The 70,243-nt window shown below is 42.1% G+C and overlaps 2 protein-coding genes across 4 annotated transcripts in view; one reads left to right on the plus strand and one right to left on the minus strand.

Moving 5' to 3' along the window:
* Positions 1-2,102: 2,102 nt before the first annotated feature.
* On the plus strand, positions 2,103-42,068 carry LOC139570811 (uncharacterized). 3 transcript variants are annotated; one of them, XM_071393006.1, is made up of 8 exons: positions 2,103-2,514; positions 24,078-24,913; positions 30,712-30,873; positions 35,252-35,393; positions 37,475-37,608; positions 37,776-37,897; positions 39,514-39,619; positions 39,822-42,068. In XM_071393006.1, exons 1-7 carry the CDS (start codon positions 2,436-2,438, stop codon positions 39,608-39,610), a joined length of 1,572 nt encoding a protein of 523 aa, XP_071249107.1. In that variant the 5' UTR covers positions 2,103-2,435; the 3' UTR covers positions 39,611-39,619; positions 39,822-42,068. The 3 variants fall into 3 exon arrangements, with proteins under 3 accessions (XP_071249107.1, XP_071249108.1, XP_071249109.1); XM_071393007.1 differs by having other exon boundaries at positions 39,514-39,615; XM_071393008.1 differs by lacking the exon at positions 2,103-2,514 and adding an exon at positions 23,028-23,307.
* Positions 42,069-60,421: 18,353 nt separating this feature from the next.
* Positions 60,422-70,243, minus strand: part of LOC139570813 (cGMP-dependent protein kinase 2-like) — a 19,997-nt gene continuing 10,175 nt past the window's right edge. The window contains exons 13-19 of the mRNA XM_071393010.1: positions 68,280-68,369; positions 67,718-67,859; positions 66,388-66,551; positions 65,878-66,000; positions 63,738-63,800; positions 62,786-62,852; positions 60,422-62,663 (exon numbers count right to left, since the gene is read on the minus strand). Coding sequence (XP_071249111.1) covers positions 62,568-62,663; positions 62,786-62,852; positions 63,738-63,800; positions 65,878-66,000; positions 66,388-66,551; positions 67,718-67,859; positions 68,280-68,369 — 745 coding nt within the window. The 3' untranslated portion in view covers positions 60,422-62,567. The remainder of the gene's footprint in view (positions 62,664-62,785; positions 62,853-63,737; positions 63,801-65,877; positions 66,001-66,387; positions 66,552-67,717; positions 67,860-68,279; positions 68,370-70,243) is intronic.

Consider the following 70,243-nt stretch of genomic DNA (forward strand, 5'->3'; position numbering starts at 1 on the left):
AATAATATGACACACCTGAGTCTAATAAAAGTCTCTAGGGCGGTCTCTGTTGCCCTCTGGTGCCAGGAGGAACCATGATAGCCATATATAAGACAACTCCTGGGACTGACCTAGCGGAGCTCCTGACAGACAGCCACTATTGTGCATTAAGTTTGTTGGAACCTCGCCAGCTCGCTAATAATAAACAATGATTAATTTAAGATTGACTTTGAGTGTCTCTGTGTAAGAATTTCCACAACACCCTCTTTGCTATCATAACAGCCTCCACTCTTCTGGGAAGGCTTTCCACTAGATGTTGGAACATTGCAGCGGGTACTTGCTTCCATTCAGTCACAAGAGCATTAGTGAGGTCGAGCACTGATGTTGGGCGATTAGGCCTGGCTCGCAGTCAGCGTTCCAATTCATCCCAAAGGTGTTCGATGGGGTTGAGGTCAGGACTCTGTGCATGTCAGTCAAGTTTTTCCACACCGATCTTGACAAGCCATTTCTGTATGGACCTCGCTTCCTGCTGAAACAGGAATGGGCTTTCTCCAAACTGTTGCCACAAAGTTGGAAGCACAGAATCGTCTTGAATGTCATTGTATATTGTAGCGTTAAGATTTCCCTTCATTGGAACTAAGGGGCCTAGCCCGAACCATGAAAAACAGTCCCAGACCATTATTCCTCCTCCACCAAACTTTACAGTCGGCATTATGCATTCGGCAGGTAGCATTCTCCTGGCATCCGCCAAACACAGATTTGTCCGTTGGACTGCCAGATGGTGACGCGTGATTCATCACTCTAGGGAAACATGTTTCCACTGCTCCAGAGTCCAATGGTGGCGAGCTTTACCCCACTCCAGCCGACGCCTGGCATTGTGCATGGTGATCTTAACCTTGTGTGTGGTTGCACGGCCATGGAAACCCATTTCATAAAGCTCCCAACGGAAAGTTATTGTGCTGACGTTGCTTCCAGAGGGAGTTTGGGGATTGGTAGTGAGTGTTGCAACCATGGACAGTAGATTTTTACGCTTTGCGCACTTCAGCACTCCCGTTCTGTGAGCTTGTGTGGCCTACCACGTTACGGATGAGCCGTTGTTGCTCTTAGACGTTTTCACTTCACAATAATAGCACTTACAGTTGACTGGGGCAGCTCTAGCAGGGCAGAGATTTTAAAAACTCACTTGTTGGAAAGGTGGCATCCTATGACAGTGCCACATTGAAAGTCACTGAGCTCTTCAGTACGAGCCATTCTACTGCCAATGTTTGTCTATGGAGATTGCATGGCTGTGTGCTCGATTTTATACACCTGTCCAATCAAACCAAATCAAATTGCATTGGACACATAGACACATGTCAGCAACAGGTATGGCTGAAATTGCCAAATCCACTAATTTGAAGGAGTGTCCACATACTTTTGGCCATGTAGTGTATATTTCTGGAATGTTTTCAAATGTCTCACTTTGGCTATCATTGATTAACAGTAGTACAGTATCAGGCTTGCAGTGTAGTGAAACATTTCCAGAGCCATTGTTTTGTTGAGATGTTATATGTTAGCAGATGCCAATACAGTCTGGCTTTAACAATGGGATAAAATGTCAGATATCTAGTCAAGAATCTACCTGGGGATTTTATTTTGGTGTAAAAGTAGATTAGGAACTCTACTGTGAGGCAGATTTTCCTTTGGTATTTCCTGGCCGATGTGAGTGTTTATAATGAAAGACAGCACATTCTCCACCCTGTCTCTCTTCTGAGATGCAAAAGTGAAACATATCTGTTTTCCCAATAGAGTAATTGACACATGATGCAGATTCCACCCCCTCACTTTCCCTATGACAAGGGGGATAAAAAATACTATATCTCAGTGAATAATACCTTATCTGGCAATTGACCCCCTCTACCCCTTTCTCTCTCCTTCTATCCATCTGTTATTATTCTCAGACTTTCACCCTCAGGTTGAATTTGAGTCCCATGCTTCTCCCTAGTATTTTCCCTTCCTCCCTCTCCTCCTTTCTTCCTTCCTCCCTCTCTTCCCTTCCTCCTCCCTCTGGCTGGCTGCCACTCCTCCCAGCGGATCTGTGCCTGTGGTAGTGGTGTATGTTGTCGGTTGAGGCCGGCCCCCTCTCTCTCCTCAGATGGAGGAGTGAAGCTCACTGACACATACAGACGCAACAAGCCACAGGCAGGCACGCTACCAGACAGACCGGCAGACAGGTAAGCAGGAGGCAGGCACCATGACGCAAACAGGGGACAGACTCAGCTCTGTGACAACAGATGCCTCCCACAGAACTGAACACTGAAGTTTACTTTGAGAGCCTCAGTGGAGCTGGAATAAGCAGAAAATAAGACAAATAACAAGACGGGATAAGGAGTTCTTGACTGCTGTTTTTTAGGCTGAGGAGGAGGGGGTATTTTACACACTTTTTCTGTAGTTGCTGAACCTGTGGAATTACATCTATGAGCCAGGGGAGGACTAAAGCCAGCATGGTATTCAGCTGGCAGAAGTCATTTGCCATCCTGAACCCCTGGAGGAAAGGTACAGTATGCTTCATGTTGAACCTGTCTCTGTCCCTTGTGCCATCATGTTGTCTCATCCTACCAGCTAGATTTGCCAGCACAAATTGTAATTTGAGTGTCTGATGGATGTGTTTTTGTGGTTTGAGACACGTGTAATTTCAGTCTGAAAGTAGAGGGTGTCTTTAGTTAAGAGCATTGGGTTGTTATGGTGTCAGGATTTTCCCGAGACTGATAGTCTCATCACATAGACCAGTGGTTCCCAACTCCTCGAGTACCCCCAACAGCACACATATTTTGTTGTACCCCAGACAAAAAACACCTGATTCAACTAATTGAGGGCCTGATGATTAGTTGACAAGTTGAATCAGGTATGCTTGTCCGGGCTACAATTAAAAAAAATACTGTTGGGGTAATCGAGGACTAGAGTTGGGAACCGCTAACATAGACAAAAACAAACATATATTGACTCATATCCACATGGACTTTTTCTCAGTGAACAGCGGAGAGTAATGTAGTATTGTTGCCTGTCGGTCTAAGGAACTGCAGCTCAGTGCAAGAGGTGTCACTGCAGTCCCTGGTTCGATTCCTTGCTGTATCACATCCGGCCGTGATTGGGAGTCCCATAAGGCGGCGCACAATTGGCCCAGCGTCGTCCGGGTTTGGCCGGGGTAGGCCGTCATTGTAAATAAGAATTTGTTCTTAACTGACTTGCCTAGTTAAATAAAGGTTAAATAAATAAATAAATACAAATACAGATGTAGGATCTTAATTTGATCACTTGTTGCTGAGAATTTTCCTGAAAAGCAGGAAATGCAAACTTCTAGTGTATTTGATTTTTTAAAGTCTTCTAAATTTGTAATTTCCATTTTGAAATTTCCTATTTATTTGCCCTAATGAAAAATGTATCAACCCTTAGAGAAATGTCCATTATTTATAATCCACATAATAATTCACATTTCCTGTTGCTGAAGGATTATTTTCCTGCTGTAGCAAACTGGCTCAAATTAAGATCTCACATCTGTAGTTCAATTGACTAGGGATGCATTTTGTGAAAAGTTGTGAAAAGTTGCAAGGGCAAGACAACACATTTGCTTTGCTGTGAATCTGCAGGTTCTAAATTCAGAGTTTTACTGACGTACACACTGTATGTCCCAATAGAATGGATTGAGGAGAACTGGACTTGATACAGTGTAATGGTCTCTTGATTAGAATAAGCAACAATATGCTCTTATATAGCCTAGCATGGTTTTAATTTGGAGCCCAGACAGAACAATTACTTTTGCTTTCCAATGGCAATACATTTAATTACTATACCATTGGGGAGTGAGACATTTAAAAAAAAAAAACGAATTTATGTACCATCTGTTTGTTATATACGATCCAAGCTAAAGCAAAGCATATTGTACAGACGTGGCACCAAAAATTAGGTTGACTCTTCAAAACTCGGCAGTGTCATGAAATAACCAAACCTAAGAGGAAGGGACATTAATAGTCGGTGTTGTGGAGCCGTTCTGAAAAAAGCTGTGAAACACGTTCATATCAATCCACATCCTCATGTCTGTGGTAATTGAAGAACATCATATTACATTACATATGGTAATCAGCAGACAAAAAGCTTGATGTTATATAACAATGCAAAACCAAGTGCTTTGACAAATCACATCTGATAAAGCATAATAGCTACATATTGCATGTTAAAGGGGGAAAAAAGTCTGAAATATCCTGACTCAAAAACATAGTTATCATCTTGTGTTTAGGACCTGTTAATAGTCACAGAATCTATGGGGCTCTTGTGATACAGTGTAACTTCTCATTCTCCTTCCACTCCTTTATAATGGGACTATTCTGGAGCTTACAGGTTTATCTACATTCCAAGAATCCGCCTCTATCAGATAACGATCTCAGTTTATGTACAGTATGACCAACACATGTTGGGAAGGATTGTCCCCCCTCAGATCCTCAATTTTTTTTGTCCTGAGACCGAGAATTTCCAGCATTGTTGTAGTTGTGAAAGAGTCTAGACTCCCATTGGCAGGAATCATGTTGTTTGCCATGATCCTTGGGTTGGAAGAAAATAACCATTGTAAAGATAACACTCACATTGTGTACAGTACATCAAGGCAAGGCATTTATTGGTGTATTCTTGTGTGGCCCTATTGTTGTCTTCGATCCCTGTTTAGTTCACAGAAAGAGGATCGCAAGAGGAGGTGAAATACAATGACACTAATTATTTTGGGGAAAAAGGAGTTTATCACAACTCAGGATATGACCCAGATGCAGACACAGGAGACGGATAGTTTGGTTCTCAGAATATTTATTATAATAAAGGGGCAGGCAAAGGGCAGGTTGGGGGCAGCCAGAGGTTCGTAATCCAAGGCAGAGTCAATCAAGGACAGAACGGCAGACAGGCTCGGGGTCAGGACAGGAGGAAAGGTCGGAACCGGGAAGACTAAAAAACAAGAACTAGAGAACTGGCGAAATGGGAAACACGCTGGTAAGACCTGACAAAACAAGATGAACTGGCAACAGACAAACATAAAACGCAGGTATAAATACACGGGGGATAATGGGGAAAAATAGGAGACACCTGGTGAGGGGTGGAGACAAGCACAAGACAAGTGAAACAGATCAGGGTGTGAAAGAGCTAACAATCAGAAACATCCTTGGCCTCTTACTTTGTACATTCACTCTGGCTATCTCCTCCGATTTCAGAGCACTCTCGTCTGAGTGTGCCAGAGCGCAGAATAACTGATGCATTTACGAACACACCCTTTGTGTATAGCGTTTCCCTGAGCACACACTAAGGAATTATATCAGCAATGTTTTAAAACGTTAACTTTATAGCGATAAACAAATCAAGAGTCCCCACTTGCCTCCCCGTATTCATCACCCTGACTCATAAACAACCAGGCAGAACGGCACACAGTGGAATTCACTGATATATGGAATGGAATCATCCTGTGAGGACAGGCTGACAGGTATGATTCAGATCCTGAGGAATTTGAGCACCTGAAGGGAGTAAGGGGAGTACTTTACATGTCAAACATCAGATTTACTTCAACTATGTGTGAAGTTCAACTGTGTCTTGATGCCCTAGTTTTTCCAGTGTGATCCTGCCACAATAATTCATGATCATCACAATAATCAAAAGTCAATAGCAGTGTCAATATAGGATTCCTTCATCAAATCTCCAACAAGATTGGGAATTACCTATTTAAACATATTCATGTTGATTTGTGTTAAATTTTGAAGTAATATGTGTTATTTTGAAACATCAGAGTTGGTTGGTGAGGGGGATTGTGGGAGGATTCAAACTCCAGACCTGAGGTGTTGGAGGAAACTAGCCCCAAGGAGACTTGACTTGAGTTAGCTCATTCTTGCCTTATCCTAATGGCGTCTGATAGTGGAGGAGTGGGGAGCGGGGTCCCTGCTAGCTTCTAGCTCGCAGTCTGGGAATCCTACTTAGGGTCGACATTACGTCCAAGGAAGAGGTGGAATTGGAAAAAAGATACAAGGCCTGTGTGTTGAGAGACATGGAGCTGAGAGGTGCCCTGGTGGGTTTCCTTGGGGGATGAGGTGAGAGATGGGGAAGGGGTGAGAGGGAAGGTGTGTTGTGGTATTTCACACCTCATCAGGGCATCTTGTTTCTGTCACCTGAACTGCAGTTGAAATTATGTTGGAAAATATGTTTTTTGTTTTCTTTCGGTCAATTGGATCATAATGGTGTTTTCCTTGAATTATAAATGTGTCTCTTGAGTATTCACCTCCAGTTATCATTACATCCATAACAACTTGAGGTTGAAACTTGTATTAAAAAACATTTCATGACAGTGACTAGTAGTGGGCATGAAGTTCTAACAGCAGACTTATGGTCAGTTCAACTAACCACTCAAAGTGCTAACAGAGAACGGACATTCTCCAAAGCCCCCCGGCCGTAAAAATAGCACGCCTGTCACAACCTGTTTTTGACCTTTCCACTTAGGATCCAAGGGACCAACTGAATTAATAGTTTTGCCCGGGGCTTACACATGCCATTGCCCAGAGCCTGAGCTACTGGAGCCCGCCTTTTGCATTCGGAGGAGCACACCTGCTTGGGGAGATAAAGCCTACTTCCAAAAACACTAAGCAGGAAAACACCCTTTTCAGTGAGTGGGAAAAAAAGTTTATTTGAAACTCTTCTTGGCCTAGTTTAATTAATGGAAGGATTTCAGTAGAAATATACTGTACATGCTCAACCTAACAACATCTGTCATTCTCTAGTTGTAAATCATCTGTTTGTTGGAATCCCAGCTTCTACCCTACTGCGAGAGCAGTAGTGGAATGTTGAGTCTGCACATACACAGGTCAACACACCTCAGGGAGGGTCTGTGAAATCTAATGAAGGACACACACACACACACACACACATACACACACACACACACACTGCAGAGGGGAGGAATGGATATTACCCCTCCTTACAGCACATATTTTAGCCCCTCCCCAATCAGACCAGCTTCTGCCAACTGGCTGGCTGGCTGTGTTTTCCCTGTGAGGGAGTGACAGCCATCCAGGAGCTTAAACCGTTGTTCTCACAGTAGAGTGGAGACTCCAGGCATTTGGGAGGGCGGCAGGGCGATCCATTTATCTAAACTCCCCTTTAGAGAGATCATTGTGAAGTTGATTATCCAGGGCTTATTTTTGTTGGCTAAGCTGATTGACAATAATCAACTGTGTGTCTGGAATGTGAAATGAATGTTAAGGGAAACATCTGACTCCGTCTTTTATGACAGAAAGGACGCTAAAGACGAGTCTAGGGGGGCGGACAGTGTGTAGCCTAATTATATGTTGTGGGGTTACTCAGCCTTACTGAAAACTGGCTGACTCAGCTGTCTGTTCAACTACAGTGTGGGATTTCAGATCTGTTTTGTCTTTCCGATGATGACACCTGGATGATGTTGACACTTGCTTGGGTGCAATACCAGATCATTTGAGGCATCAAGCCAAGCAGATTGTATCACAATGATGGGTAGTTGGATTACATGGTTGAATAAGCAAGGTGACTCAGTGTGTGATTAATGTCAATCTGGTCCCATTTCTGTCTGCTGCTAATTCAGAGGAACCGGCAATTACTGCATTTATGAGTAAGGAGAAGATAGCATAAACAGAGACGAAAAGAGGCAAATGTTTTTTCTCACAAAGCAAGAATGTTGTTTTTCTAATTTATTGAACCAGTTTCTTGATTAACTTTAATCTATGAAATAATGTTTTTATTAATCTCCACTTTTTATTAATTTCCACATTCTTGGTTTTGAAAATAGGTTCCTAGTTTCTTCAGTCCCAGAAAAATATATGTTTTCTCTTAAAACCTCTTCTATTTCCTCCTAAATAGACATACCCAAACATAATTATTTTTCATGAGATGGCCATAAACAATAACATAGTTTTAGAAAGGTCTGGAACTCACCATTCTAGTAATAGTTCGTTATAAATTGTCATTTTGTAATTTGGGTGAACTTTAACATTGAGGGGGGTCTTTTTTTAAATATCACCTAACAGCAGGAACAGCACCATCTAGTGGACAGAACCGGGTCATCTCAGGATGTAGGAAGGGACATAGACCTAACAACTTAAATTACTAATTTCTCTGAACAGGTGGGAAAAACATCACTGAATTCACTGAGAATACATAACAAATGGCGAAGAAACAATACTCCGACTTTGATCCAAATCGGATGTTAGGTACTATATTTATTGAATATTAAATGAATCCTATAAATTAAAATTGCCAATTTGGGTGCAATCAATTATCTTAGTTTATCAGAGATCAAATTATATTTAAACAAAATAATGTTGCAGGAATGCTAATGTTATTTGTTTCTAACAACAGAAATTATTTCCGAACAACTTGAGATGGTGGGTGTCGAAATCCTCTATATTCTGCTTTTTTGAGGTGGAACAACCCCACAGCCAGATGAAACCATAACGACTGGAATCGCTAGACTGTCACCGTTCATATGACGGGCTGGGCTCTCCCAGGCTGGGCTCACTTACTCAGAGGGAATAGATTCTTTGTCTGGATAGGCCAGAAAACATAACACGTTACTCCCTATGCAAATGTGGGTTCTGAAACCTGACACAGATGGGGCTTCCTGGCTTTATAAGGCATGAGACCCGAAGGCGTTCACAGAGCGCTTTGCACATCAAAATGTCAATTGGTGCTGTTGAAAAAGATGGCTTGCATAAAGGGACTTCAGAAATGATTTCCTCTAAGCTTGCTCTGTGTAGACAACCTGAAACATAGCAACCCTTTAGTTCTTTGGTTTGCTATTGAGAACCTATAGCCAAAACCAGTTGACCAAAACCAGGTCAACTTCTCCAACGAAGTCATTCCAGTACTTCTGCTGAAAGATAAGGTCTTGAATAAAGAGTTTGTGGTCGAGGTTAGAAAACTGATTGGGAAATAGGGTCTCGACATATTCTGCAAACACAGGCATTGACCTATTTCTCTTGTTTGTATTTTACAAAACACATACCTCCACTTTATTCATACTCCCGGGCACTTACATTGTATTGCATTATTCACATTCCAAGCTGCCTGGAGCTGGGTGAGGTGCTGTTTGATCTCTCTGAACAGAGAGCCAGGTCTCTAGGTCATTAATTGAAAATCCAAAGGGATTTGGATGCAGATTGCTTTCTCCTCAGGACAACAGAAAAAAATGCCCCCTCATCAGCAAATCCCTGTGCTCAATTAGAAGCCCAGCACTGCTTTAAATACTAGTGCATATCAATACCTAGGATGTCAGTGAACTTTGAAGTACAAGGTGAATGATACCTTGTGAGACTAAAGCTTTGGCTGCTAGCGTAAACATTATGGCAATGCAGTTTACAATTTGCTTGCATGTTAAAGAAAACTTGGCGGAAATTGAGAAAAAAGGGGCCTAGCCCTAAAAGGTTAAAGAAAACTCAGATGAGTTATTTTTGGTGGGACAGTTGGGGGCTTTAGTTTACAGTAGCAGATACAAACATTTAGTAACTTTCAGCCAAAATACAACAGCCTACATGTTGTGCAGTATTTTTTTTTATTTATTTTATTTAACCTTTATTTAACCAGGTAGGCAAATTGAGAACACGTTCTCATTTACAATTGCGACCTGGCCAAGATAAAGCAAAGCAGTTCGACACATACAACAACACATAGTTACACATGGAGTAAAACAAACATATAGTCAATAATACAGTGAAAAAAATAAATAAGTCTATATACAATGTGAGCAAGTGAGGTGAGATAAGGGAGGTGAAGGCAAACAAATATATGTATAAATAAATAAAAATATAAAAGGCCATGGAGGCGAAGTGAGTACAACACAGCAAGTAAAATAAAAAATAAAAAATAAAAACAAAAAAATAAATAAAAAAATAAATAAAAAATAAATAAAAATAAAACAATGGAATGGTTGGTTTGCAGTGGAAGAAAGTGCAAAGTAGAGACAGAAATAATGGGGTGCAAAGGAGCAAAATAAATTAATAAATAAATACAGTAGGTAAAGAGGTAGTTGTTTGGGCTAAATTGTAGATGGGTTATGTACAGGTGCAGTAATCTATGAGCTGCTCTGACAGCTGGTGCTTAAAGCTAGTGAGGGAGATAGGTGTTTCCAGTTTCAGAGATTTTTGTAGTTCGTTCCAGTCATTGGCAGCAGAGAACTGGAAGGAGAGGCGTCCAAAGGAAGAATTGGTTTTGGGGGTGACTAGAGAGATATACCTGCTGGAGCGCGTGCTACAGGTAGGTGCTGCTATGGTGACCAGCGAGCTGAGATAAGGGGGGACTTTACCTAGCAGGGTCTTGTAGATGACCTGGAACCAGTGGGTTTGGCGACGAGTATGAAGCGAGGGCCAGCCAACGAGAGTGTACAGGTCGCAGTGGTGGGTAGTATATGGGGCTTTGGTGACAAAACGGATGGCACTGTGATAGACTGCATCCAATTTATTGAGTAGGGTTTTGGAGGCTATTTTGTAAATGACATCACCGAAGTCGAGGATTGGTAGGATGGTCAGTTTTACAAGGGTATGTTTGGCAGCATGAGTAAAGGATGCTTTGTTGCGGAATAGGAAGCCAATTCTAGATTTGACTTTGGATTGGAGATGTTTGATGTGAGTCTGGAAGGAGAGTTTACAGTCTAACCAGACACCTAGGTATTTGTAGGTGTTCACATATTCTAAGTCAGAGCCGTCCAAAGTAGTGATGTTGGACAGGCGGGCAGGAGCAGGCAGTGATCGGTTGAAGAGCATGCATTTGGTTTTACTTGTATTTAAGAGCAGTTGGAGGCCACGGAAGGAGAGTTGTATGGCATTGAAGCTCGCCTGGAGGGTTGTTAACACAGTGTCAAAAGAAGGGCCAGAAGTATACAGAATAGTGTCGTCTGCGTAGAGGTGGATCAGAGAATCACCAGCAGCAAGAGCGACATCATTGATGTAAACAGAGAAGAGAGTCGGTCCAAGAATTGAACCCTGTGGCACCCCCATAGAGACTGCCAGAGGCCCGGACAACAGACCCTCCGATTTGACACACTGAACTCGATCAGAGAAGTAGTTGGTGAACCAGGCGAGGCAATCATTAGAGAAACCAAGGCTGTCGAGTCTGCCAATGAGGATGTGGTGATTGACAGAGTCAAAGGCCTTGGCCAGGTCAATGAATACGGCTGCACAGTATTGTTTCCTATCGATGGCGGTTACGATATCGTTTATGACCTTGAGCGTGGCTGAGGTGCACCCATGACCAGCTCTGAAACCAGATTGCATTGCGGAGAAGGTGTGGTGGGATTCGAAATGGTCGGTAATCTGTTTGTTGACTTGGCTTTCGAAGACCTTAGAAAGGCAGGGTAGGATAGATATAGGTCTGTAGCAGTTAGGGTCAAGGGTGTCCCTTAACCGCAGCTGCTTTCCAATCTTTGGGGATCTCAGACGACACGAAAGAGAGGTTGAAGAGGCTAGTAATAGGGGTGGCAACAATTTCAGCAGATAGTTTTAGAAAGAAAGGGTCCAGATTATCTAGCCCGGCTGATTTGTAAGGGTCCAGATTTTGCAGCTCATTTAGAACATCAGCTGACTGTATTTGGGAGAAAGAGAAATGGGGAAGGCTTGGGCGAGTAGCAGAGGGGAGGGCAGTGCTGTTGTCCGGGGTAGGGGTAGCCAGGTGGAAGGCATGGCCAGCCGTAGAAAAATGCTTATTGAAATTCTCAATTATAGTGGATTTGTCGGTGGTGACAGTGTTTCCTATCTTCAGAGCGGTTGGAAGCTGGGAGGAGGTGTTCTTATTCTCCATGGACTTTACGGTGTCCCAGAACTTTTTTGAATTTGTGTTGCAGGAAGCAAATTTCTGCTTGAAAAAGCTAGCCTTGGCTGTTCTAACTGCCTGTGTATATTGGTTTCTGGCTTCCCTGAAAAGTTGCATATCACGGGGGCTGTTCGATGCTAATGCAGAACGCCATAGGATGTTTTTCTGTTGGTTAAGGGCAGTCAGGTCAGGAGAGAACCAAGGGCTATATCTGTTCCTGGTTCTAAATTTCTTGAATGGGGCATGCTTATTCAAGATGGTGAGGAAGGCATTTTTAAAAAATGACCAGGCATCCTCTACTGACGGGATGAGATCAATATCCTTCCAGGATACCCCGGCCAGGTCGATTAGAAAGGCCTGCTCACTGAAGTGTTTCAGGGAGCGTTTGACAGTGATGAGTGGAGGTCGTTTGACCGCTGACCCATTACGGATGCAGGCAATGAGGCAGTGATCGCTGAGATCTTGGTTGAAAACAGCAGAGGTGTATTTGGAGGGCAAGTTTGTTAGGATGATATCTATGAGGGTACCCGTGTTTACGGAATTGGGGTGGTACCTGGTAGGTTCATTTATAATTTGTGTGAGATTGAGGGCATCAAGCTTAGATTGTAGGGTGGCTGGGGTGTTGAGCATGTTCAAATTTAGGTCGCCTAGCAGCACGAGCTCTGAAGATAGATGGGGGGCAATCAGTTCACATATAGTGTCCAGAGCACAGCTGGGGGCAGAGGGTGGTCTATAGCAGGCGGCAACGGTGAGAGACTTGTTTTTAGAGAGGTGGATTTTTAAAAGTAGAAGTTCAAATTGTTTGGGAACAGACCTGGATAGTATAACAGAACTCTGCAGTATGTCGGTCTATAGGATGAAGTGCAGTACACTAGTTGTCTGGGCCGGCTCTAGTCTTGTGGGGGCCCTAAGCAAAATTGGGTTAGGGGCTCCCCACCTCACGGCAAAACATTTTAGTGGCCATTTTGATGGCGGAGAGAAAATGTTTTGTTTTAAAGTTAATTTCCTGTAATTCTGCAGATTTTGCCATGGGTGCGGAGAGAACTGCAATTTCATAATACATTTCATGCAATTCTACTCCTTTTGCCATGGGGCAGAGAGAACAAACGTGCAGTTTTACAGCAAATTTCCTGCAATTCTACCCATTTTGTAATGACTTATGCCATGTTAATATGATATCTGAGTGAGAATGACTAACAAGCCATGATTACTACAAGTTTATATAGCTGGCTGGACTAACTACCAATATTTATTTTTTTAGCTGATTGAGTGACTGTCAGTTGCTAATTGAGTGACTGTCAGTGACTGACATAGCAAGAGAAAAAACGCTGATGCATAACCACATTTTTACATTGCGCGGTGTATTTTACTATTCTTATTCTCAATAGTAAGTTGAGACCTCGACTGAGCTCATGGAACTGGCTCTGGTAGCTGTTATGCAGGAGATCATCAATGTTGCTCTTTAACTATCTACTCCTTCTGGTCTGTTGCCATCGTGTGAGATACACCAGTTCCCATTACACTCGTATTGATAACACATGACTGACCATATAAAGACAATTAAGAGAAAGTCAGAGCGGTACTGCTAGAGGGTTACACATGGACTGCAGTCTCTCATATCTCCCCCAAGGGACCACAGCCTTATCAAGGCTTAGGGAGCTGCTGTAAATGGGTATACATATGAGATTTACAAGTTCTTTAGTGTACAGTCATACCTTGATGGCCATCCCAGACATCCATTTCCATACTTCTGATTGGACTGCTCAGGATTCAGGAGTGTCCATGCTATGTGTTCATCTGGGAGCAATAGAGCTTGGTTAAATGTGTCTTTAAGTGTGTTTTTATTTGCAGTCTTGCTGTTGTTTGTACTGGTGAAACCTCTATTAAGGGAAGCACCATATGATCCTGTATAAGCTTTTGTTCAGGACTCAGGCTAGATCAAGCACGAACAAGCATTTCGCTACACCCGCAATAACATCTGCTAAACACGTGTACGTGACCAATAAAATTTGATTTGATTTGATCAAAGGCTGTATACTCCAGACTCCAGAGACATGTTAAAGAATGACTCAGAAATAACTCACACTTGGACAAGTCTTTCATCTGATGTTGCTAGGTAATTGTTGACACAATAGGGCATAAACAGTGTTGAAGTACAGTGCCTTCAGAAAGTATTCATACCCCTTGACTTATTCCACATTTTGTTGTGTTACAGCCTGAATTCAAAATGGATTAAATCATTTTTTTCTCTCACCCATCTACACACAATACCCCATAAAGACAAAGTGAAAATATGTTTTTGCAAATGTATTGAAAATGGAATACAGAAATCTCATTTACATAAGTATTCACACCCCTGAATCAACACTTTGTAGAGGCACCTATGGCGGCAATTACAGCTTTGGGTTGTCTTAGGAATGTCTGTATAAGCATTGCGCATCTGGATTTGGGCATTTTCTCAAGCTCTGTTAAGTTAGATGGGGAGTGGCGGTGAACAGCAATCTTCAAGTCTTTCCACAGATTTTTCTTTCTGAAGGCACTGTAGTTGCACTTTTGCTCTGACCACAGTGGAAACAGTTGTGCTACATTTTCCCGGCATTTGAAGAAAACAGGAAATACATTCCCTTGCCTCTACTGCAATAATTTGCTTTGAGAATACTGTCTTGAGTTAAGCCAGTGAAATTCTTTCCGCATGTAACATTAGCACTATGGGAATGTCATGTAGAAAGTACACATCTCATTCTAGTTAAGTGAGACATACCAAATGACACATGTACACCACACACAATTTTTGTCGATTAAAACTCATTCATGATATCTACTTAAATAAACAGTGGGATTTTGACTGAATGTTCTTCGGTTGAACGCGTTGAACTCAGAATTTGAAAGAGAAAACACATGTAGGCTACATTTGACTGTATATGCTAGCAAGTATTGCTTTCTGATACTGATGTTAAAGTTATTTGTCCACCAGTGGAATTTCTGAATCTTATAATATTTCCAAGAGGCCAACGTTGTGGTCTGGAAAAACCCACGTAACTGCTCCGCTACCTTGATTCACAAGCTTAGGCCAGAATCGCTAAATGTTAACTAACTGGGAAAACAAGGCCATTGTTTGAAATGGGAAGAGACCTGAGCCAGAACCAAGGCTGATAGGAGCTGCTATCTAACCTCAAAACAGTATTATCACAACTGATTGTTTTCTCAGGGAAAACATGGGTGTGCCTCCATTGTTGTGGATGTTATTCACAGTGAAATAATAAAACAATGGGTTTTGTTTTGTGAGAAAAAGCAGCGAGCAAACAGGGTGGAAGTATTTCCACCTCACATCCCCCACTAATATTCAAATGCAATTCCATGCTAAGATAATTCATTCAACTTCAAAAATGAGGGAATAGGATCACTGTAATATGATTTATTACAATGTAATTGACTGGCTGCTTTTAAATCTGACACGTCACCATCTCCAAATAGTTTGGCAGTAGAATGTTATAACAAAACATGGTGGTTACACATACTTCCAATCAGTTTTGTGTGCTCATCTCAGTGACCAACTTCCTGCCAATTAGGTTTTAGGATCGTCACTCAGCCTGCGCTCCTGTGAATTTTATCATTCATCGTTCTATCCATGTCCCCTCCAATCCAATCACAAACTCTGCCTGCCTAATTTCCTAACAATCAGCTATGGAATTCCCCTGGGAGGGTTTATATATTCCTGCAGCCCACTGCAGTAAAATATTTTAAATGGCCTACCACAACTCCTTAAGTAGGCATAATTTAAGTAGGCATCATGTTAGGAAGTTTTGTTTTGTTTGGTATTGAGGTAAGGTGGTAATGAGATTCAACTAGTATTTATATTCTAAATAATTCAGTTTTACTTTTCTTTTAGCTCTCACAAACGTTTCCTTCAAAAACTCCCCTCACTAAAGTGAATGAAAGCACTAGATTACATCTTCAAAGCCCCTTTTAATCTCACATTTGCCTCGGCCAGATCTTCAATTTAAATAGCCTCTATAATAGCCTCTTTTGTTGAAGTTTTATCTAACAATCTGCTATTACGTTATACCAGAAAGATGCTTGGGTTAGATTTGCAGCACAGGACAAAATAAATAGAATAAAGTAATACTCAGATTTAATTAAAACATATGAGATGCTCAAGGAGATGGTGGAGGTCTTCTCGGGTCCAAAAAGTTGGACCCGGACCCAAAGGGACCTGAGGACAATCAGACCAGGACCCGAACCGACCCGATAATTCAAAAAAAGGTGGGACCCCGGACCCAAACCGAGAACAATCAGACCCGAATCCGAATGGACCCAACGACAACCAAACCTAGACCAATGATGTATATAAACCCTGGATTGCTGATACTGTGTATTGGTCACTGACCACGTTTACATGCACACCAATATCCTGTTATTATTCAGGATACTCAAGTATTTTGTTTTTGAGTTGACACATGTAAACATCATATCCCGTTTACAATAACCCGAAAAAGCTTGTATCCCAGTTATGAGAAACCCGGCTAAGATGCATGGGATATGCTGATTTTAGAGGGGATACTGTGGCATGTAAACATCTTATCTCATTTATTGTTGTTTTTCGCGGTCTGCGCAGGCTCAGTTTCGCATAACATGGGTGTTGGTGTGATGATGTTTTCATCTGATTGTCAAAGAAATCACTTTAAAAAGTAGGCTACCTTCGCAGTTCCATCCCCTATTATTCCATAATAATTTATTTTGCTGATACTCCTTACTGGACCGTATAGCCTACTAGCGACTTTCACCCCATATCTAGACAACTATCTGATTTATAATTTCCGACATTACGTAGGCCATTTGTTTGTCAGCTACAGTTAGATTAATGCAGCTTCTCTTCTGTCATAACTTGTTGACCCAGAAGAATAATGTCTTACATCGATAGAATGAATGCATTAGAAATCTAGTCAACACCTGTAAAGTTGACTGTTTTGTTTAGGGACCGGGGAGAAAAACGCAATAACTCCAAAACAGATTGGTCCTGTGTAAAATGTCCAAAGGTCACACGTTTGACCGGTTTTAAGGAAATGAAAAGCTGAGAAAGAAAGGTATTTCATAGTTGATAGGACTTCAACTCATCTTGGGTGCATATTTTATGTGGTTGAAATACAGTCTGCTTAACAGTGTCAAAGATTACACATTTACATGTGCGCATTCACATTTTCTTAGGAGATACTGAATGAAAGAAATCGTATTTCTCCACTCCTGTTCCTGAAACAAAATTAACATTTGTATCATTTTACTGCAAGAAACACATAATTCTGCAGGAGTTTATATTATGCTACATGTGAGAGGTTATAGACCTACAGTCAGTGTCCAGATTTCAGTTACTATTCCATTTAACCCATATTAGTTTAAATTAAGAATATTCTGTTTATTCATGGATACAGGGAAACTCATGAGTGGGATATCAAAGGTCCAGCTACTATACGGAATACTGTGCGCATGTAAACGTGTTCACTGAGAGGCTTTGAAGCCACAGGTCGGCCATATTGGCACTCTCCAGTAGGAGCAGTCCTCCATAGGAATGAATGGAATTCTACAGTATTTTCAATTCAAAATTTTAAAGACAAAATTACATGTATTTAAGTATTTTTCTTGTTGTAGTGGGAACAGTTACATTAGTAATCTCTAATGTCTTCATATATAAAAATAATGTTTAGCTCACATAATATACTTTAAAAGTATGCCAAGATGGAGGCATGGTGGCTTCAACACAGCGGCCCCTATTAGTCATCTAGAGTATATATAATTCATTGACAGACCTGACCCAAGTGACAAAACAATATGTTAATCAGCCAAGTTGCACTTCTGGTTAATGAATAGGTCTTAATATGTCTTACGTACGCCTCTAGGAAGAGGGAACGCAACACCCTGCTACAACTCAACTCCCCGTGGAGTGAAAGAGGTATGGGACTGTAGGTACGAGTAAGGATGACAAAAGGCAGAGAATTACCGTTTACAGGGAATAAAGGGGCTGGACGGAACCAAAGCAAAGAAAGTAAATATCAAAGCCCTCTCTCCTACCTTACCTGCCTACCCACTACTTACCTAACTAACACCACCTGGTGCACTAACCAAAATACAAGGGCTGGTTCGCCCAGGTCTTACCTAGTGTGCATAGACAGTAAACTACTACGGGTTATATATGCCCGCAGGCCTCTTGCCTAAGCACTCCCTAGGTGCCTTCCCCTTCCCCCCTGGGTACAAAAACAGAATAACAAAAACAATTTCAATAATCATAACACTGCATCCTATTGACAGACAACACCAATCAGCGCTCTCACTCAACCAACATAGGACACACTAATCCTCTCTCTCCTAACAACAACCAACACAGGATATCACCCTCTTCTCTCAGCAATCATCTCCTTCTCTGAGCAACAGAACACTGGCTTTTATAGCTGGAGAAGGAGTCTAATGGGATACAGCTGTATCCTGACGAGGGGGCGGGGTCAGCTCCAATTAGCCATGGAGTCGACCAATCAGCTGCTTGGGGGATTCCAGGAAGCCATTTCCTGAAATACATACGTACAAATACACAAACCACAACACAGAAACTGGGGAACGTAACAATATGTTGGCTAAGCCTTTTATAAGTCAATACATGCACCTTATTAGCGTCAAATAAATATGCTATAGGCTATGCAGAGCCGTGGTCGGGTTCATTCGTGGCCATTCGCGTCTATCAGCTGTAGTTACATAGACTCAATGACAATCAAACAGGACCTGACATTGACTGGAAGGAAAAGTTAGAATTTTGGACTCGGGTCGGGTCTTGGATGTTCGGGTTCAGGTGGACCCATGAAGACCTCTAGGAGATGGTGTTATGTAAGTTTGTTGTTTTGGAATTCGAATTAAGGGGGAAAAAATAATGTTTGATTGACACAGAGGAGTATCAGATTGCCCGTGGCGAGAAAGAGGAGATGTCACATATGAATGCACCCCATCATAGTATTAACCGGACCTTAAGATCAAAGCTGGACAGTCCAGTGTGGGGCACAGATAAAGGAATGTCTGTATAAGCATTGCGCATCTGGATTTGGGCATTTTCTCAAGCTCTGTTAAGTTAGATGGGGAGTGGCGGTGAACAGCAATCTTCAAGTCTTTCCACAGATTTTTCTTTCTGAAGGCACTGTAGTTGCACTTTTGCTCTGACCACAGTGGAAACAGTTGTGCTACATTTTCCCGGCATTTGAAGAAAACAGGAAATACATTCCCTTGCCTCTACTGCAATAATTTGCTTTGAGAATACTGTCTTGAGTTAAGCCAGTGAAATTCTTTCCGCATGTAACATTAGCACTATGGGAATGTCATGTAGAAAGTACACATCTCATTCTAGTTAAGTGAGACATACCAAATGACACATGTACACCACACACAATTTTTGTCGATTAAAACTCATTCATGATATCTACTTAAATAAACAGTGGGATTTTGACTGAATGTTCTTCGGTTGAACGCGTTGAACTCAGAATTTGAAAGAGAAAACACATGTAGGCTACATTTGACTGTATATGCTAGCAAGTATTGCTTTCTGATACTGATGTTAAAGTTATTTGTCCACCAGTGGAATTTCTGAATCTTATAATATTTCCAAGAGGCCAACGTTGTGGTCTGGAAAAACCCACGTAACTGCTCCGCTACCTTGATTCACAAGCTTAGGCCAGAATCGCTAAATGTTAACTAACTGGGAAAACAAGGCCATTGTTTGAAATGGGAAGAGACCTGAGCCAGAACCAAGGCTGATAGGAGCTGCTATCTAACCTCAAAACAGTATTATCACAACTGATTGTGTTCTCAGGGAAAACATGGGTGTGCCTCCATTGTTGTGGATGTTATTCACAGTGAAATAATAAAACAATGGGTTTTGTTTTGTGAGAAAAAGCAGCGAGCAAACAGGGTGGAAGTATTTCCACCTCACATCCCCCACTAATATTCAAATGCAATTCCATGCTAAGATAATTCATTCAACTTCAAAAATGAGGGAATAGGATCACTGTAATATGATTTATTACAATGTAATTGACTGGCTGCTTTTAAATCTGACACGTCACCATCTCCAAATAGTTTGGCAGTAGAATGTTATAACAAAACATGGTGGTTACACATACTTCCAATCAGTTTTGTGTGCTCATCTCAGTGACCAACTTCCTGCCAATTAGGTTTTAGGATCGTCACTCAGCCTGCGCTCCTGTGAATTTTATCATTCATCGTTCTATCCATGTCCCCTCCAATCCAATCACAAACTCTGCCTGCCTAATTTCCTAACAATCAGCTATGGAATTCCCCTGGGAGGGTTTATATATTCCTGCAGCCCACTGCAGTAAAATATTTTAAATGGCCTACCACAACTCCTTAAGTAGGCATAATTTAAGTAGGCATCATGTTAGGAAGTTTTGTTTTGTTTGGTATTGAGGTAAGGTGGTAATGAGATTCAACTAGTATTTATATTCTAAATAATTCAGTTTTACTTTTCTTTTAGCTCTCACAAACGTTTCCTTCAAAAACTCCCCTCACTAAAGTGAATGAAAGCACTAGATTACATCTTCAAAGCCCCTTTTAATCTCACATTTGCCTCGGCCAGATCTTCAATTTAAATAGCCTCTATAATAGCCTCTTTTGTTGAAGTTTTATCTAACAATCTGCTATTACGTTATACCAGAAAGATGCTTGGGTTAGATTTGCAGCACAGGACAAAATAAATAGAATAAAGTAATACTCAGATTTAATTAAAACATATGAGATGCTCAAGGAGATGGTGGAGGTCTTCTCGGGTCCAAAAAGTTGGACCCGGACCCAAAGGGACCTGAGGACAATCAGACCAGGACCCGAACCGACCCGATAATTCAAAAAAAGGTGGGACCCCGGACCCAAACCGAGAACAATCAGACCCGAATCCGAATGGACCCAACGACAACCAAACCTAGACCAATGATGTATATAAACCCTGGATTGCTGATACTGTGTATTGGTCACTGACCACGTTTACATGCACACCAATATCCTGTTATTATTCAGGATACTCAAGTATTTTGTTTTTGAGTTGACACATGTAAACATCATATCCCGTTTACAATAACCCGAAAAAGCTTGTATCCCAGTTATGAGAAACCCGGCTAAGATGCATGGGATATGCTGATTTTAGAGGGGATACTGTGGCATGTAAACATCTTATCTCATTTATTGTTGTTTTTCGCGGTCTGCGCAGGCTCAGTTTCGCATAACATGGGTGTTGGTGTGATGATGTTTTCATCTGATTGTCAAAGAAATCACTTTAAAAAGTAGGCTACCTTCGCAGTTCCATCCCCTATTATTCCATAATAATTTATTTTGCTGATACTCCTTACTGGACCGTATAGCCTACTAGCGACTTTCACCCCATATCTAGACAACTATCTGATTTATAATTTCCGACATTACGTAGGCCATTTGTTTGTCAGCTACAGTTAGATTAATGCAGCTTCTCTTCTGTCATAACTTGTTGACCCAGAAGAATAATGTCTTACATCGATAGAATGAATGCATTAGAAATCTAGTCAACACCTGTAAAGTTGACTGTTTTGTTTAGGGACCGGGGAGAAAAACGCAATAACTCCAAAACAGATTGGTCCTGTGTAAAATGTCCAAAGGTCACACGTTTGACCGGTTTTAAGGAAATGAAAAGCTGAGAAAGAAAGGTATTTCATAGTTGATAGGACTTCAACTCATCTTGGGTGCATATTTTATGTGGTTGAAATACAGTCTGCTTAACAGTGTCAAAGATTACACATTTACATGTGCGCATTCACATTTTCTTAGGAGATACTGAATGAAAGAAATCGTATTTCTCCACTCCTGTTCCTGAAACAAAATTAACATTTGTATCATTTTACTGCAAGAAACACATAATTCTGCAGGAGTTTATATTATGCTACATGTGAGAGGTTATAGACCTACAGTCAGTGTCCAGATTTCAGTTACTATTCCATTTAACCCATATTAGTTTAAATTAAGAATATTCTGTTTATTCATGGATACAGGGAAACTCATGAGTGGGATATCAAAGGTCCAGCTACTATACGGAATACTGTGCGCATGTAAACGTGTTCACTGAGAGGCTTTGAAGCCACAGGTCGGCCATATTGGCACTCTCCAGTAGGAGCAGTCCTCCATAGGAATGAATGGAATTCTACAGTATTTTCAATTCAAAATTTTAAAGACAAAATTACATGTATTTAAGTATTTTTCTTGTTGTAGTGGGAACAGTTACATTAGTAATCTCTAATGTCTTCATATATAAAAATAATGTTTAGCTCACATAATATACTTTAAAAGTATGCCAAGATGGAGGCATGGTGGCTTCAACACAGCGGCCCCTATTAGTCATCTAGAGTATATATAATTCATTGACAGACCTGACCCAAGTGACAAAACAATATGTTAATCAGCCAAGTTGCACTTCTGGTTAATGAATAGGTCTTAATATGTCTTACGTACGCCTCTAGGAAGAGGGAACGCAACACCCTGCTACAACTCAACTCCCCGTGGAGTGAAAGAGGTATGGGACTGTAGGTACGAGTAAGGATGACAAAAGGCAGAGAATTACCGTTTACAGGGAATAAAGGGGCTGGACGGAACCAAAGCAAAGAAAGTAAATATCAAAGCCCTCTCTCCTACCTTACCTGCCTACCCACTACTTACCTAACTAACACCACCTGGTGCACTAACCAAAATACAAGGGCTGGTTCGCCCAGGTCTTACCTAGTGTGCATAGACAGTAAACTACAACGGGTTATATATGCCCGCAGGCCTCTTGCCTAAGCACTCCCTAGGTGCCTTCCCCTTCCCCCCTGGGTACAAAAACAGAATAACAAAAACAATTTCAATAATCATAACACTGCATCCTATTGACAGACAACACCAATCAGCGCTCTCACTCAACCAACATAGGACACACTAATCCTCTCTCTCCTAACAACAACCAACACAGGATATCACCCTCTTCTCTCAGCAATCATCTCCTTCTCTGAGCAACAGAACACTGGCTTTTATAGCTGGAGAAGGAGTCTAATGGGATACAGCTGTATCCTGACGAGGGGGCGGGGTCAGCTCCAATTAGCCATGGAGTCGACCAATCAGCTGCTTGGGGGATTCCAGGAAGCCATTTCCTGAAATACATACGTACAAATACACAAACCACAACACAGAAACTGGGGAACGTAACAATATGTTGGCTAAGCCTTTTATAAGTCAATACATGCACCTTATTAGCGTCAAATAAATATGCTATAGGCTATGCAGAGCCGTGGTCGGGTTCATTCGTGGCCATTCGCGTCTATCAGCTGTAGTTACATAGACTCAATGACAATCAAACAGGACCTGACATTGACTGGAAGGAAAAGTTAGAATTTTGGACTCGGGTCGGGTCTTGGATGTTCGGGTTCAGGTGGACCCATGAAGACCTCTAGGAGATGGTGTTATGTAAGTTTGTTGTTTTGGAATTCGAATTAAGGGGGAAAAAATAATGTTTGATTGACACAGAGGAGTATCAGATTGCCCGTGGCGAGAAAGAGGAGATGTCACATATGAATGCACCCCATCATAGTATTAACCGGACCTTAAGATCAAAGCTGGACAGTCCAGTGTGGGGCACAGATAAATAGTGTGTGTCCTGTGTACGCCCGAGTTAAAGAATGCTGGTTTGTATAAAACCAGTCTTCAGGTTTCATTGGAAGATCCTCAAATACCTCTTAGATGTATATTTTGAGAGTACATCTGTCATTCATGGTCAAAGGAATTGGACATGCAACTGTGAGTCCTTTGGAACAAAAACACCATCCTCCTGCTTACACAAAAAGAGAGAATATTTCAAATACCTGAGCGGCTCCAGTCTTACATTTACTCTTGACATCCACTGTCCTTAAGAAAGAGATGTTGTAATTAGATGTTAGTGATGTTCTTAGGTATTCTATGTCTCTGGTCAAGAAAAGTACATTTTGTAATCTGAAAGAGTTTTTGCTTCACCATCCCTTTAGTGCACCTGAAGCTTTCTGGCATATGGTATTTTTTGTAGCCCTTAGAGTAGACTACTATGCAACACTTGAAAACTGGCGTACACTCGCGTACATTTTATTTAATTGGGGATCATTGTGAGTGAAATTCAAGTCACTTGTGGGAACACTCGAAATAGGCAACTCAGGTAATGCGCAAAAAAAAGCTGCTTGACTAATTGTGCTTTTCATTATTCACAGGGAAGGGGGACAATGTGCTGGATAATGAGGTTGTCTTGACCAAGATGAAGCTCTTCAACAACTTCCATGAGAAGCTCCTCAACAACGCTGATGATTCTTCATCCACTATCTCCATGTCAGTATCTGAGCAGGACATCTCAGAGCCTGTCAAAGGCTTGAAGGGGAATGCTGACCTGGATAACATGCCTGGACAGCCCCTGATGGAGTCAAACTCAGGCTACCTCTCTGACATTTTCTCAGACTCTCAGCTTCCCATGCTGTACAAGTTTGAGTCGGAGGACTCTGGAGTGGAACTGCCCAGTGGAACCAACTCTCCCTCCACACCCACCGGCTCAGAGCAGAGCTTTGTGGTCCACAGCCGGGAACCCTCCTATGACTCCTGTAACCTCAACACTCCTGTCCCTACCCCAGGTCCACTCCTCACCATGGAACAGTGCTCTGACATCAAACAAACAGAGGGTATGAGAGACACACCGTGTACGTCTGTAGACAATGCTGTGCTGGAGTGCAATACTGTGGAGTCGGGGGCTGAACTCAACACAGAAGGTGAGAGGGTAGACCTTCATATAACTGAGAAGGACATAAATATGGAGAGGGCCCAACACAGGGCCTTGAAGGACACTGCTGAGGACAGTGATAGGGTTTCAGAGGAGCTGTGTGAGAACAGGGCTGTGACTGACGGGATCAACTCCGAGAACACAAGGTCCAAGAGCCAGTGCTCTACAGGGGCCTGTGATGATATGACAGGAGTTAACTTTGAGCAGCGGCCTCTGAGGAAAAGCACGACGAGCGACAGCCTAGAGGAGTATATGGAGGAATGCTGTAGACTGAGTGAGGTAAAGATATCCCCGCCCCCCACACTTTATCTACTCCCAATGTTTTTTATTCTGTTTTATGTATAAACGATAAAGGTTTATTGATGGGGAAATGTGTTGTAGCTATGCCATCTGTGTACTTTCATCTGCAGCATTAAGTGTGTTGGCTACTTGAACAGAATCAAGGACCTCATTTTTCATTCATGAAAAACGCACATCTCTTAAAATGATTCAAACCAGGGATACTATAGTGACTTCTCACTAATTTAAACATGATGCCCTCAGTAGTTTGATGGATTTTGGGTGGTGGACAACAAAGATCTTTACGCTCCCTAATTATCCCTGATTACCAGCCCTTTCCAGTCTCTATGTCAGCAGCTAATCATGGAACCTCTAACGACGACACGGCTCTAGGAAAGTATCTCTATGGGCAGGAGAGTATTTCAGGGAATTTGGGTGTATTTCGAGAGAAATGACTAAACTTTGTCTTTGAGTTTACAAGTAAGTGCTAGATTAGAACTCAGCCAATAGAGGTGTAGACCGCCTCATCACATTATTGCAATAAGATAACATCAGGCTGTTATAAGATAAGTGCTTGTTGATTTTTACAAACAGCACAGCTTAAATCTCTAATTATAGGTAAAAAATAAATAAATACAGTATTCTCATACTAAATCTCCATTATAGGGACGGCAGGTAGCCTAGTGGTTAGAGCATTGGACTAGTAACCGAAAGGTTGCAAGATTGAATCCCCGAGTTGACAAGGTAAAAATCTGTCTGAACAAGGCAGTTGAAAATCTGTCTGAACAAGGCAGTTAACTCACTGTTCCTAGGCCGTCATTGACAGTAAGAATTTGTTCTTAACTGACTTGCCTAGTTAAATAAAGGTACAAATAAAAAGATAGCTATGACCTCAACTTGTCCTTAGTGAGATAGCTGAGCAACAAAAAAGCTACTTTACCCATTCAAAAGGACCAGTAGAGGCACGTTCTCTAATGAAAGCTTGCCAATGACAGCTGTGCTTTCATTCATGTTTGGAAAAAATATACATCTTATTTTTCATGTTCCAAATGAGAAAACAGTGTTGTCTTGCAGAGCTGCACCTGACAACTGTCGAGGTTTGCCAACCCACAATAACCTGTTTGATGTGCTGCTGTACACATCACTATCGGCTCTCAGCTCCGTCTTTGATACGGCGTCAAATGCTCTCTCATCTGAATGTCTGGTCGATTTTGGTTATGAGTGAAGATGAGCGTTTAGTCTGAGACGCTTTGATCTTCTCCCCCCCCAAAAATCTGCGTAACATTTATTTCACTGTAAGTAGCCTAGTGATTCATTTAATTAGGCAATAAGGGATACGTGAGCTATAAGAGTTTACCGTGGACAGTTTGGTGTGCTGTGTCAAGCAAGGCAAGGTGAAAGTGATGCCCATGACATCTATGACCTTTTGACAATTTCCCAGGACACAGATGGGTATCTCCTCAGATCATATCTTGGATGACACACGAGCTGTTAGTTGATCTCACATCCTTTACATGATACATCAAATGTTCAACAATCCAATATTAACGAGCAAACTAATCTGTTAAAGAATTTGAGGTGGCCAAACTAGAAAAACTAGGTCATACTTCAAAGCCTGCACCTCTTAGCACATACTTCCCCATCTCTCCCTCAAAGACCTTTCACAACAATGTCACGTTCGAAGTCCCGGTGAAGACAAGGCTGTATTATGGCATACAGCAGGGGAATCTTAACACAGGGCCTAGTAGCTTACAGACTGAAAGGGAAGGTGGAGAGGGCATGTGTTACAGTGCGGGGGCCTATTTCATGCTGCCGCATGTCAAACAGCACCTGTTCATCTGTGCTGAGTGACTGTGCAGATGACTGTGGTGATATTGTCCTGGAGAACCAGCCAGCCAGCTCCCCTCTCTCTCTCTCTCATCTGGGTCTTGCCGCTCCCTGGGCCCAGAGATGGACGGTCTACCTGGACGCATCAAACAGGTGTCAAATTGCTCAAATTACTCACATATTTACCTAGGTAAAGCCCCTTTGATAGCCTCTAGGGCCCCTTTTAAGGGAACAGCCGGCTACCAGCGGGTGGTGGTTCTTTTTGGGGGCCCTTCCGTGGCTTACTTTAGAGGTGTATTGCTGACAGGCAGTCCGGCAGTAAAACTCTTCGTCATCATCATCATCACTTGTCACCACAGCTAATAATGCCATTCCTTTGCCTGCCAAATGGGGCTCTGTGGCCCCAGGAATTTAGATATTGGAAGCCTACCCCCCCCCCCCCCCCCCCACCCTCAGTCAAACATCAAAGACTCTCTCTCTCTCTCCCTCTGCCCCTGTTTTATAGTTTTAAGTGGTATGATGGCCTCAAGATGGTCTGTCAATCAAATGTTTTGAAAATAACGTTCCCTAAGCATGCTGAACATGGAAACAGTAATGTCAGTTAGTAACCAATAACACTGCCTTCTACTGTATATAGAGACAGGGCTGCAGGGCAGCGTAAGAGTGCAGAGTGCAGCGCAGACATATTTCACCATGAGGAGAAGAGGTTTATCATATGGATGTGTTTAGCTATCTGTCTGATCTTCAGCGTGCAGGCCTCTATCCATAGGAGGAACCACAGGGTATTCAAAGCATATTTTCCCCTCCGCTGAAGGATGTGTGGAACACTGTGGAATATGGTGTCATAAAACTATGAAGACCGGGGAAGACGGCAACCCCGGTTAATTAAAATGGCGGTCCTGTCGAATTCCTCAGCTGCAGCCCATAAACATGCACATTATGTACAGTACCAAACACACTTCCTAGGGGCCTCAGATGCATTCCACTGATTCGTCTGTTTATGATGAGCTGGTCTGTGTGTATTGTGGTGCTTGTTCCTATATGCCCTTTTGCTCAAGGTATCTGTGAACTATGGCTGCTGAATTGATGCAAGACACCCAAGGACTTACACTGGTTATTGTTGGCAGGTAGTAAGAGCTACTGGGGTAGACCAGCGTTTTGGTGAGGTGTGGTTGGTGGCTAATTGAGACAGGTAGCTAGCATCATTAGGGTAGTTAATCTCACCACTAACCCATCTTTTCTTTTAACCTTTATTTAACTAGGCAAGTCAGTTAAGAACAAATTCTTATTTACAATGACGGCCTACCGGGGAACAGTGGGTTAACTGCCTTGCTCAGGGGCCGAACGACAGATTTGTACCTTGTCGGCATTTTTACCTTATCGGAATTACGTCATACATTTTGTCTCTCTGTAAATCCTCAAGATCCTCTTTTCCTGTTAAAGTTTGAGAGAGCCAGCACGGACACACAGAGTGTTCCCCAGAGAGTGCCTTGGGAGATAATATTCTTGCCTCTCTGCTTTGTTGTTTATCTCAACTCTCTCCCCAGACTGTGTGTGCTGAAAATAAATGGGGCTTTCTGGATAGAAAACGAGTAAACGTGTTCAGCACATACTTTTGTCCCTCGCTCTGTCTTTCTCTCTCTCTCTCTCTCTCTCTGTCTTTCTCCCTATCTCTGTGTGCATCCCACATCTGACGGCCAATTCCTTTCCAACGCTGTCATGTTTAGGAAAGTATTTTTTGATGCAGTAGACGCAGTGGAATGTCCAGAACCAAAACCCGAGGAGAGTCTCAGTTTTCCACAGCTTTGATATGTTGGCATATCATGCTCATATTTTCTATGTTGCATCTGGCTCACTTGGTAGGGCATGGCACTTGCGACGCCGGGGTTGTGGGTTCGATTCCCATGTATGCTGTCGCTTGGGATAAATGTCTGCTAAATTAATAAAATCGTTAAGATACTGTATGATATGAAAAAATTGAAAAATAATCCACAGTTGCTGGTTTTTTATATATGTTTCTCATTGTCAAGGCAATGGATGGTCTTGTGTATTTGCTTTGGAAAATGGACCTGCCCATAAATGCCATTTTAACACATGCACCTCTCCTTTCTCTCTATTTCACACTCTCACAACTTTAAAGGAAAGAGCCAAGTGAAAAGTAATTCACTAACTAGGCCAAAGCCTGGCATTTCCTCCACACGTCAGCGATTCCCAAGTTTGAAACATTGTTACCCCCTCACAACATAAGGGGCCAGAGGAAGTTCTGAGGAAGGGAGTGGGGGCATATCTTCCCCTCTCTTTTTCCCTCTAGTCCCCTTCCATGACCCACGGGGGACCAGGAGGGCCATGGAGGGGTGATAAGATCAGTCCCAACCTGCTTCCATCACCGCCTCTGCCAGGAAGACTGCTAATGACGGCCTGTCTCATATCCTCTGCCCATGACTTACTGTGTGTGAGGAGGAATCTCCTCCTTATCTTAATTGAACCCCTGTAAAACAGAGCTGGGATGGCCAGGCTACACGCTACAGGTTAGAGGAACAGGCACCAATTCACTGTCCACCCGACATATCATCGCTGAGGCCCTGGCCAGACACCTGCATATCTGGGGAGATAAGGGGAGAGCTAGGACAGTACTGGACGTCTCCAAGAGCCATTGACAAAATGTAATGCTTCAAAACCACTGTCTGGGAAATGAGTAGTAAGTCAAGACCGTGTGTAATGGGTAGACGGTTCATTTCTCCGTCGGAAGAAACGAGTGATGTCAGTTCTCCTGACTGTTATGACTTTTTGACCCATTGTTTGGCCTGCGTTTCCATTAGTGGACAGATCCCTTACTGGAGTTTCACAGAAGTGGCACGGAAAAGCCTTCTGGGTGGAGAAAGGCTTCGACCTGAGCGTACTTCCTGCTTTTGTTTGGACACTGTGGAATGGTGGACGATTGTATAAATATTTGCTCAAAATGTCCTTTTCATATTTCTGAAAACGTGAGCATCTGCGCCTCTTGGGGTAACGGTCACACCATAAAACAAACAAACAAATAAATGGCACACACCTGACTTTGTGTTCCCACACCAAAGGCAATGACTCTGTTCCACTCCTACCAAAGGCACTATGCCTCACATTGTTATCACAGACCTTTCACTTACCCATCTCCAGCCATTGGCCTCATGGGCGATTTGATGTTTAAATTGAACATCTTCATAACTACCATGGGAATAAAACAACCACCCGCCATTACCATCCATCAAACGATTAGAAACGTATGCACTGCCAGTATGGTATGTCGATAGATTATGCAATACCGTCACGATGAGGCTAGACCCTAAGATACATTCATATGAGTCACACATAATCCCTTTCAGACTTTCTGACTCGTCTCCTCCCGGTCAACGATGACACGAAGCTAGGTGAAGACAAGTGGCCCACGCGGCAGCGGGGGAATGTATTTACGAGTTTGTACAATGATTCGGCGTAGTAAAACAGACTCAGTCTATATGGTTCACATGTAACAGTGTTTTTTTGTAAGTCATAAAATATCCCATAAAAACATGACTATGATAAAAATGGAATAAAATAAAAATATGTTGAATATCAGAGTGGATGGATAACCTGCCTGGCAGGTTACATCATTCATCAAACATCACCTTGTTAAATCCACCGATCACATGGGGCACCTTTAAGGCGATGTTATATCTGGACCTAAGAATTTCAGAGGACATAAAGATATTTTTATCACACAGGAACATTTTGTGGATTGGGGATCAGTAAATCAGTAGCCCTTTCTTTAATCTGGTTTTCAGGAATGACAGGGTGATATAAACCTCTGGAATCATTTGACCAAATACCTTTGACCACTAGTTCTCAGCAGCCAAGTTTCCTTTTTGTTCCAGATTTTGCGCTCTATGGTAGCCCTACAGAGCCCTAATGACCTCACTAAACTCACCAACCAAATTGTCTCTCTGTTTCCTCAGGTCCATCAGGCCAGCTCCAACCCCCTGGGCTCCGGTCTGGGCTACCTGGAGCACATCTGCCAGCTCATTGAGAAGATTGGTCAGCTCCAGGAACACAACCTCAGGCTGCAGAAGCAAATCTGTGGGCTGCAGAAGGATGGAAGGATGACCAAGACCAAAGAGGTGAGTCACATACAGACACATACTATGCGCTATCATCCTTATCAGCATACTCACACAGTGAGTGTGTCTGCTGGTCACTGGTAAGCACCCTGGGAAGAATCCCAGGTTAAAACATCTGGTTTGGACTTGTGCGTCTTATCAAAGATAGGCTTCCGTCACATAGCTTTTGCATGACATATCCAGTCTTGTCAGATCAGGGAGGGCGAAGACAGTAAGTACTGAGACAAAGCTTGCTTATGATCAAACCATCTCTCTCAATGAGTTATAGCAAACAAAGGGGCCTTAACAGTGTGAATGTTCTAATGTTAGGGTATTATGATTTATCTCAGTTACTACCTAATTTGTCAGAGATACAAAGCTCCTAAAAATGTTGTAAAGACATTGTAAACGTAGCTGTAGGTCGTGCAAGGCAGACCTAAGACCATTGATCTTTGATTTGCAGCTGACTGCTGTCCAGGTGGTGCAGAGATAGCCATGCCTTGAAGTGAGTGATTACTCACCATTAGGTCCCAGTGCTAATCCAGCGGTTTCAGAACGGCAGTAGGAGCTGTAAGTCATGCCGGAGGAAAGTGTATTTAATAAATAGAACAGCTGGGTACACGGTAGTGGTCCTTATAGCACGGTAAAGGGGTTGTTATAGCCTGGTAAAGTGGTCCTTATAGCACGGTAAAGGGGTTGTTATAGCCTGGTAAAGTGGTCCTTATAGCACGGTAAAGGGGTTGTTATAGCCTGGTAAAGTGGTCCTTATAGCACGGTAAAGGGGTTGTTATAGCCTGGTAAAGTGGTCCTTATAGCACGGTAAAGGGGTTGTTATAGCCTGGTAAAGTGGTCCTTATAGCACGGTAAAGGGGTTGTTATAGCCTGGTAAAGTGGTCCTTATAGCACGGTAAAGGGGTTGTTATAGCCTGGTAAAGTGGTCCTTATAGCACGGTAAAGGGGTTGTTATAGCACGGTAAAGGGGTTGTTATAGCACGGTAAAGGGGTTGTTATAGCACGGTAAAGGGGTTGTTATAGCACGGTAAAGGGGTTGTTATAGCACGGTAAAGGGGTTGTTATAGCACGGTAAAGGAGTTGTTATAGCACGGTAAAGGGGTTGTTATAGCACGGTAAAGGGGTTGTTATAGCATGGCAAAGGGGCCCCTTTGCCATGCTATAACAACCCCTTTACCGTGCTATAACATATTTATGTTTATTAATAACAAACATCAGGGGCTTTCCGGTCACCTGTTTAGAGAGAGCAGAGAAGTTAGAGTCTGTGGCTGGGCCAACGATGCATCATTCATGAAGATAACCTGAAAAATCTACATCTGAACCCAAACAACATCGTACAAACGAGACGGTTTACCAGAATTGGTGTAAAAAAATAAGAATAATCTGTTTATATCTGAAATAATGTCCATGTTTGCTAACCATGTACTGCATCTGTAACATCACTCTCTCACAGCTATCCAAAATTAGATAGCCACATTTGTTTGTTAAACCTTTGTCTATGAAAATGTACAAATGCAAGCACAATGTCAGCAGTAAAATAGGGCAAATTACGCTTCTTGTTTTTCTGTAGTAAGCACCATTTAGAGTAGTATTCCAGTAAACTCTCATAAAATAGCTACAATTCTGCTCAGTTAACAATGTGTAACCTATAAAATTCCCAGGCCAGCTCTCCTCGCTCTCACTTTCCGTTCCCAAACAGGATGAATGCGTTCGCTCTGAATGTTATCTTACCAACGCCAGAGAGACATTCTTTCATAATTTATGGCTTTTTAAAAGTTGTGGCATTGTTGTCATTTTTAGAAAATCCGTATGGTAATAACATGGACACATGGATGGCATTTAAACACACTTGAAAAGAAAATGAGGCTCGTAGAGTTCACAGAGTCCCAAAGCTACCTCAATGTTATGTTTTTGTTTTCAGCTCAACACAAGAAGAAAACGTGACCTTGAATATGAAAAACAACAACATTGGCACAAGATTTCTCCCAACCCTATTGCATTGTATTCAACTTTGCCCCCTCTCTTGTGACAGTTGCCTATGCTTCTAAAGAAAAGTACTTTGGCATTGTGTGGATGCCTCCCTTTCCTTTTGAGACTTTGGCACAATACCGGAGCGGCTCTGTTCAGTGGATTTCAGAGAGCTTGTTCCAAACTATCCCTGTCAGTTTGGGCCTGGGGGCCGGAAAAGCTGTCCACTGAAGCAAAGGGTGAGCCCAGCAGGAGCATACACTACAAAGTCTTCAAAGACAGAGAGAGAGAGAAAAAAAAAAGAAAGAGGGAGAAAGAGAGAGAGAGTGAGAGAGGGAGAAAGGGGGACAGTAAGAGAGAGAGATCCCAAAAAGTGCTCATTCAAAGACAACCGCATCCTCTCTTACAAAAGGTATTTCTTAACAATCTTAGCAGAACTTACAATTCTTTGAGGTCATGAAAATCTGACATGATCTCACCTTGATAATGATATTTGTCCAGATAACTTGGTGTTGTTATTCTCTCTGGGCCAAACCCTGACTTGAAAGAAGATTTTTAGGACCATACCGGCTGGCCTCCCAAGCGGTTGGTCTTTTCCCCTGCTGTGAGTGTTTCTATGGTTACGCCACAAGCTGAACCCCATAGATGACACATCAAAAGGAGGAGCAAGTCAGCTGGGGCACATCTAAGCTCCATGAATGACACCCATGGTTCCCTGTGCCTACACACATCTACCCCACCTTTCAAATCAACACCAGGGTCACCGCTGGGCTCATTATAAACACAGAGATCAATGAGACAATGGCCAGTTACCACCTACACAGAGCCCTCTTTTCTAGCTTAATCTGTTCTCTACCAGGACCAGCGTGCTTTGGGATGCTAGAGTCAATACTAGAGTGGAAGAAGACTTGTAATCAAGTTTCTAATGTGAGCAATGAACATGAGCTCACTCTTACGGACTCAAGCTTCCCCTTTTCCCTATCCTCAAAGCAGTACTACCTCAGACAATGGAGCCATCTGCAGCCTGTCTCTGGGTTATTGAGGAACGGGATTGGATGGAAGAGAACATTCCAGGGCCGACGTGTTCTGGACCTTCCCTTTTCCCGAGTGCACAGAGGCAACAGTTTAATCCTCTTCTCAGAGGCCCGAGGTCAAAGGCCTGGTGTGGCCGGCCCTCTGAATCCCCAAATGTGGGCTGCCTCCTTCTAAGGGCTAAGCACACACAGATGGGGTAGGTCCTTGGAGAGTGTAAAGACCACACTGTTATCGCTCATGGAACCTGGGCCAGGAACCTGAGCCAAGCCCCTTCTCAGTATGAGGCGGTGTCTTCACCAAGTGGAGAGTGTGGTCATGGTTCCAGTGGGGATGTCAGACTATGGTCAAAGTTCCGTGAAACAAAAACAAAGCCGTGGAGTGTGACTTCAGTGGTCATTCATCATGTTATTTACCCCTTTCTATGTTTAAACGTCCAGTGGTTTTGTAACAGGCTATTCAGAGTTCGAACAAGAAATTCTGGGAGAGAGCACTGCCCAGAGATTATGTTATTCTAGTGTAGAGTTTGCACCTTGTGTCCAGGGTAGAGGTAACTTCAGTGCGGCGAAGGAAATTATTTTGCACAAGATTAGGAAGTGACTTCACCCAATGAGCCCCCTGGGTATCGGTCCTGGGTTCTGAAGTTGTGCAAGTGGCGAGTGTGTAACCTTCACGTGATGAAAAATCCCCCTACTGTAGAAGTGACACTGCACGTTTAAATGTTAACAATGAAGCAGGAAAAAACAACACTTGTCTCCAGGCTTTCATCTTATTCCGTTTATGCTACTGCTGGGTGTCTGCGTTGTTTGAGTTATATTGGGATTTTTTTACGTTAGCGTGGATGTGACATCGAGAGTTTCCTCAGCTGGGATAAACGGATGTGAACATTTTCCTGACAAATTCCAACTTCACACAATGACTCGGAAAGTCTCGCTCATTGTTCTTTGAATCGCCATACATGTATCGGCATAGCACATAGGTTGTAAGGTCTACTTTGGACAAGTTAATGTCGAGTTCAGAAGTTTATCTTTGAGGTTAGGTTAGCACAAACCCAACTCAATCTGGAAAAGAAATAGTAAATACACACTATGTATGAAAACAACAATTAAAGTAAGTTATTAAGTTAAAGTAGGTTTAAAACAATAAAAATAAACTCAGATATCCCAAAGACTCTTGTAAAAAATGTGGTAGCATATAAGGCCAAGAAATACAAGAGTGTGATTGCCATAACACATTTTCACTCTCCTGAGCCAAGTATGCAGTATTGGAGGGCCATTCTTGACCAACGAGCGAGAAAAACAACAAAACTAGATTCGGATATTGTAAAATAGATTTCATATGCCTCCTACTCACAGGCCTGTACCTTCTCTTCCTGTCTGTCCCCCAGGACTTCTTCCTGCAGCACTGTAGCTGTGGAACGGCCGGCATGGCCTTCCAGGAGCAGAAAAGACATTCCATGAGTGGCACCCTCTCTGACCTCTCCACCATCCCTGAGGTCACACACCACACAGGACTCACTGCCAGGGGAGGTCAGTTAACTACTTAATAACATGATAACAAGCCATAATCTACATCCAGTCGTCTCTCCTCACTCAAAATTCCAATGGATATTCCCATACATTCTCCGAAGGTATTTTTGTCCCAGTTTGACTGTAATTTCATCAGATGTTTCCAGCCCAATCCTTTCGTTTCCCTCGGACAACCACAGTGTATTATTTCACTGGCAGGTAGATTAGCACTTCATAACCTGCTCCTGCAGTAATCATTCAGTCACAAACAATCACAAGACCGATTTATAGTAATGTTTGCCCAAAGTTTTCCTGAAATGGATTTTCTGGGTTTATTTAATAAGCATTAGGGGTTTTCAAAATGTGACCGGGCGACGACCCCAGGTGTGTTTTCGCCCAATGTTCACCTTTTCATCATCTCATATAACATTCCGAGCGACAATAGTCCCCCAGAAATATAATTATTTCCCCAAATGTTTGTACTCTCCTGTTTTCGGAGTGGCTCACGTTCCCTCAGGTGGGCTGGTGACAGTGTGGTGGTTCTGACTATTATTATTGACTTTTATTTATTCAGGGAAGACCAATTGAGACCAGTGTCTCATTTGTAATGGTGCCCTGAGGACAGAAATTCCATCAACACAACAACAAAAGATAAGACACAAGATAGCTAAAAATACATTATCATCAGGTTATTACAACAAGTTATAATAGTCCATTGAAACAATTGCACACTTCAGTAAACTCATTTAACAACAGAGTTTTAAACTTCCTTATCGGCACCAGGGAATCCAGGTGTAATTTGTTTTGTAAGATATTCCATAACTGTGGTGCGTTAAAACTAAAGGCAGGTTTACCAAACTTTATGGAGACAAGCGGGACCTCAAGAGTTAACGAACCCTGCGACAGGACACAATGTGTGCTTTCTCATGGTGTCAAGTCTAGTTGCCACTATATTACGAAAGGTGTACCGCAAGGGTCTGTATTGGGACCTGTTCTCTTCACTATTTATATAAATAATATTGGTCTATGTACTCAATCCTGTAGTATTCATCACTATCCAGACAATACGGTTATGTATGCCATTGCACTGACTGTTGACTGAGCTATGTTAGAGCTGCAATCAGATTTTTTTGCATTACAGAAAGCCCTCGTTGATTTAAAACGTGTACTTAATGCGGACAAAACTAAACATATGTTGTTCTTTAATTCACAAAAAAAATCTCGGAGGGGCTACATATTCCCTCATTGGACGGCTCTCTCATCGAGTGGGTTCCAGCCTACAAATATCTGTGCGTTTGGATTGATAAAGATCTAACGATTAAAAAACATACTGATGAGGTAGTTAAATGGAGGGAACATATAGAGTCCCAAGGATTCAGGAATTTCTTGCTTTTCCGATAGGCAGGATTCAGGAAATTGGAGCTGGGGAGTAGGAGGATGGCGAACGGTCCTCTCTGTACTGCAATAACAGATTGAGGAGGTGGGGAGGTTGAGTGGGCAGTGGCGGCAGGTTGAAAGAAGGGGTTCCTCTGGGACTGCTGATTCCCATCACCATGTGTCATAACAGTTTCCCCCCACTATGAGCAGCGAGTGGTTCCAACCCTTGTGACTCTAGCCTCATTTATACCTGGAGCTAACATGCGTCCTTTGTCCTGATCTTTTCCACATTCTGATTGTGCCCACATTTTCAGAAATATGTCTACACATGGTATTAAAATGTGTCTCACTGTGTTTGCATTGTGATCAGCTATTCTTTAAAAAAAAATGTATTTATTTATTTTAAGACCCATATTGATGTCATAAGTCAAATGGTGCCACCTGTCAATGATTTAAGAAGGTGGGATAATGATGAATTAATCAGTTTCAATGTCCAGATCCGTCTACACTTGTAAGGTATCCAGACACAATGCGTGCCTGACTACCTTCGTAGGTGGTCAGAAAAATCACAATCAGATCACAATGCGTATTTTAATCATCTCCAGTCTACACCGGTCTGAAAATGTGGGCACAATCAGAATGTGGACAAGATCAGAACAAAGGATGCATGCTAGAACCAGGTATAAACAGATCTTCTGATTCATTTATTCTCTCTCTCTCTATAGAGAGTGACCAGGGTGGATGCCAGCCCCTGGTGCCCCTTTGGAAGAAGGGCCTGTATCGGATGAGCTACACAGAGGGAGATACGCGCTCCTATCTCTCTGACAGTACAGAGGGTCTCTCTGCCCCACACAGACGGGTGAGTCACTCTTACATCCCTCCTCTGACTCACTGGCTCTGCACAATACCCTCAACCCCTGTTTACGGTGCAAATATCTACATCAGCGCAACACGATGTTACCCGACCAAACAGTGGGTAAACGATGTTACCCATTAATGATGGGAGATGTGTGTTTGATTGTGTAGCTGAGTGAGAACTACACGTGGGGCAGAGTGAAGGATCTGGTGAAGAAGACCAAGCTGAGGAACCAGAGCAGACTGGGACAAACATCCACCTCCCTCAAGAGATCCTGTCCACAGCTTTACCGGTGAGGACACTCCCCACCCACCCACCCCCGCTCTCTCTCTCTCTCGCTCTCTCTCGAAGGAAACACTCAGTCTACTCGAAATACTGTATCTCTTACTACATTATCTGTAAACAAACACGCAACTAACACTAGGATTACCGTTAACTTCATAAAATAAAAAAATAACAGTTGGAGCTTGTTGCTCCTTCAAGGATGTTTGAAAATCTTGAGCAAGGAAGGAGAGGTTAAGTTGTCATTACTCACAGCTCGCTTTAGTTTCATATTTTGTGGGTGCCTATTACTTCTAGATAATTTAGTCTTAGCAGAAAGAGGAGTTAAGACTGTCATTGGCAGTAGGTCATGGGTTGTGTTTGCAGAATGATTCAACTGCTTCCTAGAAAGAATATTGACACTGAAAATACTGAAAATGCCCGACCGACTCATATCATCTTACCATTTAGAGATAATTACTTAAATAAAATTACTTTTATATTACTATTTAAAATGCAGTTCTAACACATCACTTGTAAGTAGCGATTTAACTTTCCCCTGTGACAAGTTATCAGCCAAGCTAAACACATCAAAATCAAATTGATTGTGAGAATAAACGTACCACTAATCAGAATATGTGCCTTGACAAATTATCTTTTGAGTAATAACCACGGCTTTAATATTTTATTTTACAACATTCAGTATACGCCATGGAGAACTTAGCCCACAACCACTGGTATCTATCTTAAATAGCGTCCGTAAAATGTCACAATGAAGCAAAAAAACAGACTTGTACACAAAGCAGATGCACTCAGTGTCAGGGAGCGACTACTCACCGTTTATTTCAATATGACTGAGGCAAAAATGATAAGCTTAAGTGTTTTTATCGGAGCACAAGCTTGTAAAATTATACTTCCCAAGTTCACTGGCTCTCTCCACTGGTGGTAATTGGTGACTAGCACCGCTGGGTTTAAATGGCCAAAGCTCAAAACCACTGAAAACAAACTAATCTCCCTCATTTGTTAAACAAAACACAATTGGCCCCTTCTAACAGTATATCAGCTTTTTTTGCAAGCAGGAATCTACGCCAACATATTTGGAGTAGACAAAAAAGCCGTGGATGTTTTGGGTTAGAAAGTATTGACACCCTTAGCGACTTTAGGCGAATACCAAACTATGACAGGTTCTTGGCACTTCAAGATTTTATTTTATTTTGTTAATGCGAGATGGGTGTGTCAGTGGATGAATTGTGGTATTATTTTGTTTGAGGGTTGTAGAACATAAGAATCTGGTGGGAGTTGAAGAGCTTGAGGAAAAAACAGCTATTTGTTGTGCCCTTCAATGTATTCCACAACTTGGATGGGCACTCCTCAGAGGGAGGGAGCTTGGCACGGACCCAGACAAATAGCGGAGGGGTTGCAGTGTCAGGTTTGAGGTATGCAGGGGGGAGTTGGAGAATTCCACATGTATTTCAGAGTGGTCCAATGATATATAGAGATATGCAGAATTTATCAAAAGGGAGACCCTCTCTTGGAAAGAAATGCATGTGGAAAAACCATCCTGGTCTCAAGCATTGTGCAAACTAATGCATTGCTCATTGTAATAGCATTGGAGCACACCAATAACAATGACCCATTTCCCTACAGCCCTGACCTGGGACCAGTGGACCTACCAGGAAGAAACAGGAACTCCATGATCGCCTTGGGCCATCAGAACAAACTGGACTTCCAGTGGCCCCGATAACCATTGTTGGTACACAAAGTTCTGACGCAAAATATTACTAATGCGTAGTGAAACATGTTGGAAGCGTGCTGTGCATGTACAAGCACAACTGATTTAGCAGCTATCGTACGATCTATTCTCAACGTACATGTATAATAAAGATATCCATAGAGGTGAAGAGGCAACACTTTTGTAACACTGCCCACACTGAACGTCTTTGTTTTCTACTCAGATATGAAACAGATGGCCTGAAGTGGGAAGAGAATGTCCGGAAGAGGATAAGGTGAAGTTGCACAGATTCTTGACTGGACTGAGAGGGTAGTGTGAAAGGAGGGGATGTGAGAAATAACACTTGTGATGGATGACAAAACTTTGAGTGAGGAGTGAAAAGAAAACAAAAAGAGGGATGGTCATAGACATCTCTCTTGAGATACAAATCTAAACTAAGGGATTTTATTGTTTCAGATAAGGGAACATTGGTATTTATATGAGAATAGACATGCATGTACTCCACAATGTACATGAATACGATACAAATGATTTAATCTTGTACTATAATTGTTTTCTATTCAATTCATATTGTAAAGCTTTCTCTAAATATATGTTATGTTATTGACATTTCAGTACTATGTGTTGGAGAAAACAATAACTATTTGATATGGTTGTTCCAACTAAGAAATAGCCTAGACAATATTCTGGGGTGAAATTAAAGGGATAGTTCACCCAAATTACAAAATGACATTGGTTTCCTTACACTGTAAGCAGTCTATGGACAAGCTATGACAGCAATACATCCTTTGGTTTACTTTCCCTGCCACTGTTTCAACATGCTAGCATTTTAGCATTTGTGGCACAAATCCCATTCAAGTCATGGGACCGATATTATTTGCGCATCATGCCCAAATCAATACATTATTTAAATTCTAGATAAGAGCGTCTGCTAAATGACTAAAATGTAAATGTAAAAATAATTCGAAAGTATCTAAAGTTGCTTGTCAAACTCAACAAAGTCACATAGATTATTTGAACATGATGCTTGAAAAATACTAATATCGGTCCCATGACAGGGTAAGGAAACCAATATGTAATTTTGTGTTTGGGTGAACTATCGCTTTGGTTATCATGCCCCCTTGAACAAATGTGAAACATACACATATCATACATATTTCAGGATTGTACTTAACTATTCAACATATTTTGTATGAATTCTCTTGTTTTGTTTTGAGTGTAGGCCTACGAGGCTGTGTGTGCATGCACTATACAGGGATAATAGATCGTGGTGATGTTGTGTGAATGTGCTGTATATAACAAAAGTTAATTGTGTACAGTCATTGTGTATGTACAGGAGGGGAGGTATGCCTCTGTAAATTCCTATGTTTATATGATGGAAATGTATACCTTTTGGAGATAGGGGATCCAAATCCCTTATGATAAAAAACACTTTGAGGACGCTAGAAAACGTTTGTGATGCATTGCCCCAAGGTTTTTTAAATGTTCCTCTCAAACATTTATGTAAAAAAAAAAAACAGTAAAGAAAAAAACAATAATTTCATATCACTGCAACATGTATTTTATCAGAGGCTGCACATGTTCATCTTCAAGATATATTTTTTTTTATTGTGACATGCAAGTCTGGTTTGACAAGCTAATGGTGATGAAGCTTTTCTACACCATGGTTACATTTCCTGGGTTTCCAGAAATCCTGGTTGGAATATTCCCGTATTTTCTGCTTTTCCCTCGTAATTCCATGAATCTTCCAATCAGGCTTCCTTGAAAAATTGGGAATTTTGGGAAAGCTACTGGAATTTTGCAACCTTAGTTACATCACTATGAGCTTCCTTTGATAACAGACAGGCAAGTGCCATGGTACCTTGGAAATCTCACTGGGTAACTACAGAAGGAAAGTTCAACACAGAAACTTTGAAAAGGATGATTTAAAATGGCTTCAAAGCCTTGACATCTAATTGAAATACAGCAGAAGTCAATTCCAACTGCTCAAAACTGTCCAGCATTGTTTACAACAGGAATGGAGGTCATCAAATTTTAGAAAACACAAATCCTACAGAACGAACAAAACAGTTAGTTATGCAGTATGTACTTCAGAAATGTGAACAACAGTATAGTACAACACCAATGAGTTATTCATCATGGTCAACATGTACTCCTATTAAAATAATAATGTACTCTGTAGTACTGTACATGTAGCACAGCTGTAGCTGTATCATACGCAATTCATGTACTTCTAAATACTCTAATCAAGTAGAAAATACATCTGTTGCAACTTGAGAGGCAGTAAATGCTGTCAATATGCATGATAGGCCTACATGTTTTGTCAGGACTGGGATCTAAAGACAAAAGATTGTGATATCTGTATATTGTAGAGTTACAGTAAGTTGTACATGGATGGAATATCTCAATATGCATAATGTATCATTATTCAAAGTTATTTTTCAAAATAAAGTTGACATTTCCAATGACATGAAATGCTGTGCTTTTAGTAATTTTATACCACTCACCGTGTACTGCAGGATATAAAGCAAATCATGTTTCTCATGGAAAGAAAGATGTAAAGATCACTCATTCACTAGAAACTAGAGTTTCCAAATAAGTGGAAAGATACACTCAACAGTGTGCCCTTAGAGATTCCCCTCTCTTTATGATTCATTCTACAGTAAAACCTACTATGCGGTTTTCTTGGAAATTCTACACAGGGACACTCGATATCCACACTTAAATGAATCATTGTTCATTAACAGCATGCTGAAGAGGTCACAGTCAAACTTCGATGCATAAAGTACCGGTCTGAAGTGAGCTCTCCCGGGGCAGTCCCGTTAGTTCTCTTATATACTGCTTACACAGACAAGTTATATTTGCATGATTCAGCTTATTCATCATTCATAATTAATTCATCATTAACGTTTGGTTCATGCATGTGACCGACCAATACCTCACAAGGCTTCCTCTCCAAGCTGAGACCTTGAAACTGAGATAGCCCTTGCGTTCTCAAAACAAGGTTCTGGGCGTACTACCAAATTGCTCTACTGATAGTGAGGATTCCTCCCAGGCACGTTCAATCAGTCACTTGCATGAACACAGAAATTGGTTATTAGAACAGCTCAAACATAGAACACAGAAATTGGTTATTAGAAAAGCACAAACATAACATTTTCCCTCACAGGGTAGAGTGTGCATTGGATACAACACAGAGTTTGTAGTTCATAGTAATCAATTTATTAAACACATAGAATATCAACCAATCACCCAGCAGAGCTAGCAGAGCTAAGCAGAGCTAAGCAGAGCTAAGCAGAAGCAGATCCCATGAATAGACAGCCCAGTACCCTTACGCTTTCCCTAACTTACCCTGCCTTTCACCAGGTCCCTGCACTTAATCCCTAAACACTCTAAAATTAACTAAACATAGGGGGGAAAATAAGATGATAAAGCAAAGGGACATCAGATATTGTCTATGAATGTTAAGGAAGGGGGGGGAGTCTATTAAATGAGGGAAATTGGAAGTGGTGTGGAGAGCGCTATATTTAGATGGAGCAGAAGAGAGCGGGATAAATTCGCCCAGGGGAGAAGCCCCATAGCCGTAGGAACCAGACAGGAAGTTTGTCACACCACGCTTGTTCCTGTAATCCTTGTTGCTGGAACAAGGGCTGTGGTGGTCACGAAATTTCATCAGCCGGTGATTGTCAAGCAAATAACTGTCGGTCTCACGGTAATTGACCGTTAATTTTACACAATGTGGCTGACATAACAGATCAGAACGTTTAGCTTAACATGTTGATAAACTATTAGGCTATTTCTTCACATTACAAGCGCAGCAATGTGCACAAGGCTGTAGGCTATAAGCGTGAATGTTCCATTAGCGGGAAAACACCATTATCAAAGGGACCACAAACGCGATTATGCAGGTAATGCTTTTATTATAAAGGTGCATTTTTACGGTGAAAATTATCTTCCCCAAACTTGAAACTCGCACTGCTTATGTATGCCAGTTAGACTCTACACCACTTGTAAAGCGGATTTATGTGCTTAATTTTAAGAAGTTATTTGGCCACTTTAGTTGTGATACAAACCTTATCAAAACATATAGGCCTATGGGCTAGGCTACATGAGGTGTGTGACTATGATTCTTGCCTTAAGCTGGGCATCATTCACAAGTGATAATATATAATTCACAAGAAATAGGCTAATATTGTCACCCATCAGACTATTCTTGATGTAATCTTGTCTTTACATATACTAAATAATATGTGTGAAATTTGTTTTGATTTAAAATGGACCATTATCATGCACCTGACTCGAAACAGGGGCAGCGGGAAGAAATACATGTCATCTATTAAATAGCAAATGGAGGAAGCTTTTCCAGTGGTTCATGTTCATGCCAGCCAGGTAGCCATACTGCTGTTGTAAAGATAAGCAATGTGCTTAATATTAGGAAAGTTGAGAAATAAATATAGTAGGCCTAGCCTATAAGAAAGCTCATGGGAACCTCCTCTTTTTAATAGAGGCCAGTCACCGCAACAGCCCTAGCCGGAACGCCAATGGCAATGTTTGTATCCATTAGGCAATGATTTTTTTGGCTCCACCCAGGTTCGGTCTCTTATTGAACAGTGCAAACCGTACTCTTCTTCAGACCAAAGTCCTGACAAAGTTCATGTGAGCACCCCTCCTCTTCGGCCGATGCCAACCTAGTACTAATCACTCTTCAGCTGAGGGTCAGAAACACAGTCTGTGTGAAATGGTTACGCAACTCCTAAATCTTCAAACAAATGCCCTTGTGGCTCATTTGTTAGGGCATGTCGCTTGCAACGCAGAGTTGTGGGTTCAATTCCCCCGGGGAAAAAGTATGAAAATGTGTGCACTCGCTATTGTAAGTCGCTAAGAACGTCTGCTAAATGACTAAAATGTCAAATTAATGCCAAACGCTGTCCTAGCTCGCACACTCCCATCTTCGGTATAAACCAGGCTAACCCATGTTAGCTAGTGCGATACTTTTCGGTCTAATACCCAACACTCAGTCTTTGCATCTATACACCCACTGTTCTTTGGGCTCTGCCCAACAATACTGGTAACAACTCTTGCTGTAGCTTTACCACAATGAAGGAATTCTCCTTGCAGCGTCCAAAACGCAATTGCTCCCAACACCAGAGAACTGGGTTTCCTAACCAGTCCTACTCGCACTTGTGCAGTTCCCCCCTAGTTAGCTGCACGCAGGTGAATTAATCAATGTGTGGCCATATCATCTATAAACTCAGTTTATCACAACACTAATAGGTAATGAATACTGATTTTCATCCAGGTAGGACTACAGTAAGCAGAAAAGCCTTTTCCAATCAGAAAGGACCTTCACAGCCAGTGACTCCAGAGATTCATACCTCTTTCTGTCCAGGCTGAAATTTTGTCGGATAAAAAGACAGAATTAAAGAACGGTATCTGAAGGCAAAGGGAAAGTATTTGATCGCCACGTCATGGTTAAGTAGGTCTGTATCAAAGACAAATGCTGCAACTGGATCTATTGGCATAGAAAGGATACTACACAATAGTAAATTACTTCAGCATACAGAACTACTGAGGAGAAAGCAAGCTAACTCACTCACAGTTGAGAGAAGGGAAGCAAAAAGTCACATACCCGAAGAAGGATGTATAATTATTTGGTTTCGCTCTGGGTCAATAGGCTGCCCACATAAATCTTTGGGTCTGTGTAGTTGAACACCTCGTACAGTTGGTGGATGGTACAGTCCAGGCCTCCACAGACACATGGATACATTACCTCAGAACCATTCTGACATCTTCTGGTAATATGTGATAATGCATGTATGATAAAGGAAAAATATTGATACTATTGAATTTATTTTGCCCACACCCTCCTTTCTTTCACCCTACCATTAAACACTCCATCTTCTTCTTAATTTGTGACCAGGCATAGAACGTCACAGTCTGTGAAGACATTTTTAAAACAGACAGTGACTGTGGGTTCACCTTATTACGTGCTGAATGTGACCAGAACATAAAGGTTTTACTTTCACGTGTTTACCATAAGATACAACGTTTTACCATTGTGAAAGTATGTCCAATCATCTGTAGAAATCTCAGAATCAATGCTGAGTACACATAGGATTTATAAAATGTATGTGTTATTGATTATGAGAATTTTTAAAAAGTGTACTGTTTTCTTGGTGTCCTCCGAGATCTATGGGGTGCATAGAGTTGGCTTTAAGACGTCTGGAATGTGCTCCTGGACAATGGACTCGTAAACTATGTAATAAAAGCCCAACATGTGCTTTTAAAGATAGCAGGCAGGGAGCAGAGCCATTGTTCAGTGAAATATGGAGGAAATTCTTTCTGGTAAGGATGATTTACTGCAGGGAAAATCTTACTGCTCCCTTTATGTCTAAATCAGATTTCCCCAGACCCTTTTAACAATACAGGTAGCTCTAATAGCTTTAGTACATTGTGTAGGTTCACATGGTGCTTTGATGAATAATGTTCTATAGAGATACAGTGGCAAGAAAAAGTATGTGAACCCTTTGGGATTACCTGGATTTCTGCATAAATTTGACATACAATTCGATCTGATCTTCATCTAAGTCACAACAATAGACAAACACAGTGTGCTTAAACTAATAACACACAAATTATTCTATTTTTCTTGTCTATATAAAGCTGGAAAGGGTTACAAAAGTATCTCTAAAAGTCAGTCCACGGTAAGACAAATTGTCTATAAATGGAGAAATTTCAGCACTGTTGCTACGCTCCCTAGGAGTGGCTGTCCTGCAAAGATGACTGCAAGAGCACAGCGCAGAATGCTCAATGAGGTTAAGAAGAATCCTAGAGTGTCAGCTAAAGACTTACAGAAATCTCTGGAAGATGCTAACATCTCTGTTGACGAGTCTACAATACGTCCTCTTGGGAGGACACCATGGAAGAAGCCACTGCTGTAGAAAAAAACATTGAAGCACGTCTGAAGTTCACAAAAGATCACCTGGATGTTCCACAGCGCTACTGGCAAAATAGTCTATGGACAGATGAAACTAAAGCTGAGTTATTTGGAAGGAACACACAACACTATGTGTGGAGAAAAAAAGGCACAGCACACCAACATCAAAACCTCATCCCCAGTGTAAAGTATGATGGAGAGAGCATCATGGTTTGGGGCTGCTATGCTGCCTCAGGGCCTGGACAGCTTGCTATCATCGACGGAAAAATGTATTCCCATGTTTATTTATTTTTATTTTATTTTTTATTTCACCTTTATTTAACCAGGTAGGCAAATTGAGAACACGTTCTCATTTACAATTGCGACCTGGCCAAGATAAAGCAAAGCAGTTCGACACATACAACAACACATAGTTACACATGGAGTAAAACAAACATACAGTCAATAATACAGTGAAAAATAAGTCTATATACAGTATGAGCAAGTGAGGTGAGATAAGGGAGGTGAAGGCAAACAAAATATATATATAAATAAATAAAAGTATAAAAAGGCCATGGTGGCAATATAGCAAGTAAAAAATAAAAAATAAAAGTAGAGTAGAGATAGTAGAGATAGAAAAAGTAGAGATAGAAATAATGGGGTGCAAAGGAGCAAAATAAATAAATAAATACAGTAGGTAAAGAGGTAGTTGTTTGGGCTAAATTATAGATGGGCTATGTACAGGTGCAGTAATCTATGAGCTGCTCTGACAGCTGGTGCTTAAAGCTAGTGAGGGAGATAAGTGTTTCCAGTTTCAGAGATTTTTGTAGTTCGTTCCAGTCATTGGCAGCAGAGAACTGGAAGGAGAGGTGGCCAAAGGAAGAATTGGTTTTGGGGGTGACCAGAGAGATATACCTGCTGGAGCGCGTGCTACAGGTAGGTGCTGCTATGGTGACCAGCGAGCTGAGATAAGGGGGGACTTTACCTAGCAGGGTCTTGTAGATGACCTGGAGCCAGTGGGTTTGGCGACGAGTATGAAGCGAGGGCCAGCCAACGAGAGTGTACAGGTCGCAGTGGTGGGTAGTATATGGGGCTTTGGTGACAAAACGGATGGCACTGTGATAGACTGCATCCAATTTATTGAGTAGGGTTTTGGAGGCTATTTTGTAAATGACATCACCGAAGTCGAGGATTGGTAGGATGGTCAGTTTTACAAGGGTATGTTTGGCAGCATGAGTGAAGGATGCTTTGTTGCGGAATAGGAAGCCAATTCTAGATTTAACTTTGGATTGGAGATGTTTGATGTGAGTCTGGAAGGAGAGTTTACAGTCTAACCAGACACCTAGGTATTTGTAGTTGTCCACATATTCTAAGTCAGAGCCGTCCAGAGTAGTGATGTTGGACAGGCGGGGAGGTGCAGGCAGCGATCAGCGTGCAGGCAGTTTATCAAGACATTTTGCAGGAGAATTCATTTATTTTTTTATATATTTTTTTATTTCACCTTTATTTAACCAGGGAGGCCAGTTGAGAACAAGTTCTCATTTACAACTGCGACCTGGCCAAGACAAAGCAATGCAGTGCGACACAAACAACACAGTTACACATGGAATAAACAAACGTACAGTCAATAACACAATAGAAAAGAACATATACAGTGTGTGCAAATGAAGTAAGATTAGGGAGGTAAGGCAACAAATAGGCCATAGTGGCGAAATAATAACAATTTAGTAATTAAACAGTGGAGTGACATATGTGCAGAAGATGAATGTGCAAGTAGAGATACTGGGGTGCAAAGGAGCAAAAAAATTAAAATAACAATATGGGGATGAGGTAGTTGGGTGGGCTATTTACAGATGGGCTATGTACAGGTGCAATGATCTGTAAGCTGCTCTGACAACTGATGCTTAAAGTTAGTGAGGGAGATATGAGTCTCCAGGTTCAGTGATTTTTGCAATTCGTTCCAGTCATTGGCAGCAGAGAACTGGAAGGAAAGGCGGCCAAAGGATGAGTTGGCTTTGTGGGTAACCAGTGGAATATACCTGCTGGAGCGCATGCTACGGGTGGGTGCTGCTATGGTGACCAGTGAGCTGAGATAAAGTGGGGCTTTACCTAGCAAAGACTTATAGATGACCTGGAGCTATCTGTAATGTAAGGCTATCTGTCTGCCATTTGAAGCTCAACAGAAGTTAAATGATGCAACAGGACAACAACCCAAAAAGACAGAAGTAAATCTACAACAGAATGACTTGAACAGAAGAAAATACGCCTTCTGGAGTGGCCCAGTCAGTCCTGACCTCAAATGATATTCTGATGCAAGCTAATATAATGGATGCAAGTATTGAATACCTACCAAAGCATTTATTCTCCACGCAGAACATATTTTTTCCAGTGGGTGAGGTGGGTATACTACTAGCTACATAACTTTCCTGTTAAAGCTAGCAGCCCTCATATCAGGCTCTTTCCTGTCTCCTTCAGGATGTGTTTGGCCCATGGGTCTCTGAGGATGTGCTGTGGTGCAGGAAACAGACATGGATGAGTGGCACTATATTCAGCGTATGTGTCTTCCTCTGCCTGACACATGACCAGTAAGGGGATTGCTTAACTCAAATGCGTGATGGATCGCATTGAACTTGATATTGATGAAAGCATCATCCTCACTTTCTGGCAGGTAGGGGCTGTGATAAGAGTACAGGGGGACATTTCACCAAGTGTTAATGTTCCTTGACTGGTCATCTTGGTTGTCATGGAGACAAGGTATGTCTTCTTTGCACATATTGAGCTCTATTAAAGTCTAGGCAGAGCGCTGACCTCCAGTTTTGGGATATTCTCACATCTGTGTAGCCTACAGAGGAGTCATTTAAGGTCACAACAGAAGATCCACAGAATAAATCCAGTATCAAGTGTCTATTGACCAACCTCTGACTTATCTTACCTCATAGCAAGGGAAATACACTATATATACAAAAGTATGTGGACACCCCTTCAAATTAGTGGATTTGGCTATTCGTGCACACTAATCGTGCACACTGCCATGAAATCTCCATCGACAAACAGGCAGTAGAATGGTCTTACTGAAGAATTCAATGACTTTCAACGTGGCACCGTCACAGAATGCCACGTTGAAGTCAGTTTGTCAAATTTCTGCCCTGCTAGAGCGTCCCCGGTCAACTGTAACTGTTATTGTGAAGTGGAAACATCTAGGAGCAACAATGGCTCAGCTGAGAAGTGGTAGGCCACACAAGCTCACAGAACGGGCCTGCCAAGTGCTGAAGCGCGTAAAAAAAGTATATCCTTGGTTGCAACAATCACTACCGAGTTCCAAACTGCCTCTGGAAGCAACGTCAGCAAAATAACTGTTTGTCGGGAGCTTCATGAAATGGGTTTCAATGGCCGAGTAGCCTCACACAAGACTAAGATCACCATGCACAATGCCAAGCGTTGGCTGGTGTGATGTAAAGCTCGCCGCCTTTGGATTCTGGAGCAGTGGAAACGTGTTCTCTGGGGTGATGAATCACGCTTCAAATCAAATCAAATGTATTTGTCACATGCGCCGAATACAACAGGTGTAGACCTTACAGTGAAATGCTTACTTACAAGCTCTTAACCAACAATGCAGTTTTAAGATTTAAAAAAATAATAATAATAAATGAAAGGAACAAATAATTAAAGAGCATCTGGCAGTCCGACAGACAAATCTGTGTTTGGCGGATGCCAAGAGAACACTACCTGCACCAATGCATAGTGGCAACTGTAAAGTTCGGTTTTCATGGTTCGGGCTAGGCCCCTTAGTTCCAGTGAAGAGAAATCTTAATGTAACAGCATACAATGACATTCTAGAAGATTTTGTGCTTCCAACTTTGTGGCAACAATTTGGGGCAGGCCCTTTCCTGTTTCAGCATGACAATGCCCTGTGCACAAAGCGAGGTCCATACAGGACTGGCTTGTCGAAATCGGTGTGGAAGAACTTGACTGGCCTGCACAGAGCCCTGACCTCAACCTCATCAAACACCTTTGGGATGAATTGGAAAGTTGACTTCGAACCAGGCCTAATCACCAACATCAGTGCCCGACTTCACTAGTGCCCGACCTCCCCGGGCACTGTGGGTGTTGATTAAGGCAGCCCCCGGCACCTCTCTGATTCAGAGCTGGGTTAAATGCAGAAGACACATTTCAGTTGATGGTATCCCCTTTCCCTACTAAGGAAGGTTGAAATCTTAATTTTTGACTACCTGTTTCAAGGCATTGTTCTCTAGGCTCTGGTCAGATGAGGGCGCCATTGCTTCCTTAAAACCGTTGTAAGGCAAAATTTGAGTGGTTCACAGAATGACACACATTTCTACAAAGCCACGTTTTCACAGAACGAAAATTAAATTACCAAAATGACATGCAATAGTTATTGCTGTAAAATGCTGTCTGTCTGTAATGCTTCTAAAATGTTTATAATTTTTTTCAATTCATTGTGATGTCATCGCAATGGTGTGACTACTTCCAAAATCAACAACCTTGAAAATGTTGAACTGGTATCAGGTATTGAAAAGATGTTTAATTATAAAGACAAAAAATATTGGGTTCACTTTGGTAACATCTACAAATCCATATGCTGCAATAGAGCTTTTCGCAATAAGTTAAGGGTGCACATACTCTTTTGGAGTTATGTAAAATACATTAATGCTGCATTATTATGTATTTATATACTACTTATATATTATTATACACTGCTCAAAAAAATAAAGGGAACACTTAAACAACACAATGTAACTCCAAGTCAATCACACTTCTGTGAAATCAAACTGTCCACTTAGGAAGCAACACTGATTGACAATAAATTTCACATGCTGTTGTGCAAATGGAATAGACAAAAGGTGGAAATTATAGGCAATTAGCAAGACACCCCCAAAAAAGGAGTGATTCTGCAGGTGGTGACCACAGACCACTTCTCAGTTCCTATGCTTCCTGGCTGATGTTTTGGTCACTTTTGAATGCTGGCGGTGCTCTCACTCTAGTGGTAGCATGAGACGGAGTCTACAACCCACACAAGTGGCTCAGGTAGTGCAGTTCATCCAGGATGGCACATCAATGCGAGCTGTGGCAAAAAGGTTTGCTGTGTCTGTCAGCGTAGTGTCCAGAGCATGGAGGCGCTACCAGGAGACAGGCCAGTACATCAGGAGACGTGGAGGAGGCCGTAGGAGGGCAACAACCCAGCAGCAGGACCGCTACCTCCGCCTTTGTGCAAGGAGGTGCACTGCCAGCGCCCTGCAAAATGACCTCCAGCAGGCCACAAATGTGCATGTGTCTGCTCAAACGGTCAGAAACAGACTCCATGAGGGTGGTATGAGGGCCCGACGTCCACAGGTGGGGGTTGTGCTTACAGCCCAACACCGTGCAGGACGTTTGGCATTTGCCAGAGAACACCAAGATTGGCAAATTCGCCACTGGCGCCCTGTGCTCTTCACAGATGAAAGCAGGTTCACACTGAGCACATGAGCACATGTGACAGACGTGACAGAGTCTGGAGACACCGTGGAGAACGTTCTGCTGCCTGCAACATCCTCCAGCATGACCGGTTTGGCGGTGGGTCAGTCATGGTGTGGGGTGGCATTTCTTTGTGGGGCCGCACAGCCCTCCATGTGCTCGCCAGAGGTAGCCTGACTGCCATTAGGTACCGAGATGAGATCCTCAGACCCCTTGTGAGACCATATGCTGACACATGCACATTTGTGGCCTGCTGGAGGTCATTTTGCAGGGCTCTGGCAGTGCACCTCCTTGCACAAAGGCGGAGGTAGCGGTCCTGCTGCTGGGTTGTTGCCCTCCTACGGCCTCCTCCACGTCTCCTGATGTACTGGCCTGTCTCCTGGTAGCGCCTCCATTCTCTGGACACTACGCTGACAGACACAGCAAACCTTTTTGCCACAGCTCGCATTGATGTGCCATCCTGGATGAACTGCACTACCTGAGCCACTTGTGTGGGTTGTAGACTCCGTCTCATGCTACCACTAGAGTGAGGGCACCGCCAGCATTCAAAAGTGACCAAAACATCAGCCAGGAAGCATAGGAACTGAGAAGTGGTCTGTGGTCACCACCTGCAGAATCACTCCTTTTTTGGGGGTGTCTTGCTAATTGCCTATAATTTCCACCTTTTGTCTATTCCATTTGCACAACAGCATGTGAAATTTATTGTCAATCAGTGTTGCTTCCTAAGTGGACAGTTTGATTTCACAGAAGTGTGATTGACTTGGAGTTACATTGTGTTGTTTAAGTGTTCCCTTTATTTTTTTGAGCAGTGTATATTTGCTCCGATACCAACATTCCTATAAGGAAATATATCAATCCAAAATTACCGGTCATCAGAAATGTGTTTCAGCACATTCAAAGCAACATGCCCAAAATGATTGTCCAGGGTAAAACCAATAGTGCCTAGCTTTCTGTTTTGTATCTACAATGCATTTTCATTTACAGATTATTTACAACCATAATGACTGCCATCAGTTAGTGATAGAATTGTACAAATGCCATACTTTATTTAGAGTAATTTAACTCAACTACCTAACTTTATAAAACGGGTTGTTTGGATCCTGTATGCTGATTGATTGATGGCAGAGAGTTATAGCACCACAATACATTAATTCCACGGGTAATGCCTGTAACAGGTTTACTAGCTAGCTAGCTAGTAAAACAGCAGTAACGTTAGCCTAGCTATTCTCCATAGCTATCTTATTTACTCAACAATCATTTGGTTGTTGCCTATTTATAATCAATGCGCATCTACTGTCCCACAGCCCAGCCAATCAATTTTTTTTACTTTAGCTCCCCCCGGGGGAAAAAGTGTCTCGACAATATTTCTCCATGCTACTAGCCTAGCATTTGGTTTGGTACAAGGGGTTTAATCGGCTGCGTTTAGACAGGCAGCCCAATTCTGATATTTTTTTGACCAATCAGAACAGCTCTGATAAAGAGCTGATGTGAAAGATCTAATGTGATTGGTTAAAATTAGTGGGAAAAAATATCAGAATTGGACTGCCTCTAAACGCAGTCATATAAGCCTCAATGTGTGCCAATGCAAGCAGTTTTTTGGGGGTGGATCTCCACTTTGCCATGCGTATGAACTCAATGATTATCAGGATCATTATAATGGATATATCCAAAGAATTGGCAAAAGAAACAAAAGTAAAACAAACAAAAATGCACATGGTTTAATGTCATTGTGTATTACTTGTAGTTGGCTAGCTAGTTAGTAAAACAGAAGTAACGTTAGCCTAGCTATCCTCCATAGCTATCTTATTTACTCAACAATCAGTTGGTTGTTGCCTATTTATAATTGATTTACTAAATAATGATTTATTGTAGTTATTGTCTCTCTTGTTATCATGAAACCTCAGCTAGCTAGCTCCATGCCAATGATTCAAAACATGAGTATTAATGACCAGCCTGTTTGGTTAGCAACTGCAGAACTAAAAACGGACTTTTGCCCAGACTATATTGTCTGGTGGAAGGATGAAATAAAACAAATTTACTAATTAAAATAACGTTTTATTGAAAACATGCTGTTCATCTTAAAAAATATACATGTTTGCAACCGTTTTATAAAAGTAATAAGGCCCTCGAACCCGGGAATTATCGTGTGATAACGCCCTCCTAAGGGCTGTTCATAGGCCCGAGGAAACAGCCCTTAGGAGGGCGTTATCGCACGTAATCCCCGGGTTCTCATGTTTTGTGCCTAAATACTGCCCCCTTTGGGAATTACGTGAATTAATTATTAATACTTGTTTTCACCAAAGAAACTGGATTAAATATTTAACTGATAATGCCTGAGAAACCGATGTTTGGAGGATATATTGGCACGGGTGTTATGCTCGAGACGAAGTCGAGATCAAATCCAGATGGATTTTTAAAAAGCAGACATTGAATATCCCTTTGAGTATAGTGAAGTTATTAATTACATTTTGGATGTTGTATCAATACACCTAGTCAATACAAAGATACAGGCGTCCTTCCAAACTCAGTTGCCGGAGAAACCGCTCAGGGAATTTCACCATGAGGACAATGGTAACTTTAAAACAGTTACAGAGTTTAATGGCTGTGATAGAAAACTGGGGGTGGATCATTGTAGTTACTCCACAATACTAACCTAAATGACAGAGTGAAAATAAGGAAGCCTGTACAGAATAAAAATACATGCATATTCCAAAACATGCATCCTGTTTGCAATAAGGCACTAAAGTAAAACTGTTAACATGTGTCACAGAAATGTACTTTATGTTCTGAATAAAAAGTGTTATGTTTGGGGCAAATTCAACACAACACATCACTGAGTACCACTCTTCATATTTTCATGCTAAGGGTATGCTTGTCATCTGCAAGGATTAGGACACTGGGAGATTAATTCACCTTTTAGCAGGACAACAACCTAAAACCCAAGGTCAAATATACACTGGAATTGCTTACCAAAATGACATTGAATGTTCCTGAGGGGCCTAGTTACAGTTTTGACTTAAATCGGCTTGAAAATCTATGGCAAGACTTGAAAATGGCTGTCTAGCAATGATCAACAACCAACTTGACAGACGTTAAAGAATTTGTTAAAGAATAATGTGGAAATATTGTACAATCCAGGTGTGCAAAGCTCTTAGAGACTTACCCAGAAAGACTCACAGCTGTAATTGCTGCCAAAGGTGATTCTAGCATGTATTGACTCAGGGGTATGAGTATGAGGGGTATAACATAGAAAGCATAAGCTACAGCCAACTAGCACTGCAGTGCATAAAATGTGGTGAGTAGTTGACTCAAGAGACAAATACAATAGTTGAATAGTTTTGAACAAATACATTTCTTCAAAAATGAAGTAGAAGCAAGAGAGCTAGCTATATATATCTAGATATTTTTTCACTTTCACTTACTTAGCTAGCGAATGCAGCTAGATAGTTTAACCTACTCAAACACCCGGCTCAAACCAAGAGGGATGCTATGTTAGCTAGCTGGCCATGGCTATGGCTATGGCTATCCAACACTGGAACTCTTCCAAGTCAAGGTAAGCTTTTGGTTTGATTAATTTGTTGCCACCGCTGGTATAACTGCTAAACTCCTTGCTGACTGTAGATGGTACTGCATGACTGCAGCAGGTTTACTAACACGTTAGTTGTGGTAGCTATGTTGACTATGACATTATAATATGGTGACAACAATATAGGCTGTGTGTGGCGGTTAGCGGTTATGATTTGAAGGTTTGGCTTGATTATTATTTTTTTGCCTGGTAACAGACAGCTGATGTGTTGTGCACTGAAGTCCACAAGTGAAAAGAAAAGGTGAGAGGAGGAGAGAGCATAGATGAGAGAGGAAAGTATACAACGATCAAAGGGATTATGCTGTGTACATGGCTGCTATGAAAGTGACCTGTGTTTGCGTGTGACAGGGGTTTATTCATTCTGCCGATTCTGTTAAAAAACGTTTCTTAAACAGGAGCAAACGTAACGAAACGGGGATAAACATACCTGAATTTGTCCAATAGAAACTCTCTTTTGCAACTGCTGGACTAATGATTACACCCTACATCTGCTAGATGCAGGCAAGAGTGTGCAAGGCTGCAATGTGTGTCAATGTGTCACCTTGATTACTCAAATTCCTCTTGACCTGTGCACCTAGCGTACGTTGTAAACTTTCATTCATAGGCTAGGTCAGGCCTGGGCAATTATTTTCCATGGAGGGTCACATTAGAATATATTTTTGCCGTCATATTACAGGATTATCATGTGTATGACTGTGTTGACAGGTATATCTACTGTAAATCATGTCCAGATATGATACTTATTTTACTTTTTTAACAGAAATAAACCACATCCATGTTCTCCTTTTGGTAGGTATTTTCATTATTAAACATGCAATGAACTACACAGAGGGAAAAGTACACTGTGCATTCAGCACCACGGACAAAACTCTTGTTAACGGGTATGTACAAAAACACGAGAAAGAGAGAGATGACATTTAAACTACTCAATCAGTGTGAGGAGTGAAGTCTCTGATGGGCATTGACTAGAGCAGTGAAGTCCGGTATAGTTTCTGACGTCGCTATGCTTAGGAGTGCTGAGAGGTGAGAGTCAGTAAGGTATGATCTGTGCCTTGACTTGTTATATTTTGTCACTGAAAATGTCTGTTCACATACATAGGGTGACCCAAACAGTACAAACATCTTCTGAGCATGACTCCTAATCTTTGGAAAGTTCTGTTTTTTAATAGTTCTCCAATCACTGCATCAGACTGAAGATCGATAAGCTCAAGTTGCAGGTCAGTGGGAGCGTTATCCACATTGAAGGTGAAAGGAGAGGAAACCAACAGCATGTCATTTTCTAACACTTTGAAATCCTCAAAACAATGAGAAAACTCACTGTTCTAAGCACGCAGCAGCGATGTATACTTCTCCTGCTGGTCACCTGATAGGGAACAGACTAGTAGTGGCGGAAGGTGGGTGAGATTGTTGGCTTCTACTTGGTGAGTCAGGAGGAGTAATTTTCCCTTGAAGGCTTTGACAAGGCTGTACATCTGTACATTCCCTTGTAGTTTGGAATTCAGTTAATTCATGAGGGCCATGATGTCCACGGTGAAGGCAAAATCAGCCAACCATTCTTTATCTTGCAGTTGAGGGAAATCCACATATTTTCCTTTCATTTGCAAAAACTCAGCAATCTCCGACTTCAGGCCCCACACCCTTTTAAGCACCTTCCCCAAACTCAGCCATCTCACGTTTGTGTGGTAGGGGAGATCTGCATGACCTGACTTTCTCTTCCAACAGTGAGGCAAACTGTCTGTGGTTTAAAGATTTTGCTATTTTTAAGTTTACCACTTTAGAGACTGTATCCCCAACAGAGCACTGATGAATAATTCAAAGCAGGAAAATAATTTTCTGATCTGGGTTCAGCTCAGCTACTTGATCTTGTATCCTTTTCAAAAGGCCAACGTTTTTTCCTGTCAAGTTTGGGCAACCATCAGTGGTCACACTGGATAACTTTTCAAAACTCAGTCCCAGCTTTGCCACACACATATTAACCTCCTCCAATAAATCTTTCTCTGTGGATGTGCTCTTCATTGACTGCAAGCGCCTCTGTAATTTCAAAGTCTGGGGTTATGCCTAGTAAGAATGTGACGTGTGTGTCAGCCTGTCAGTCAGTGTCCTCGTGCTGTTGTTATTTATACGTGCCTTCAAAATAAATGTGCCACAAACGCTGGGAGTTAAATCATTACCCAAAGGCGAGTATTCATTGGGCTTTTAATTTGAATAACAAATACGTTTTTCAAAACTTTACTATCGCAAATTCTTTATGTGATCTGAGCATGATTCCACGGGCACGTGCTTTAAGCACTGCGATTAAAAATTAAGATACAAAAATGACTAAAGAGAGAGCACCCCCCCCTCTCCATTTTCATGGATAACATTAGCATAATGTTTTCTGTTAGAGAGTGGAGAGGAAGGCGAGGAGGAAGACTGGAGAGGAAGAAGAGTGAAGGAGACAGAGGAGGAAAGGTAAAGATATGATTACAGAGCCTGCCAATTTATTATTCCAAACAATGTTTTTGAGATAAAAATACAAAAATTAGGCAAGCATTGGGAATCTGTTAACCAAGGTATTTTATCTAATAGTGTACTATTTATTATGAAAGATTGGAGAGGAAGGAGAAAAGAGAGAAGGAAAAATTAAGGGTGTAAAAAGAGTGAAGCGAGGAGAGTGTAGAAGAGTGAGGTGGAAAGGTAAAGAGAAGGAAAGGAAGAAAGAGCAGGAAGACGAGTGAAGAAAAGAGGAGGAGAAATATTGGAGAAGAAAAAGTTGAGAGTAAGAAGAGTGACACAAGGAGAGTGAAGAGAAGCAGACAGAGGAGGTACAATGGCTCTTTCCAAGAAGTGGAAATGCCTTTTTAATGTCAACATGATGAGAGAATTTCCATTTATACGCTCAGGTCAAGACGGTAGAATGGTTCACTGCACCCTTTGTAATTCCTCTTTTTCAATTGGCAGTGGGGGGGAAGAACGGCAGTGGTAGAACGAAAAAGCATAAAGCCTCTCTGATTGCCCGTGTTGGTATGCCCTCTGTCACCACATTCTTCAAGAAGGTAGAGCCTTCCCAAGAAGAATATGATTTAGTTGTGCAGGAGGGTGTCTTTGCATACCACACTATGCAACATAATCATAGTTACAGATCTATGGACTGCACAGCACAACTGACACAGAAGCTTTATGAGCCAAAGTCTACATGTGCTAGGACAAAATTTGACGCCACAGTGAGTAACGTGTTAGCACCATGAGCAACTACTTTGGTAACACAGGACCTAGACCAGGTTGAATTTGTGTCCCTGTCCAATCATGGACATGTAAAGCTGCTGCCAATAGTAGTCAGATATTGTAAGATATATGATGGCAACACATCTGTGGAAACATAACTGTTTGATTTTGTTGAATTGAAAGGAGAAACAGCAGAGGAGATTGCAGCGGAGGTCCTTGTGGTCAAAAAATGTAACCTGGAAAACAAAGTCGTGGCATTCTCTGCCGACAACACAAATACCAACTTTGGAGGACTGAATAGGCTGGGGAGGGTCAATGTCCATACCAAATTTAAACATGCTCTGCAGCGGGAGGTGATTGGCTTAGGTTGTCCTGCCCACATCATTCATAACACGACCAGAACAGCTTTGGATATGATTCCCCTTGATGTTGAGTACCTGCTCACAAAGATATTTGGATATTTTCATATGTTCGCCGTCGGAGTAGAAAGACTGAAGAGCTTTTGTGAGTTTGTTGGCCAGGAGTACCATAACATTTTAGGACACCACAATGTTCGCTGGATGTCCATGCTCCCTGCTCTAGAAAGAGTGCTGAAAATGTATGTGCCATTGAAATCCTTTTTTCTTTCTGAAGACAAATACCCTGTTGTCCTGCGAACAACGTTCGAAGATCTACTGACTGAACTTTGGCTGGCCTTTGTCCATGGAAATCTGACCGTATTCAGTGACTTGATCAAGATGCTTGAAGGCCAGGACCGCTGTGCTGTGAGGTCAGCTGCAATTCTGAGAAACGTTGAGGCAAAATTGACTGCAAGACGTGATGACAACTTCATTCCAGTTTTGGTCAGAGGACTTCTGAGAGGACAATGGAAAAGCTAGAGGACAAAGCTAGAGGACAATAGAACCATGTCTAAAGAGAGCCTTCTCAAAACATCCTGATCATTCTTCACTACGGCTGTGAACTACTTGCAAGCATGGGGAAAGCACACAGATAATCCAAAATATGTACATTGTCTCCTTTTAAAAAGGCAACCTCAGGGTGAAGAGATTCAGAAGGCAGCAGCCACACTGCAGGAAAAATGCCCCAATGTGACCATCAATGAGGATGCATTGTTTGACGAGGTTACTGGCCTGCAAGATTTTCTAAAGGGGGGGGGGGGGGGGATGCTTGATGCATGGAAAACATCTGAGACACCGCTTAGTCAGAGCTGGAGCATGGTGGTTACCCACTTCAAAGAGAATGATATCCCACACACTAACCTGGCTAGATTAGCGTCTGTTGTCATGTGCTTACCTGGAAGTAATGCACCAGTCGAGAGAGTGTTCTCCCAAATTAATGATATATGGACAGCAACAAGAAATAAGTTCACTGTTCCTACCATCAAGGCCATGCTTATTGTGAAGACAAACTTCAACCTCCCCTGCCAGGAGTTCATGGAGAAGCTGGCCAGAGAGCAAGACAGAGCAATCCTGAAGAAAATACATTATTCTGAGAAATATACAGATTATGTTGGTTTAAGTATATTATGTAGTTACCAATCTCATCATCTTATTTTTTTTTTAATGTTGTTAAATATTTTACATATACTATTTTCTTATCAAGGCACAAGGCGAGACCCAGATGGTTGGAATCTTACAATGTTTAATAATCCAAAGGGGTAGGCAAGAGAATGGTCGTGGACAGGCAAAAGGTCAAAACCAGATCAGAGTCCAAGAGGTACAGAGTGGCAGACAGGCTCAAGGTCAAGGCAGGCAGAATGGTCAGGCAGGCAGATACAGAGTCCAGAAACAGGCAAGGGTCAAAACCAGGAGGACTAGAAAAAGGAGAGTAGCAAAAGGAGTATGGGGAAATACACACTGGTTGACTTGACCAAACATACAAGACGAACTGGCACAGAGAGACAGGAAACACAGGAAACACAGGGATAAATACAATGGGGAAAATGAGCGACACCTGGAGGGGGTGGAGACAATCACAGGAACAGGTGAAACAGATCAGGGCGTGACATTTCTCTGTTTTCTTAAATTTTGCTCATGTTCTCTTCTGCTCTTATTCTACCCAGACCACTGAAAGGCTGTTCTGTCTTGTCTGTAGTGTTTCTGTAATATAGTTGTTTTCTCTGTCTATCACAGTGTGCCTGTTAGACTAAATACATGAAACCGGAATTGTCCCCTTTTTTATTTAATAGACATTGGATATTTTAATGATATATTGACCGCCGAACTAGAAATGTCCCCGGTTTTCATTTCAGAAATCTGGTCACCTTAATAAGGATCGGCCCCTTTAAAAAACATTTTTTGCCAAAAATGTCATAGCTCAGGCCCTGAAGCAAGGATATGCATATTCTTGGTACCCTTTGAAAGGAAACACTTTGAAGTTTGTGGAAATGTGAAAGGAATGTAGAATATAACACATTAGATCTGGTAAAAGATAATACAAAGAAAAAAACAACAGTTTTTTGTATTTTTTTTCTACCATCATCTTTTAAAAAGAAGAGAAAGGCCATAATGTATTAGTCCAGCCCACTAGATGGCAGCAGTGTAAGTGCAACGTTTTAGACTGATCCAATGAACCATTGCATTTCGGTTCAAAATGTATCAAGACTGCCCAATGTGCCTAATTTGTTTATTAACAACATGTTTATTAACGTTGTAAACTGTGCACTCTCCTCAAACAATAGCATGGTATTCTTTCACTGTAATAGCTACTGTAAATTGGACAGTGCAGTTAGATTAACAATAATTTAAGCTTTCTGCCGATAACAGATATGTCTATGTCCTGGGAAATGTTCTTGTTACTTACAACCTCATGCTAATTGCATTAGCCTACATTAGCTCAACTGTCCCGCAGGGGATCCACCGATCCTGAAGAAGTTTTTAATGTAGTAGCCTAAACCTATCGATGTTACATTGAGCTGGGTGAATGGAATATGAATGACAGCCATCCAATATGCTGTAATAGAAATAAGGCCATGCTCATTAAAAAAATAGTCCTCTCTCATCTTAAACGGCACCTACCGCCACTGGTATCTACTAACCCTAGCCCTAAACTTAACCCTTACCCTAACCTTAGCAAACAGTTGCTTATCAACATATGATAATGTGTCTGTCTGTTCATAATATGACCATCTGTAGAGCATCTACAGATGGACTATTCGGATCCGGACTATGCAAATAATGTGTGACTGTAATATGTATTGTGTGTAATGTGTCAAGGACAATTGGTCAGTATGTTTTCTTATAGTGATTTGTCCATAGTAGGCCATTTTGAAATGTACTGTATAAAACCCTCATTACTTCTTTGCTTTTGTTAAAAACCCTGAAGAATTCCAAAAGCCAAAATGCATTGGTTTTTAATTGTAACAATCAAGAAGCTTTTTTATTTACTTCCATTGTCCCAAGGGTTTCTGTCTGAGGGAAAGAATTTGAATGAGATTAGTGTTTTTGACACTCAAAGTTAATCAATCACTTGATGAAAGTCCTTGCTGTCTCATGAGAGTTTCAAGGGACACTTCACACACTGTTCCTCCGGCCAAGAGCCAAAAAAAGGCGATCTTCTCGTCTGCAAGGCAGCAACAGCCAGGCACTCATGATGTCAAATATATGGCAAGTATGGCAACCGCAGGGAAGAGATGGGATTACAGTATTCAGTCGAGGCTGCTTCTGTGGTGTCTATTGTCTTAGGTCAGATAGCACAGCTCACTGCAGTAGTGGAACACCAGCGACAGGTAGTAGAGTGACACCACCTGTCTGGAGACATGGCTGTGCGGAGTAGAGGCTCAAAAGGGCACCTCAGAAGTCCTTGTCCCAGCCTGACAGCTCATCTGGAGGCTCCTCCAGCTCTGGGGGAAAGATGTCAAAGTGGCTGTGGTCCATCGGCCCCTTCAGCTGGGGAGAGGAACATCAAAGAACACCAGTCAGATACAGTCACATCCAATAACTCCTTTGACGGTCATATACCTGTACTCTATAATTCTGTGAATAGAGTACTATGCATCAGAACACTTCACTTCTCTCTTCAGTGGGGATATTAGCTTCTGGCATCTCAGCCCCTCCCCGTTGAAGCCCTGGAACCACCTGCAAGACGTCACAAAAAGTCAGCTATTAATTTTGTCAGAACTACAGATCCCATCATCCCCCAGTGCCCACACACTCCACCAGACCCAATACAATACAGAACAGTTGGTATAGATATTGCATACATGCACACACATCACCCCACAAAGACATCAAGCAGTGAACAAAATGTTTTATTCTGCAGGAAGACACACGCACAGGAGTATTCAATCACAGCAACACTAACAACAGAATGATTTAGGTCATATTGAACTGCTAATAGGGCCACTAATGTTTACATACCATTTCTACCAAACATCACTCGCCTACACAGAACAGGAACATCTCTCTAATGACCAAACAGATGTCAAAATGGCTGTCACGATTTTATGATTTGCTCAGTGAGTTCCTCCAGCTTCGAGCATTAGTGCTCGGATGACTGTTGAGAGGAAGCCAGCTCTGCCAGTCCTACGGTCTATTCAGGCTCTGCTGATTAAATAAGGAGACAAATGCACCCCCCATTCTCACAGCTAATTGCTCCCAGGTGAAAGTGCTGTTTTTTATGCAATACTCCCTATTGTGACATGATACTGAAGAGAAGGGGGGGGTGCTCAACACACATTTGTCTGCACAATGCAGAGAGGTATGACACCAATGGGTTCTGAAATAATTATCCTAATGTCTCTGGGTGACTGAATGGAGAGAGAATGATCCATAGCCGACAGGTTATGAAGGCACCACTGATCAAGTTGTTCAAACTGAGCTGGATTTATATCACATTTGATCAGAAATCCATCAATGGCTGAATACGTTAAAGAACAATAGCTGATTGGTGGCTAGGATCTAGGATCTGTCTAGGTGTGTAGTTGGTGTTGATGATGCTTTATTAAAAAGAAGTAGACCTACTTGTGTTTCTTAATGTCGATGATTCCGTTCTTCTTATTACCAAGCCTATCCACAGGGTTGAGCCTAAAGGCAGGACAATATATATGTACCTGTTATTGTTGACAACCATCTGGACAAACAGAATGCTGACAACATGATTGCAGCTAATACCCTATACACACGAAAGCAGGTTGATACAGTAGATATGACACAGCCTATTTGATTCTGACCTGGTCTGGTTTGATATGTGATTATTGTCAATGCAGGCCACTCATGGACCAATTACATTCAATTGTTTTTGTCTGGTCAATTACTAAAGGCACAATTGCTGTGTGACTCACTGAGCTGGCCAAAGGATTTGAAACATGGTGCTCACTAGCCTTATCCAGTAGCCTATTTATGGCCAATCGAATATCAACATATTGTTTTGTCAGCTGAAAGTGTGTCAAAGTGCACTCTGGGTCGTTAGTAAATTCAGAGCGTTGTCAGATTGTCCATGCATAAGTTCAGAGAATTTCACTCTCTGAGCGTTCAGAGCGCCACACTGGACGCTCTGGCCGAAGAGTACAGTAGGGTTTATCTGAGTGTTCTGAACTCACAACAGCAGTCAAGCACCCAAGCTAACTGGCTAAAGTTGGCTAGCTTACTAGCTACTTCCAGACACAAATGAGTGAACACACTCTACTGCCCTAGCAGACCTAGTTGGACTGTTTTCATGTAATTTAGAGGGTTATTGAATGTAACTGTGCTGCTGGCAACAATTTAATAAAATATTTTTGCAGACGTTTACTGTCACCTGTCATATCCACAAGTGAAGGGCGTTGGTAAATTCCCTAATTATTCTCTCTGGCACTCTGAGTACTTTGGCACTCTCAGTACAGAGTGCTCTGCTATCGGAGCAGACTGCCAGATTGAATTGACAAACACATCCTTTATATGCTGCCAATTACCACCACGACAACGTTTAGATCCAGAGGATCTTCGTCAGGTTTACTGGTGTTAAGGTGCTAATTGGGAGAATACAGTGAGTAGTGTTTACAAATTCCCTGCTGGTGACTGTTATTAGCACCTCACAACCCCGAGCTGCACACTCCACTCCCCATCCCCCATGACCGGAGCCTGAGAGTCTAGGGGGTACCATAAACCAGCCTCTCAAACGCTCTCTGACCTGTGTGACTTGTGCCCTGATAGGTTGCTAGGGATGTTACTAGGGGGATGGACATCTGTCCATCCTCTTAAATATACAGGTCACACGGTGTCTCTCAAGCAGTGGCAGAGGGCAACGTCTCTGCCCATCAACAACAGGACTCACTCATATCTCTGAACTTAATAGTTGGTTGTTACTATGGCTGTATGCTGCCTTTGTGTATAGCTGTATTGTCATATGTGCAGGTAGCATATACATTTTCATACAGTCTTTCCCTTGTTAATAACCTTGTTGCGCTACTTGTGCTATCAGTTATAGTATTGTATACAGTGGATTCATTACCTCTGTTTATCCTGTTTCAGAACCACTACCATTCACAGTGGGGAGGACGGCTTAAAATAAAGGCTTCGAAGACATGGAAACCAATTCCGGTCCAGCCATTACCACGAGCCTGTCCTCCCCAATTAAAGTGCCACCAATCTCTTGTGTTCCAGTACCACTGCACAGCCATTCTACTAACTTTCCCACTTTTCATTCTCATGTGCATCCCCATATGTGTGTTTAAATAAAGTTCCTGTGTGTTAACTCTTGGGCTGTTTTATTCCCCTCTATCCGGGGCGGTGTCAGTGATTCACAAACCAGTAAAATACGCTCTCTTTCAGTAGACCTTTCTGTTCTTTTCATGTAGGTTATACTTTATTAGCCCAGCACCTATGTTTTTAAGGATGTGCGTATGACCACAATTATTATTAGTTATTTCTTTACATTTTATTTAACTAGGCAAGTCAGTTCAGAACAAATTCTTATTTACAATGACGGCCTAACCCGGCCAAACCCGGACGACGCTGGGCCGATTGTGCGCCGCCCTATGGGGAACTAAAGTTTCATTATTTGTGTTGGCTTTACCTCAAACAAAGTAGACAGACACACTGTTCATTTAATTCAACTACAGCCTCTTATTTGTCGCTTAATGGGATTACTACAGCAGCAGTCAGTGATGCCACAGCCACATACTTGCAGAGTCTCCTGATGAGGTCATCGGGGCGCTTGCTGATCCTCTCGGGGAAGTCAACCTTTTCAATCCCGTGGAGGACCATGGTGTAGATCTTTATAGGGTCAGTTTCAGAAAATGGTGGGCTGGAAGAGGTGGGTTGGAGGGTAGAAAACGGGTAGAAAACAAATAGGGGATCCTGAGGGATCTTGCTCATGATGAACATGACAGGCTCTAGCTAAATGGTATCGTGGATATGCTTGGGACACTTACACACACTGTATTGTCTGATGCAGCCCAACAAGCTATCTCAAGTAGTCTGATTGACACTAGGATGTTGAGTGTATGAGGGTCTAATATGTTACCGTGGTTGTGGAATGAGGCCTAACGTCTAATGGTTCCTCACAGAGTGAAGTGCCTGAAGAGCCTTATTCAAGATTCAAGCACATACTCAGTGTCCACAACACTCCACCCTTTTGGGGCACTGTTATTGTCAAAGGCAGACCACATGTCATACTGTCCTACTGACTCACCTGCCAGTCAGCAGCTCAAAGATGAGGATCCCTAGAGACCAGCAGTCAGCTCCAAAGTCATGGCCCTTGTTCATGATGACCTCTGGGGCCACATACTCTGGGGTCCCACAGAATGTCCATGTCTTCTTCCCCAGGCCTATCCTCTTAGCAAAACCAAAGTCAGCCTGAGGAAACAGACAGATACTGTAACATGGACACCCCTAGTGATTTTGGCTATAGAAGGCTAGAATGGCCTTACTGAAGAGCTCACAGACTTTCAATTTGGCACCGTCATAGGATGCCACCTTTCCAACAAGTCAGTTCGTCAAATTTCTGCCCTGCTAGAGATGCCCCGGTCAACTGTAAGTGCTGTTATCGGGAAGTGGAAACGTCTAGGAGGAACAACGACTCCGTGAAATGGTGGGCCACACATGCTCACAAAATGGGACAGCAGAGTGCTGAAGCGTGTAGCGTGCAAAAAAAAGTTGCAACAATCACTACATAGTTCCAAACTGCCTCTGGAAGCAACGTCAACACAAAAACTGTTCATCGGAAGCGTTCCATGGCCGAGCAGCCGCACACACGCCTAAGACCACCATTCACAATGCCAATTGTCGGTTGGAGTGGTGTAAAGCTCGCCACCATTGGACTCTGGAGCAGTGGAAACGCCTTCTCTGGAGTGATGAATCACACTTCACCAACTGGCAGTCCGATGGACAAATTTGGGTTTGGCGGATGCCAGGAGAACGCTACCTGCTCGAATGAATGGTGCCAACTGTAAAGTTTGGTGGAGGAGGAATAATGGTCTATGGCTAGGTCCCTTAGTTCCAGTGAAGGGAAATCTTACCGCATACAGTATAATGATATTGTAGAGGATTCTGTGCTTCCAACGTTGTGGCAACAGTTTGGGGAAGGCTCTTTCCTGTTTCAGCATGACAATGCCCCCGTGCACTAAGCAAGGTCCATACAGAAATGGTTTATTGAGATCGGTGTGGAAGAACTTGACTAGGCTGCACACAACCCTGAACTCAACCCTGTCGAACACCTTTTGGATGAATTAGAACAGCGACTGCGAGCCAGTCCAAATCGCCCAACATCAGTGCCTGACCTCACTAAACCTCGTGGCTGAATGGAAGCAAGTCCCAGCTGCAATGTTCCAACATCTAGTGGAAAGCCTTCCCAGAGGAGTGAAGGCTGTTATAGCAGCAAAGGGGGGACCAACTCGATATTAATGTCCTTGATTTTGGAATGAGATGTTCGACGAGCAGGTGTCCACATACTTTTGGTCATGTAGTGTATGACTATGTACAAACAACTGAAAATGAGCAGTGATCAAATTAAGGTCTATTACCATTTTGACATAGCCTTCTGCATCCAGTAGTAGGTTCTCAGGTTTCAGGTCTCTGTAGATGATTCCCCTGGCGTGGAGGTAGTCAAAGGCTTCCAGGACACAGGCAATGCAGAAGCGGGCTGTCTGCTCCTCAAAGAAACTCCTGTTTCACAGTCAAGGCCAACATTAAGACACATACTAGAATTTTGTACTGATTATTTTTAAATGGCATCATAAGAGCGATAGTAATGGCATCTTTTTTTAGACACAAACTCCACTATGTTTCATTGGACAAAGCCTATGGGAAAATGAATGGAGTTTTTGAAGGGTTTTGGAATAAACGTTGAAAATAAGGTCTGTGATAAACACAGGCTTAAGACATCTTATACATTTTGTTCTATGAGATAATCTTAATCAGCTAACATAACTTTTTATTCATTTTTATTCATTTTGCCCATAGGAATGGCTGTACGAACTAGAGGTAAATCCTAAAATGTTTTGTTTTTAGGACTACAAGCTGGCGAGCTCTATTGATTACAGGCTTTTGAGGTGTTTTAGCAGATGTAAGACAACCTACACTCACATGTCTCGTAGTACACTCCACAGCTCACCACCCAGGCAGACTTCCAGTAGCAAGTACACATACCTGTCATCTCGGAATGTCCGAAACAACCTGGAACACAAAGTGACATTTAGAGGACTTAGGACCATCTGAACAATGTTACTGTCCTGGGCTTCTTAAAGACATGACTGCTTGACAGAGGTCTTCTGCTCCGCAGTATATTTCTTTGGATGAGGTACTTTCAGGTGTTAAGCTGCTTTTTGTTTGCCTTGGATCTGTTTGTCAATTGAGCCCCAAAGAACAGTTACTAGGAAAGCAGAGTGAGAGAAAGGAGCATTTTGAAAGAGAGAGAGATGTGTGAAGATGGATATGGCATTCAAACTGAACTTTCCTCTTTGAGTGGCAGCTGGAATCAGTGTTTGCCCAGACCTTTTGTCCTTGAATGTCACAGGGCGGATAAATCAAACCTCAGTCTACACTCCGCGGTGAGACCAAGGACAACGACATTCTCCAAAGGGACTCCTTAGCAACTCATACTGGACCATAGAACACGTGGAGATGGGCCTCTCACTCTTAATAGGAACAGTTCTAACTTTCCTCTCATGAACCACTTCTTGTTTCATGGTCAACACCCTTCACTTCCACAGTCCCTTTTCCCGTGTCAATCTGAGGGCTGACTTGTCTTATAGGATATTCAGTGAAATGAGACCTTTCACTCTCAAGTCATGGGAGTCATGGCAATGGAACTAAATCACTTGGGAAATAATAAACATCCCTTTGTCTAAAACTAGCCAGGTTTCCATCCCTCCATTTCATGCGGATTAATTACCTGATGTATGAAAAAAGTCATGACTGACCTGATGGAAACAGGGGATTTTATAAATGCTGACAGACAATTTGTTCGTTCGACAGGGAGGGATCTTTTTGGTCAGTAAAATGTATTATGCGAGAAATGGCGGTGGAAACGCCTTTATGTGGAAATATAGTAACCATCACATCGAAGTAAATTTGGAGTCAAGCGACGATACAGTACCAGACAAAAGTTTGGGCACACCTACTAATTCAAGGGTTTTTCTTTATTTTTACTATTTTCTTTACTATAGTGAAGACATCAAAGCTATGAAATAACACACATGGAATCATGTAGTAACCAAAAAAGTGTTAAACAGATTCTTCAAAGTAGCCACCCTTTGCCTTGATGACAGCTTTGCACACTCTTTGCATTCTCTCAACCAGCTTCATGAGCCAATCACCTGGAATGCATTTCAATTAACAGGTGTGCCTTGTTAAAAGTTAATTTGTGGAATTTCTTTCTTTATTAATGTGTTTGAGCCAACCAGTTGTGGTGGTCAGAGGTGGTATACAGAAGATAGACCTATTTGGTAAAAGACCAAGTCCATATTATGGCAAGAACAGCTCAAATAAGCAAAGAGAAACAACAGTTCATCATTACTTTAAGACATGAAGGTCAGTCAATGTGGAAAATTTCCAGAACTTTGAAAGTTTCTTGAAGTGCAGTCGCAAAAACCATCAAGCTCTATGATGAAACTGGCTCTTATGAGGACCGCCACATGAAAGGAAGACCCAGAGTTACCTCTGCTGCAGAGGATAAGTTCATTAGAGTTAACTGCACTTCAGATTGCAGCCCAAATAAATGCCTCACAGAGTTCAAGTAACAGACACATCTCAACATCTGTTCAGAGGAGACTATGTGAATCAGGACTTCATGGTCGAATTGTTGCAAAGAAACGACTACTAAGGACACCAAGAAGAAGAAGAGACTTGCTTGGGCCAAGAAACACGAGCAATGGACATTAGACCGGTGGAAAACTGATGAGTCCAAATTAGAGATTTTTGGTTCCAACCATAGTGTCTTTGCGAGATGCAGATCAGGTGAACGGATGATCTCCTCATGTATGGTTCCCACTGTGAAGCATGGAGGAGGTGGTGTGATGGTGTGGGGTGCTCACTCTTTGTGATTGATT

The sequence above is a fragment of the Salvelinus alpinus genome, chromosome 3 (assembly GCF_045679555.1).
Source record: "Salvelinus alpinus chromosome 3, SLU_Salpinus.1, whole genome shotgun sequence".
Lineage (NCBI taxonomy): Eukaryota > Metazoa > Chordata > Actinopteri > Salmoniformes > Salmonidae > Salvelinus > Salvelinus alpinus.

Coding starts and splice junctions, on each gene's coding strand:
- LOC139570811 (XM_071393006.1), top strand. CDS start 2,436: ATGAGCCAGGGGAGGACTAAAGCCAGCATGGTATTCAGCTGGCAGAAG. Junction 2,515..24,077: donor CCTGAACCCCTGGAGGAAAG/GTACAGTATGCT, acceptor CATTATTCACAG/GGAAGGGGGACAATGTGCTG. Junction 37,609..37,775: donor TCTCTGCCCCACACAGACGG/GTGAGTCACTCT, acceptor TTGATTGTGTAG/CTGAGTGAGAACTACACGTG.